At 40.1% G+C, this 70,199-nt stretch overlaps 2 protein-coding genes across 4 annotated transcripts; one reads left to right on the top strand and one right to left on the bottom strand.

Moving 5' to 3' along the window:
- The first annotated feature begins 19,409 nt into the window (after positions 1-19,409).
- TPD52L1 (TPD52 like 1) lies at positions 19,410-56,598 on the top strand. 3 transcript variants are annotated; one of them, XM_010168989.1, is made up of 8 exons: positions 19,410-19,446; positions 19,982-20,097; positions 27,602-27,750; positions 40,964-41,065; positions 46,498-46,512; positions 49,241-49,279; positions 51,899-51,959; positions 56,467-56,598. In XM_010168989.1, the coding sequence occupies exons 2-8, from the start codon at positions 20,050-20,052 to the stop codon at positions 56,596-56,598; spliced, it is 546 nt and encodes a 181-aa protein (XP_010167291.1). In that variant the 5' UTR covers positions 19,410-19,446; positions 19,982-20,049. The 3 variants fall into 3 exon arrangements, with proteins under 3 accessions (XP_010167291.1, XP_010167293.1, XP_010167296.1); XM_010168991.1 differs by lacking the exons at positions 19,410-19,446; positions 46,498-46,512 and having other exon boundaries at positions 19,987-20,097; XM_010168994.1 differs by lacking the exons at positions 19,410-19,446; positions 46,498-46,512; positions 49,241-49,279 and having other exon boundaries at positions 19,987-20,097.
- Positions 56,599-60,816: 4,218 nt separating this feature from the next.
- Positions 60,817-70,035, bottom strand: HDDC2 (HD domain containing 2; the record flags this gene model as incomplete). The annotated part of the gene is made up of 5 exons (XM_010168988.1): positions 60,817-60,967; positions 62,179-62,317; positions 66,305-66,373; positions 68,878-68,980; positions 69,914-70,035. Coding segments are annotated over 5 exons (528 nt in total), but the record flags the coding sequence as incomplete, so codon positions are not given.
- Between the last annotated feature and the right edge of the window lie 164 nt (positions 70,036-70,199).

Here is a 70,199-nt window from a genome sequence, read left to right as displayed (position 1 = left end):
GCGCAGCGCTCCGCGGGGAGCGGCTCCCAGCGGGTGCTAAAGCGTTTCTGCGGTTTTGCAAACACGGCCTTCGTTAATTTAAACTGAGGATTTTCTGTTGTAACTCCATAGAATCATGGAGTGGTTTGTGTTGGAAGGGACCTTAAAGATCATCTAGTTGCATCTGCTATGAGCAGGGACACCTTCCACTAGACCAGGTTGCTCAAAGCCTCATCCCGCCTGGCCTTGAAATCTTCCAGGGAGGGGGCATCCACAACTTCCTTGGGCAACCTGTTCCAGTGTCTGACCACCCTTACAGGAAAGAATTTCTGCCTAGTATCTCATCTAAACCTCCCCTCTACCAGTTTGAAGCCATTTCCCCTTGTTTTATCACTACCTGCTCTTGTAAAAAGTCCCTCCCCAGCTTTCTTGTAGCCCCTTCGGGTACTGGAAGGCTGCTATAAGGTCTCCCCTAAGCCTTCTCCAGGCTGAACAGCCCCAACTCTCTCAGCCTGTCCTCATAGGAGAGGTGCTCCAGCCCTTGGATCTTCCTCGTGGCCTCCTCTGGACTCAATGCAGTAGGTCCATGTCCTCCTTGTGTTGGTGGCCCCAGAGCTGGACACTACTCCAGGTGGGGTCTCATGAACAGTTACGATTAAGATGGCTATTCATGTCTCTCTCTGGGTAAAGTTAATTGGCCTCTAAAGAACAGAAATGTTTCATGCAAGGTTTGGATGATGTTTGGGTCGACTTAAGGTATTTAGCATACAGATCTCGCTCACTTTTATGGTCTTGCTTATGTTTTCTGAAGAACTTTATGACTTAGCCACACATGTCCGTAAGTCAACAGTCCTAAGCAGGTGGTACAAATATTTCTATAAAAGCAGAATGTTTAGCAACAATTTTATGTCATCTGTAAAACAGGGAGATGAAGGGGAAAACATATGCTTATTGAAATAAACTGACAAAGTAGCCTGTTAAAAACTGTCCTAAACAAATACACATAAAAGAGGCGAATGTTGCTTGCAGATGTGTTTGTACGTAAAGGAATGCAGTGGGACATCTGGCCTCGTGATGCTTGCGAAGGAGAAAGCCTTTCCGCCAAAAGCGCGGTGTGTGTGCGATCCTGATGCAGACAGGGCCGAAGCTGGTTGGCAAAATAAGTTGGTCTGTGGCTCAGTTCCTGGGATTTTTAAAAGTCAATATTAAGATTATAGCATAAGGCTGTTATTTAAACTAATTTTCCAAGATAATTTGTACAGATACTACAGTGGGAGTTCCTGTTCTTTAAACAGGAAGTTTATGTGGTGAAGGATTTGATAATTTCTTGTTGTGTAGAATTGATGGGAAACAGTATCCGAGTCTAATTAGCCAGGTAGTGATGTGTGTGCATGTGAATTTTTTACTTTCCCTGACTAGTAAGATGAGTAAATACTTTCTTAGTATGTGTTTAAAATTCAAGCCAGTGAATGTGTTTTGCTAAGGTATGTTTTGGTCAGCAGCTCTGTTACTGCTACAGTTCTTTAATAAATTCTTATTCTGGATGCATATCTGTTGTCTAGTGAGACAATATAAAAGCATTTTGTATTGCTTAATTTTGTCTAAGCAGGGATTCTTAGCCCTTCATTTTTCTGTATGCAATGCAGGAGCCTTTTTTTTTTTTTTTTGTAATCTTAAATTTAGTTGACAGAAAGACAGATATGGGACTTTTCAAGGCTATACTCAATTCTTAAGTCACTTTTTCCTTCTGTTTCTCACCTGTATGTTTTATTTCTACAGTTTCTCAGAACAGTCTCCAATTACTTAAAAAATATGTTTCTTTGATACACTAGCAGTACAAGCTAGTTTTTGTGATAGTTATTTGCATACCAGTGAACTTTTGTTCCGAAATGTCCCTCTTTCCTTCTAGACTTAATTCCATGCTTGCTACTGCAGTTATGGAGCCTTGCTGGCAAGAAGAATGTAACCTGTATGTGTCTAATGCAGTTGAATTCAATTAAGTATAGCTAAGCACTGGCCAGAAATCTGAATTTTTCAATCCCACTATGCAATTTGCAGAACATAGGAGGTTATAGGAGGTTAGTAACAAAACAGAGCCAATTTGCTTGGAAAAAAAACAACCCACTTCAAGTATCTGCTTAAGCAGCAGGAGAAATGTGTATACATTTTAACGAGTTCATTAATTGCTTCTAAGAAACCTTTAGATGCCCACAGAGAAATGAATCCTGAATGGTTTGTTCCAGTGTCCTTTTGCTGGGGGATTCCATTCCAATTGAAAGGACAAGGTAAAAGCTGTACATTTCAAAGCACTGTCGGATTTCTCACATTTAACACTTTACAGATTTTCTTCAAAAGGACTTTTCTACATAATTGGGTTGTTTGTGCCATTTTACGTTGTCCTGAAGGGAGGCTGTGCCTGAGTAGATCAGTTTCACGTTAAAGAAATACACACATGCAAGTATGAAATGTAGATTTCTTCAGAGCACAAAAGTAATTTTTGTCAGCATTTTTACACAGCAGCATGTATCAGCTTTATAAATCTTAATGCAGCTGTTGACAAAAGAAGTATTTACATGTAACTGTACCAAGGTACTGCACAGAGCTCACAGCTAACCTCGGGAGGTTCCGTATGGGTCAAGGCACAACATAACATCTCACCATGCCCCAAAGACTGTGAAAGTTAAATGCTCTGTTATTGATCTTAAAACAGTAGGGAGATGATTTCATGGACTGAAATGGAACTGCCATTATACTTGAGTACATTGAATGTGTCTTGCAGCATTCATGCTAACTAGATGAGACAGTCTACCAGACAGAGAATAATAGTAATTGATGTTAAAATCTTTTCTAAAGAAATAACTGTATGTTCAATGTAAACAGATTTTTATATGTAATCGAAACAATAAATTGTACTTTACAGAAATTGTATCTGTAAGCCTCTGGGTGCTTTTATTGTTGATCACTTTTTCCTCTGAATGGTCCCAGAGCTAGCTGATCCTGGGAACACACCAGCTATACTTAAGCTAGGTGCTAAAATTTCCATAAGATTGTATTTGTTTTCCTTCCTATGTCTGTCAGTCATTTTTAAAGTCAAAAGTTTGGAAGTCTGAAGAGCAATGTTTCTGCCTGAAAGACAGGAAAATCAGAACTGTGTATTCGCCTCTCATTGATATTCATTCTGCTCCAGGTCCAGATTAACTAACTGTCCTGTGTAGTCCTGCTTGCTAGTTTAAAACTGTGAATGTCCTCTAATGACAGCACCATGGACGTCTTCCATCTGTGTCTCATCCGAGAACCCCATGTGACTTTTAACACTGGAGCTTTGCTCTTAATACATCTCTCTCCTTTAGCAATGCTTCTAACTTTTTTCTTGAATCCAGTTATAATCTTGCCACCTTCTTTCTCCGTCCTGTCCAGTCTTGATTCTTAGGCTGATAAAGCTTTGGTGCTTTCTGCTCATTGCCCTTTACCTACCCAGGTAGCTCAGCCAGCTTCTTGCACTTCTAGCCTCTGAAAGGCCTCTTGAGGCATTCCCCTGTCCTGCCAATTCTTCTTGCAGACGTTCTGCTTCCTCTGTTAGTTGAGCATTGTAGCCATAACAGCTTGCTGTGGCTCCCTGTGAAGTATTGTGGTGAGGGCTGTAGTTAGTTCAGACGTTAGACCCCGTGAGACCTGTCCCCCGTGGGCCTGCAGTGCTGCGCTGCTTTCCTCTGCTCTCTGCGACCGACAGACGTGCTCCATCTCTGATTCTCAGGCCAGGTGCATCTGGAAGGTAAGCTTCTGGAGCAGGGAGGCAGCACCTGGGCACGTGCCATTTGGCTGGAGCTTATGGTCAGGAGAAAATAATCAGAAGTCACAGCATTAGCCCAGTGGCCCTCTCCCTGCCACGGTGGCACCTGTCGTCTCACAGACAGATGGTCTGACGACTCCCATGGTGGGAGGCAGTGGTGAGGAGGTCTTGTGTTACCTGTGATGTGGTGTGCAAGACTTGCCAAAACAGAGCATTGGCAGCTTGGCTGGCATTCCCTCTCCCTCTTTCTCCTCACTAGCTACTCGTGTGGTTACTAATACAGATAGAAATCTGGATAGAGAGTCAACCTCACAGTGGGAAGTGGGGGTAAGGAACACACAGAGATGTTACTTCGCTGCAGCAGCAGTGCTGTGGCCGTCACGCCAAAGCACAGTCTTGCTGGAGAGGGCTGCATCTTCCCTAGCCTCATTTTTGGGCTTGGTGGCTTTACCAAGGAGCACTGACTGTTTTGTTTTGTGTCCAACTTTCCCTTAAGGGCAGAGTAAAACTAGTGCCTTGTAGCTGGTTTAGTGTAATTGTTCTATGAGAAGAAAATTCCTCTGGTCGGGTAAGTCCATCAGCACACAGAGTTGATACATGTGAGAAAATGGGAAGGATGAGGCAAGGGGAACCTTACTTTTCTCACCCAGCAGCAGCTGCTAGTTCCTTCCATTGTGAGAAGTGCATTTATGTTCCCCACCTACGTTTGCAAACACAGTGCCTGGCCACACATGCTTCTGAGGCTTAAAAATTCTCTTGTTAGCCAAGTATTTGTGCTATCTCCTTACTGCCCTCTGGAGCTCACCATTGCCCTGTTATGGAAAGCAGGAGAGAGAACTTCGCAAAGGGTCAGGAGGACATTGGGATAATTGAGTCAACCAGTGATAACCTGCATATTTGACTGCGTGATGGAAGTCTCAGCTGCCATGTTAATCACATCAGATGAAGATGAGGTCAAGTGAAAATTGTAGGGTTGTAATTTGTAATAGGATTCTTAGGTATTTAACAAGAGTGCACGGAGCTCAAGATAATTGCTCTTTTATCCTTTTTATACTAAAAGGAGAGAAAATATATGCGTGGAATGAGTTATTTCGTATATCAGATTTTAAGCAAATAAATGTCTGAAATCAAATGCAGTGCTTCTGTTTTACCCTTTTGAACCTGTATTGCTTTCAGCTTTATGACACTTGTCACTGGATGAAATTCAATTTGCTGAGGCTGAGAAAATGTGAGTGGTTTTATGCTACACATGAGAACTGAGAACAGAATACGGTGGGATTTGGAAAAGAGACGTAAAAGAGATCTCTAAAATCTCTGGCCAGTCTTAGAAGACATTGTAACTTTGCCAGTTTTACAACCATGAAGACATAAAATGCAGAACATGCAAAAACAAACATTTTTTAAATTCTTGCTCTCTTTTTCCTCCTGTGTCATCTTATTTTCACAGGACTGCTGGTATGAGTCCTACTGTGAGGCAGCACAATCATAGTCTGAGTCTGCTCTCTGTCTGTACTGAGTACAGTGTGCTAGTGGAAAGATGAGTCTGCCGATGCTGTTCTGATGTGCCGCGCTGACTTGGGCAGTACAGTACAGAAATACATGGAACTTCTGAGGTGCTTTGCTTAGGCCATGTGCTGTTTGAAGGTCGAGGATGTGGCACAAGCTTGGCAGAAGATTGCAGAGGGGTTGAAGTATGTTCTAGGTGACCGTATTTAGAAATTTAGATACTGTTTAGTAGCTTGTTTTAGTGCAGTCCTGGAATTTGGGTTTAGAAAGGCTGTAGTCAGCCTTTGTTTCAAAAAGTGTTTTAAGGGTAAAATTAGGTCTTTCTTGCTAATAAGAAAACACCTCTTGGGTTAATATATAGTTATGAGATCTGGGCAGGCTGGTTTTATTTGGGTTTTTTTGTATCACAGAAATGCACAGTTGCAATGCCAAATCTGAGAAATTTAGTCTGCTGTAGCCATATCACCGCTCTTTAAACTGGGCGTTTTGGCTTTCTCTAAACCCATCGTGTTTGAGAAATGGTGAGAGGGGACTGGCAAATCTGGATTCTAATATCAGATGTCACACTGATCGTCTCCAAAACCTTGGGCATATTAGTTGATTTGTTTGATTCTCAAGGACAGAGGTAATGCTGCTCAGCCATCTTTGAGATCCAGGGATCAAAATTGTATTATAATAGCTGACTAGGCTATCATCATTACACTTCTGCATCTGTGGCATAGTTAAGTGTTGCAGGTAGATAACTGAAAAAGACAAGGTCATTTAGCAAGTGTTTATGTTGCACGTTGGCACTAAATCTCCTTTTGTTTGTGCTGTCTTTCATTCCCTCTCTATTTCACTTTGTAGAAAGAAGTAGAATGTCAACAGTGAGGATCTTTCTGCAAATATTCTTATCTAAAAGTGCAAGACAAATGCAAGAACGTGACATGAATGAAGGGATCTTTCCTCAAGTACCATCTTATAATGATGAGAAAGGTTTTACACTGGGTCTTCCATTTTCCCTCTCCTGCTTGGCACATTTTACCTTTTCTGTGCTTGTAGGGCTTAAACCCTTTGGATAATAAAAACAGCCTCTGAAAGGTTGTTCTTGTTAATTACTCTTTAACTTTTTGATTCTTTTTCACTTATTCCAGTAAAAAGATACTGTGTTTATATTAATGGCATGGTGTTAATGATATGGTAAAGTGAAGGATTCACTGTTGGATGCCTGAGCAGACAAGAAAGCTCCCACTGCAAATAGTCACATAAAATACTAAGAGTCTCAGTATTCTTTCCACACTGTCTGTTAGGAAGTTTTCTTACGTAAGCCTGGTTGCTAAGAGGCATCTTATTTTCATAGCTGAAAGCCAGGGCTTTTACAAGAACCAAATAAAAATAATACAGCAGTAAAATTTATAAAGACAGATTTACAGAAATAAGGCAAAGTTACAGTTATGTGTGTGTGTATCCTGTGGCCAGATAAAATAACTTCTCTCATTTAGTCTGTTGCTCAACTAATGGGCTTTCAGATGCTTAGAAACTGTGTAGTCAGTGATCCAGTTCTTGGGTGATTTTTGCATCTTTGAATTTCTAGTCACTAGAATCCAGGCAGTTTGAAGAAGCAGGTAGTGGGTATAAAGATCAGAAGGAGGTCTAATGCCTTGTGTCACTTCCAGAAAAGGGAAGGTAACACTATGCCTTGAGCAGTTAGTTCCTTCTGAAGCAAGGAGGGCTGTCAGGAAGAATGGTTGCTTCTGAGATTTTTGTTGGTCTCCTGGGGTTTGGTTTTTGTAACGTTGTCCGGCTGTCACCACTATTTTACATTAGCGTGCAGCTGTCCTTGCTGTCCACCAAGAACCTAGTCAGTAGAGTGTTTTAAAGTAATGAAAGTACTTAAAATGTGTAACAGAAAGCTTTGTGTATGTGTAACTTTTCAGTTTTGCTGTTCTAAAGGCAAAATTATACTTTTAATGTTTTTGTAAGATAATAGAGTTTAAAGTACTTTTAACAACAGACTCCTCAAAATGTGAACTCAAGATTAGCATTTAGTATAATGCAGGAACTAGGGCTCTAGTGCTGCTTTTGGCAGAGAGAGACATATAAAATTACACTCTGAAAACATTTTTTATGTTCATGCAAGCATAAAGTGTCTACAGATACGGTGTGGGTTTTCCCAGTAAAAAGTGTTTGTACAAAATGTTCTTGTAGCAGGCAGTGCAGTTTATTTTCGTGCGCTTTCTTACTGAAAGGGCTACTTTTGTTTGCTGGTCAGTGAAGCTGTTGGGACCAGATCCTGCCCAAACTATTTCTTCTTCTTTTGAGAACCATTCTTTCTGTTTTTTCTTTCCATTTGTACAGTCTGATTTCTGTCTCAGTTTTGCTTTGAATTGTGAAATACCCTTCCTCTTTATCCAAATATGTAAGCTGTCTCTCTTTAGTACTTGTGCCACACTTTAAAGTTGTATTTAATAACTGCCTAATAATTAAAGTTACTAATTTATAAATTGTAAGTACCATGTGGAAAACATGATTAAAATCCATGGTATGGATTTAAAAGGCTGTATGATTTATATTTTGTAAGTATTTACGGTGGCTGAAGGGAGCTAATGCTTTCCGTGTTTCCTTCTTCAGTAAAGAGTTAGATTTTTCTGTGTTCATCTGTTTGTTTGTTTAGTTGTTCTTTTTTCACTGGTTTCCTCACCAGGAAATTACCTTGCCATCTGGGTGGAACTAAGGTGGTGCAGATTTGTATGTAGAAAAAGTTTGCTCATAACCATCTTAAAGTTTTTTTGCATAGTTTCCTTGGAATAATTGTTTTCATTGTGCTTTAGGTGAATTTAGTAATAACTTTCACGCTGATGTTGGCTCAGGCATTTTAGGTGCTTACCTAATTCCTCTTTCTATGTTTCACACTTTAATTAAAATATTCTTAACTCCACTGAGTAGATCCCAGATAGGTCACTCACTCTAGGACATACTGACAGATTTTTAGAGAATATTGCACAGCAAACGTGTTTAGTTAGAAAATCTTCTGAAGGTCTCAAATGCTTTTTCTTTCTCTGCTGGGTTGGTGCATGCTTGATTTTCATTAAAAAGTGATCAGAGATAGTTGTATTTAAACCAGATTTTCCTTAGAGACAAGAAAAATGTATGTACATTACTGAGTTAGAGGGGCAATTATGCCAGGAACAGAAGATTATCTTCTGCTCGAAGTATTTTAATAGGCAGATAGCAGCTATTAACTTATTATTGTGGGAGGAAGGAATCAAAGTCATAATCAGGGAGAATGATGTTTGCCATGTAATTAAGCTATCTAACCAGTGCTGTACACTGTTATGTGCATATGAGAATACTGAAGAACCAGTGAAGCCATGTGGTCTTCCACGAGTAAATCTTTCAGTTGTGTTGTGGGTCAGGTGGTGCAGAAGTTTTGATAGCAAAGAAAAGATGATGGTGAAGAAGGAATGATTACTTGAATAGCCTGACTGATTAAAAAAAAAAAAAAAGGCTGCTGAATAATGTCATTCATATAAACTGAATCACAGTGTGGTTTTGAAGATTTAAATAAGGTCTTTGCAGAGTTAAATAACAGATACTGTCAGGAAACTGGAAGTCAAATACTACAGGTAGGAGAAAAAATATGTCTCCCCTCGTGGTTTTAAATTTCTTCAAAAAATAGAGAAGCATAGATAGTGAGCAATATAGATAAAGTCTGCATTAAGCACAAGGAATGAAGAAGAGTAGGTAATCATGATAGTTTGTACCCATTTGAGAGAGGTTCAAAGATAGGAACTAGATTTAGACCTGGATCCAGAATTAGAAGGCTGCTCAGTTGTGTACAGATCTGCACAGAAATACGGAGCACGAACACATCCTGAAAGGGGAGCGGCACTATTCTGGTCATGATTATGTGCTGCACATGGGAAATAAGGACAAGGGAAGGGTTAGAGTGAGTAAGATTTTACCAATTAAGTTGAATAGGGATGAAGACATGAATGGGAATTATTAGCAGAGATGCAAGCAAGCAAGCATTGGAATACTGGTTTACTTGGGGAAAACCACATTGTGTTACGTCCATCCTGCAACAACATCCTCAGAAAAATCTTCTTATGTAAGGTAGAAGAAGAGCGAAGAGTAGACAAACATGAGTCTTGTGCTCTCATTCTAGACCTCCTCAAGGTACAGAAGTTATAGGAGGCATGATAACAGACTGGGTGATCTGTATGGATTAGGGTAGAAGTTTGAGTGATGTTCTTGCCACTGACTGATCTAATGCAACCTCAGGGGTGTAGCAGCTCATGCCATGTGCTTAGCTAAACCCCTTCTCTTACCACTTGGCCTTCCATTACCTGTGTCCAGAGCAGCTGTCAGAGAAGCTGAGCCTCTTTGGTTCAGGGCTTATCCTCCCTGTTGATCTTCAAGGAGGCAAAAACCACTCTCTATCTGTGACGGCTGCCATTTTGGATGGTATTTGAGGGTAAATCAGGGACCTCAAAGACTGAGACTGTACAGTATGGCTGGAAGTGTCAATCTTTGTCTCCTGGTCTGATAAATAGCCTTCCCTCCTGCAGTGTGGTCATTTGTGTAACTTGGGCTGGCTGCAGAGGCATGCCTCCTGCCTTCAAACCCGACCCAACAGAAGGAAAGGCCAAGAAACCTGTTTCTATGGGAACTTCACTGATATCCAGGACCCTAAAACCCAGATGTCTCCACCCACAGCCTCACTAAGCAAACATATTTCTTTCTAATAGCATGCTATAAAACACTGAGTGGGCAAAGCCATGTAATTAATGATGCCAAAAACTCTGGAGGCCTTAACATAGAGCTTAACATGAAGAGCAGAATAATAAATACCTCATTTCATAGTTCAGGGTGCTGGCAAAAGAGCTTGGAGGAAAAACAAATGAAACTTTGAGTTGAATGGGCCCAGCTAGATGGAGCTGTTCTGATTGAGAACCATTTTGTGTGGCCTTTGTCCAGAGAATTAGTGTCACACTAACTGCAGATCCCAGGTGTATCAGAGCAACCCACCACATCAATGACCACCTAGCTGCAAGGCAGCGCGTTTGCAAGAACCGGGGTGCCACAAATTACAGCTGCTTTTCAATATATTCAGAGTATTTGTTTTAACAAGTAAAATTTAGTTTTATCTTAAACAAAAGACCTGTGCAAGGGAATACATGGCCTTTGTCTCTGGTAGAATGGATTGCTTTAAAATCATAGTAATATAAATGAGCTTTATTTTTATTGGTTTCAAGTGGAAATGCAATGGTGTTGCAGGTAGATGCATCCAAGACAAGGTCAAGTTTGCTTAGGGAAGCCTGGAGGAAGTCTGCCCTGTCAGATGACCCCCCTTAGGAAGGCAAAAGTGCACTGGTGCAAAGTAGCTAAGTCTTAATTACAAAGGGGCTAAGGGGTATTGCAAACTGAAGCAGGTGGTGATTCAAAAATGCAGAAGGAACACACAAGACATGCCTGCTCTGAGGAACATGTTCATTACTGCCTCTTCTTGGTGGCCATGAGCTCTTACATAGTCTAACATAAACAATTAGGAAAAACTCTGGGGATGGGAACTGTGCCTTTATCCAAACTCACTGAGTGATTTATTGTTAATTTATAATTATGATGCCACTGCAAAGCTTAGTTATGGATCATGGACTTTTGCTGCCAAGCAGTGTGGAAAAAGGCAGTCCTGGTCCTTAACAACTGTAATCCTTACTCTCCCAATGTGAAAGATTGGGCAGTTAATAGGGGGGGGTAATTTGTTCCTTCTCTCTCAGCTTTCATAAATATTGTATTTTAGTATAAGTAACAATGCCAAGACCTTTGATCTGTATTAAAGCAATGGGAATAATGAATTTGAGCCTGAAGAGAATAAAGAATCTGTCATGTACCCAGATGTAATTATTTCCTATGTATTTTCCCTAGTACGTTTACAGGATCAAAAGTGACACATCTGCCTTACATGTTGATAGCTGGGTTGGGGTGTGAGGAAAGCAAGCAACCTGCTGGCTGCAGCAAGATTTGGCTCATTTTTAAATGAGACTTAAAAAGATCTTGTTAGTTAAGTGTTCTGTGATCTAAAGGATACAAATTATAGCTAGTTGAATGAATTCATTTTTTAACTAAAAATATAATTTTATCACTTCTTGCAGCACAGATTCTTTGAAGTTAATTGAGGAGGTTTGTGAGTTTAATTATACTGCAGCTAAATTGCTACCTGGTGATACACTTTTGCACCTGGCTTTAGAAAAGTACAATAAACTGATCCTTTCTTAGGAGAGAAACATTATTAAATCCTGCCATTAAGTTTCTGTGATTTTGATTCAGTGAAACTGAAGATATGTGAGCTTAATTATACAATTGATGGGATTGCAGTCACTTCTGCCAGCTGAGGATGGGACCCAAGGTGCCTGTCTATTCTGAGATGAGAAAAATGTACCTTCATGTATTTTTAGTGTGAAAGGGTGGGTTTAAGAAATGTGACTGACAACTTCCACCTCTGATTGCCAGCATTTCCATGTCATAGCTCTTCTCTTCCCCTACACTGCTTTTTCTCTAGTCTTATTATACATGCTTTATTCCTTCATTTGTTTCATGCAGTTTGTTACAGCTTCTAGAGTACCTTATTTGTAGAGAACAAGTCTCTTTTGTGACTCAGTGTCATCCACTTTTCGTTCCCTATTATTCCATCGTGACTTCATCTTTTTTCTTTTTTATTTCTGTTCTGCCTAAATAAAGAAACAAAGATGATAACCCTTCCACTTGTGGCATCTTTTTCTTACTCTTGACCTCACAGAAAGTTGTGCAGAACGATCAATAGAATGCACAGTAAGTGGTACAATACTGTCATTACTTTCAGTATTGACATAATGGAAAGAAGCATCTGCTGGCTTTAAACTGTTACATTTCACAACAATTGCTTTGTATTTCCATAGCTACAGCTTAGAAAGTGATGTCACCCTTGTCTTCCCCAGGCAGGCTGGATTATTATTTCATACAAAGAGAGATAGCTGTTGGATAAAATGGATGAGATCATGCCTTGCATTTCTGGATGTTTCAGGTAGTTATTGTGTTTGGAAGATCACTTCTCAGGTTGAAGCCTCATACCTACTTTTAGTAAGTGGTAAAATCTGTAATGGGCTACTCCAAGATGACTGGTGACATGTATTCTGAGATGGTAGAATATGTCCTAGGGCTCTTGAACACCCAGAAGCTGTACTCCCTCCCTCTCCTTGACATCACCCACAGCCCAAAGCCCAGTGGAGAGAGAAAATGAAGACACTTGTCCGTCCATATCTCTCTTCCAAGGAGTGTACTCAGAGAAAAAGGAAGACTGAGCCCCCATGGTCACAGAAAGTGGAATCTAAAGTTTTGTTTAATGTTTGCACTTTTGATCTACATGACCTGTATGTCTTGAGTTCTTCCCTCTCTGAACCAAGATGGACCCAGCCTCTGGGTTTATTTTCCAATCATAGCTTCAAAATTAACCTTCCTTGTCCTCTAGGAGAAAGGCAGGCTGTATGGTGATTGCTAGGCTCAAGCAGTTCAGACTGGTCCACATTTAGAACCAAACACAGAAAGGAAGATGGAAGATCTTGCTTCAAGTAGTTTATTTTCTAGGTGGATTAAATGAAAGCATATTTTCCTATTTAGATCCTCCCATAATAATTTTGGAGTGGAAAAAATGGTACTGGAAATCCTTGCAATTTTTAATAGTTTTTCTAATCAATTTAGTTATTTACTGTACATGTTTCTAGTCCCCCTTTTCCCCCCTTAATTTCTATATCTGGCATTAAGACTACTTTATAAAGAAGATCAAAGATACTAATGCAATGTCTGGACAGTTCCTTTGTTCTATTTATCATTTCATCCCTTTGAAGTCTTAATTGTAATCTAAATTTTTAAACAAGTGTTTTCTAATTTTAAATAAGAAACAGTTCCTTTGCATACCTTGCTATGTCGTTAGTTATGCTCTAATGACATGGCAAAAGAAGCTGTAACATCTCATTTTGCTTACTAGAAGGGTTATATAATTATGTTTTCCCACTGTTTGATATGAATGCTAGATAACAGGGTAGGTATGCTATTTTTAATTGATTTGGAATAAAAAAATAAAGCAGTAAAAGGGCTTAAATTCTTAACTGTTTTGTTAAAATAAAGGAACATCTATATATTTCCTTGAAATTAATGTCAGAAAATGTACATGAGCAGAAATTTGGTGTTCTTGCCTTTAATTTTGCTGTCATTATGGTTATTTCAACAGATATCACTGCCAATAGTGTGGACTTTGTTGTTGTTTTGTTTTGGTTTTTTTTAATACAGTCAATGTACAAGAATTATCCTGATACATAATACTCTAGAACATGAGCCTGAGATAAATATGGAGAAAATGCATAAAAAGCACTAATTAGAACACCTTCATCCATAAAATCTTTGAATACCTGAATGAGTCTAAAAATCTGTCTTGGATTTTATCATTGTATTGTTTAGTTAATTTCAATTTTGTGGAATGTTTATAGATCCTGTAATTTCTAAGTGTCTTATTTAATTTGTCTTCCCTGCAATTCTAGTAGCAAACATATGCACAGGTACAGATCAATGCTGAAACAGTTTCTTGCATTAAATCAAATTTAACAGCAGACTGTAGAATTTGGGTTTCTAGTCTTAGCCACAACTACCGTGAACTTTGTGAGAAAAATAAAAAATGCCCATGAAGTGTTTCAGCATATTGTAACTCCTTGTACGCTTGTTGTAGTATCTTGTTGTATGAATCTTTCAGAAGATCACATTAAATGTGTTCCCCCAGCTACCCACCTCCTACATTTTCATAAAATCACAGAATGGTTTGGGTTGGAAGGGACCTTAAAGATCATCTAGTTCCAACCCCCCTGCCATCAGCAGGGACACCTTCCACTAGACCAGGTTGCCCAAAGCCTCATCCAGCCTGGCCTTAAACACTTCCAGGGAGGGGGCATCCACAACTTCCTTGGGCAACCTGTTCCAGTGTCTGACCACCCTCACAGGAAAGAATTTCTGCCTAGTATCTCATCTAAACCTCCCCTCTTCCAGTTTAAAGCCATTATCCCTTGTTCTATCACTACCTGCCCTTGTAAAAAGTCCCTCCCCAGCCCTCCTGTAGCCTCTTCAGGTACTCGAAAGCCACTATAAGGTCTCCCCAGACCCTTCTCTTTTCCAGGCTGAACAGTCCCAACTCTCTCAGCCTGTCCTCATAGGAGAGGTGCTCCAGCCCTTGGATCATCTTCGTGGCCTCCTCTGGACTCGTTCTAACAGGTCCATGTAAAACCTGTTCTAACAGGTCCATGTGTTTTCTGTATAAATTTCCCAGTACAAAATGTTGTCTGCCCAATCATTTTGAGTTGGATCCTTCTGTATGACTTGCACTTCCTAATTACTGATAATCCCATACTTTTAATGTTTCCTGCAATTATGTGTGACAGTAAGTACTAAAACTGTCTTTAAAGTACAAGCCAAGCAGCTCCTTGCACTTATTGATACCTAGTGTATGCTTTTATGCTTTCCCATACTTTATGGGGGCTTTTTTTTTTTTTTTCTTTTGAAGTAACATACATCCAGACAATCACTAGTCTGCATGTTTGTGGAGGATGAGTTACACATGAGTATATTATTAGTGTAATTTGTTGAAGGAACATAAGGTTTTATGAGACTACAGGGACCTTCAGATCTCATCTCCAGTAATTTTAGGCCAGAAGAAGAGGGGCTGTCTGGAACTGGATGATCTTTAAGGTCCCTTCCAACCCATACCATTCTGTCATTCTATGATTTAGCAGGATTAAAAAAGCATCATTATGTATTGGTCTGGGGAGTATCAGGTATCTTCCAGATCTAGAATTACTGTGAGTCTCAGTGCAGTGAAGTCAAATTTAATAATCAGGAGTAGGAACCCTGGCAGAGTAGGTTCTTTTAGTGTCGTGTCTTTTGTCAGCACGTAGGTAAAACTGCTTTAGTTTCCTGCACATAAAACCAGTTGGTAATTTGGCAGAAATGATTCTGACCAGGCATATGTTTGTCACTTCATATGGAAAACTAATCTAGCCATTGGGAAATGTTCCACTTCGGAATTTTATGCTCCCTATATTTTGTCAGAAGGAGCCTTAACTGAGATTTAGTAAGTAATAAGTAGTTTCCCTAATCCTATAAATTTTAAGAGAATGATTTCAATTAATTTTACACTTTCCCCATACTTTCAGTAAACTATTGGGAAAACAGAGCCTTGAAATATTACCTGACCAGATTCGCAGATTCCCAATAAGATTATTTTAATAAGCAACTAATGATAATTTTAATACTATTATTTAAGACAGCCTAAATTTAAAGGAAAATATGAGTTTTGTCTAAAGATCAGCAAATGGAAAAGAAGGTGTGCTGCAAAAGCAATTATATGCCATCTGATCAAAATGCCATTCTGCATTTTAGTTCCTGTGAGAAGTTACAGATTATTTATATAACTAAAGATACATTATGGCTATGTGTAGATATATAGTTATCTATGTAGATATATACTATGTAGGTATATTTAATTCCAGGTGAATTGGAAGCCAGTTAAGTTCCTTCTGCACCTGAAGGAAGAAGTGTGAAACTAACAAGAGCTGTGTTCCAGTGTGCTCAGCTGCAGGAGCTGTGTGTATAAACTGAATGTACGTGCATACAGATGAATGTCTGCACTGCTAGAGTACAGATTTCTTTTTTCCTGGGTGAAGTACATAATCGTTGGAATTGAACGTACATGGTGAAGTATAAAAATGCAGTGTTATCTTAAAATTCTGGCTTTTAGATGCTTAAATCTGGCATTCTTCTATATAGTGTGGAGAAATACTTAGATTCTAGGACTCAGCTCTAACCATTTAGCTGAATTAACTCATCCTTGTGTGTGTCTTCATGAATTGCTAGATTAAGTGTGTTTAACAAAATGTATAGCTAGATTAAACACACTAAATAGATTCCTACCTTGTTCCTTGGTTCTTAAAGAATTACTCATGTGTTTAATTCAAGATATATCAGCAATCCCACTGAGCTCTTTTATTCTATTATGCTTCTGTACCTGATGCATCTACAACCAGTGTCTGAAAGGTATATTTCCCAGGCTGCCTAGTTGAAAGGACCCTACAGGGAAGGTTGAGAAGAGACTGTGCTTCCTGCACAGAGTAGAAGGTGGGAGAATATTTTGGGGTCAGCAATACTAGCAATAGGGGCTGTTTTGCTACCAAAATCATTACCAATTCTTATATATATTGGTGTGAATTTTGCTACAGGTTCCTATTCTCCTTGGAGACTGCAAAACTAACAAGTTATCTTAAGAGTAGGAAAATGTCAATAGCCTAATTTCCTATGGTTTTGTGTCTTGTGGTTGACTGACTTCCTTGAATCAAGTTAATACTCAAGTTCCTCCTGAGGCCGTGCTGATTTTTTGCTGGGTGAGGTGCTGTAAGAACCCCACAGGTGTGCTTTGGTGGAATGGATGCTCTGATACCTGAAAGTACAAACTTGGGCATTTTTTTTTCTGTTGTTGTAAAACACATTTTATGAATGACCCTTCTTCCCTATTTGATTTCTGTGATACCTCTTATAAGGATGAGCTCATCTATTATTCTCTCTGTCTGAAATCACTTCAAATCTTCTCTACCAACTGACTGTTTTCATTAAACTCGTTTTAAGAGACCTCTAATTCTGAAATCTAATACAGAACTCAGTGGTTATTAGAGGGGAAATAGGGACAGACACATAAATTAAAAAGTACTAAGAATGACAAAGTCTTGGGACCCTTGCCTGCATGCTTTGCTGCACAATTGCTTGAAATTGTGGATGCTAAATTCTCTAGGATATAAACCACAGGGACAGAATTTTATGTTTACATTCTCAATAGATGGAAAGAGTTGAGATCTCTCCTGCCTGAGGAAGCCTGTGTTCTTCCTAATGTGTTCAGTTTTTTATTCCTCCCCTTCCCACGCTGAAGACTAAGACAGGCAAGTTAGAGAAGTGGTCTGTGAGGGTCGCCCCAGATGCTGGTGAAGAGACCTTTTCAGGTCAGATTCAAGGAATGAGTTTCTGTTGCTCAAGTGGGGAAAAGAGACTGAGAAGTTCAGATGACCAAGCACTAGAACTGAAACATCCTGCCTATGCTGATAGACCTGGCCCAGGACTGAAGTGGTCAGTCATAAGTAGTGAGAGGAAACCAGGGAAGCTGTCTTCAACAGAGTAAAATGGCAGCAGAAGATGAAATCCAGGACTGAGAGCTAATAGATGTGGCTGGGAAAAACAAAGATCACGAAGGAAAGACAGAGACTGAGAACAGCAAGGGAAGAGTGAGAGAGGAGGTTGCTCGTAATAGGGCTCATGTGCGGAAGTTTCAGCACTGAGACTGGCTGAAAGAAGACTGAGACCCACAGTATGGTGGAGAGATGTTCAGACAGGAGCTATGAGGTGACTGAAGCAAAGTCTTTGCAGAGGGACAGTGACCGTTAGGGAGGACTCTGAGAGTGACTTGAGCAAGAAAGTGGAGACTGAAGGATCAGACTAGATTTTAGAGGATGTAGATGAGAAGCAAGAGATAAGAATCAGGATTGGCACTGGGTGAGGATCATGCAGAAGATTGATACGAATGTGCTATTTGGAATAGATTGTAATTTCAGTTCAGTCTTGAAGTTTGAACTTGACTATGGGGTCTAGCTGAGTGTTACTCAGTCGCCTTTGGTGATTCTGGCCCATGTTGGCTTCCATCTCTATCTGACCATTGACCAGCAATTCTGGCCTCTTTACCTAGCCAATCCCAAACTAATGCTGTCCATTGAGCACAGATCTGCTTTCTTTTTAGCTCAAGTATCAGTTGCTCCAAGATCACCTAGTCTCACACCTACCCCAAGACTTTCCTTTAGGTTTTCAGCCTTAACCCTGTTGCCCCTGAAATTCTTCCTAGTGTTTCTAAGAGCGGCCCTGTACTGCTGCTCCTCCACACATGAAAAAAAAAAAAGACTTCTTTCAAGGCCATGGGGACTAAGTTTAGCCTGATTCCCATAGCAACACTATTAATCCTCAAACAAATACCAAACAACAATTGTATTTAGAGATGGAGGGGTGTAGAATAAAGGTGATTTCAGAGTATTCCTACTGAATAAATGTGCTTTTCTTTTGTTTTGACTTCGGCAATCGAGGTTTTCCTGGCAAGCTGCTTTTTGGGAAATAGCTAAGGTGTCAACTACTTCTATATGTTTTCATGGTTTTTAAAAGGTTTTGTACTTAAGGGTGGTGCTCTCTTCTTATGTATGGTGCCAGGCAGGGGTTCAGCACCTGTGTTGCTGCTCTTTATCTTCACGCTCCAGGGTGGCTGTAATTAACAGGGCTGAGTTCACCATATTGTGCTCTGCAGTAAGTTTGATGGTATGAATCAAATCAGTTCTGTTCTGTTAAGTAGGAGGAAACCCGGGTACACTGGGGGACTCTAGGTGGAAGAAATGACAGAAAGCTGGAGGGAGTCTTGCTTTCTGCAATAAAATATGAAGCACTCAATTTCAAGTTGTTGAATACTCCAGACTTGCAGCTTGTAACCTCTATTCCCTACTGCCAAAACTTAACAAAGTTAAATTCTGATCTCTATGTAATAGAGTATACAAGCCTCTGTGGACCTGGGAAAGAAATTGCTCTCTTCTGTATTAAGCAATATATAGATGTCAGGAGTCAGATGAGATGGCCGATTACCCCGCTAAAGAATTGAAATACAGGGAAAAGTGCTGTCCCCAGATGTAGCCTGGAGAAGAATTTTCTTCCATAACAAAAGGAGATCAAGAACTTTAAAACAAGTTCCAAAGGAGCAAGAATGTTTTCTCTTCTCTCATGTTTTGCATCATTTTCTTTGCAGACAATTAAGAATGAGAAGCTATTAAATAGCTGGGACCCCAGCAATCATTCTTCTCTTTACTGAATGATTGGGAGGCAGCGTGTATTTTGTTTCCTCCATATATATTATACTAGGCAGGCCCAGGTCTCACAAACATTTATGTATGTGCTTCTCTTGGTTATCATACATACTGATCTGGTCTTGGACATGAAGAAGAAGAAAGTAACTGGAGGTCCAGTATAATTGTTTGTCATTCATAGGTTTAGATTGAGTGATAAAGGAATGCTTCTCTCTAACATTTAGCCAACTCACACAGTAGGTTTGGCCTTTACATCTGCAGACTGCGTACAACTGTTCTCAAATTGCTGAAATCAGAGGGACTTTTAAAGTAAACTTGGCTCGGTAATGTACTTCCTACATTGCTCAGTGCACTATTGCCACTATTCACATCAGTGATCCACATTAACCAGCTTTCTTATTTTGAAGAAAAAGGTTTCTTTTCTTTTTTTTTTTTTTTCCTTTTTAAAAATTTATTGTTAGAAATAAGGAAATGCTTTGTCAGGGACTAGTGGGGTCCAAGGTGATTGCTTTCTGGGAGTGAGTGGTGCTTTCACATATTAAATTGCTTCTGTGCAGACACTGCCATCTGATACTTCCAGTAGGTTTTCAGACTCAAAGAGGAGCAGAATCCAAATGACCTTTAGCAGGAAAAGGTTGTATTGTTTTTCTTTGTTGTTTTTTTTTTTTTTTCCTAGTGGGTGAATATTATATCATTCTTGGATTTTAGGGGAGGTCAATATCTAGCTGAAATAATTGGAAATGGTTGTCTTGACCTTTTAATTCTTTACTTTAAGGCCTGTTGGAAACTCAGTCTTTGCATGAAGCAGATGAAGATGTGGTCACTGATGTTGATTTCACCAGTATGATTTCTGAAGAAGAAAAAGAAGAGTTAAAGATTGAGCTAGCCAAGGTAATGAATTTGAATTTCTGTGAATGTTACTGTTTCTACTTACTTAAACTGTAAGATATTAATTGCAGCATGGAGTGCATATCATAAAGGTATGCTCTTCCTTTTTGGTAAAATTATTCTAGGTTACAATAATGTGAAGCAATTAATTTCCTTATATATTTTTTGAAGATTAAGTATCTTCTACTTGATGATTGTAGAGAGAAAGTTAAATATACCTTACCATTTTATTCAAGATGAGTCTTTTTTTATAAACCTTCCTTTATAAAGAATGAAAGTTGGTGTTCTTATTAGATCTATGGTATTGTTGTTACAGTGGTTGTGACACCTGATGGAAAAGGTTATTTGTGGGGTGCTCAGAGGAAAAGCTGATGATGATGGTTACAGAAGAGACTGATGATGATGAGCACAGTAATTTCACCACATTTTTGTTTCCTTTGGCACTGATATGCTTTGAAAGGATTATATTTTTGGTTTGCTTTTATTGTTTGCTTAATTAAAGAACTTCACGGGATGTCGTGACACAATGAAGAAGTTTAAAAATAATACTTAATAAGAAGGAGATGGGAGGAAAAAGATGTGAACCATGTGGTCTTTTTATTAAAAATATTAAAGAGATTGTCTAGATTCGGTCTACAATGGGAGAGTGAATTCAGTTTTAATTACTGCAGATGAATACCACAGAAACAGAAGTGAAATTCCAAAATGGAAAATGAGAGAATGGGAAAAAGTGGGGGTTTACTAATTCTAAAATGAGAGAAATAACAGAAATCACAGCTGTCTGAATGGAGGGAGTTGTTTTTGTCTTCATTGAAACAATTTTTAAGACAATAGGTTGGAAACTTCATATAGCAAGGATGAAATAACAACCCATTTGAATACTAGGAAACCCAAAATTTGGGACTGTGAGCGTATACCCTCAAAGTGTAAAATGGCTAATGAAAAATCATTCCTTCATAGTTGTTCCATAGTGCTCTGTGAAGCATTTGCTGCTATTGCACATAGAATGGGCACATCCAGAGGACAGTTCTTTCACAGAGCTTGATCCCTGTCTTTCATACAATAGAAATATTCAAATTGGTATTAAATTGTAATATTAAATATTGTAGAAGTCACGTTTTTAATGACTGAGGTAATTTACCTTCAGTGCTGATTTAGGATTTTCTAGTGAAACAAAACCCAAAATATTGTTTTTTCAAGCCTTGTGTTTTATCAAGTTTTGTGTTCCTGAGTTGCTAGTTAATTTAGTCTTCTTTGCTGATCCTATCACATCTGTAAATAATAAGAAGGAAGATGATACATGTTCAGTTCATCTCATGGTGATGGTAGGAGTTGGAATGTTGATTACTGGCTTTTCGTCAGGACCAGAGGTTCCCTCTGAATATCAGGAAACACGTGTTTACTGGGAGTGTGACTGAGCACTGGTGCAGGTTGCCCAGAGAGGTTGTGGAGTCTCTGTCCTTGGAGATGTTCAGAAGCCATCTGGGCACAGTCCTGGGCAACTGGCTCTAGGTGGCCCTGCTTGGGCAGGGGGGTTGGACCAGATGACCTACAGAGAGCCCTACCAGCCTCAGCCATTCTGTGATTCTCTTCTCATTTCTGGTGAAAGTGATGTAAGAGGCAGATGGAAACAAGGAAGAAAAAAAAAAAACAACCCTTCCTGCAACCATCTGAGAATGATATGCCTCTTTCAAGTGAATTAATCTCAAGAGTTTCTGGGCATCCTTCCTGCTTGCTGATTCCTGTGGGAGCAGAGAGTTCTCAGTGGCTTATGGTGGAAATGCTTTAATTCATATACCAACGCACCAGTGAGAGATTGCCTTTCAAATATGGTGATCTTGGGTGACCTAGAAATTGTTGTCAGAATTGCTCGCCGCAGTTTACTGGCATACAACTTATGCTTAAAAACAAAATAAAACTGATAATTATAGTAAGAAAGATTTGGAAAACTTTAATTTAGAGGAAACAAAGTCTAAACTTAAATGAGGCTTATGATTCTTTGAAAAGACTGTAAAAAAGCGTGCGAGACCTTGACTCCTGCAGAAATAAAACTCTGTGGGAATTAGCTAATGTTTCCTTTTGACAAGCTGTTAGTCTTTATAGCCCCCTCTGCTCCACTGGTGGTAGTTTTGTTTTCTTCCATGTCCTTATGTGTTAGGTATTACCTATTTGTGCCAGTTTGAGCATGTAGGAACGAGAACTTTTCTTATTATTATTCAGAAAGGTTCAAATCTTTGTTAATAATATAATAGAGAGCTGTTGTGGGCACCTGTTGTGCATCTATTTCAATAGAAAAAATATGTTCCATCTCGGTATTGTGTATCTGCTGTGTATATTCTCTGTCTCCTTCCTCTTCCTCCTTCCCTCCCCAACATTAGGAGGGGAACTAACACTACTGGTTTTGTGACAGGTTTCTTATATACTCTTTTCCTATTTCCTCGCTAGTATTCTCTGTACTGGAAGCTTTTCAGAGTGTGGACTAACTCTGTTCTTGTATTTGTAGTCTGGCTAACACAATCTGTACTGGAAGCTTTTCAGAGTGTGGACTATGTTCTTGTATTTGTAGTCTGGCTAACACAGCAGGGCTCTGACTCTAATCGGGCCTTGGAATTTCTACAATGCAACTTTTACAGGAATTTCTAACAGTCATTTGAATTAACAGAGGTCAACTTGACACTTCAGAATAATAGCAGAAAATTGTAGCCCAGAAACTTTACATAAGGCCAGAAGCTTGTTAGCAGAACAGATTTTTTTTTTCCTCTCTTCCTCCCTCGGTGCGAGGAGCACGGTACGATGACTCCTGAGTTTTCTGAGCAGTCTTCCTCGCTGCTGTCAGTTGTCCTCCCATTATGCTCCTCAAAGTAGTCATTTACTCCTTGCTGTCTTCCCGCTCCCATACCTTCACAAAAACAGGTATCTGGTTTGATCTGCAAGCTTTCTAGCTGATGCACAGGTTCTAAGTCCAGCTGTCTGTGTTTACTGCATCTTTATTCCCAGTTTGAGGAAAGATGTGAGTACCTTTTTCTGCAGACTTAAGATAATTTTATTTATGAGTGTCCCTGATGTCTACAGGTGCTGTTCACCCAAGGAGAAACTTAAAAGTCAACAGGTACTCAGCCTGGAGGTATAAAATTTGAGCTTTATGATTTGATACAGAGGAGAAGTGCCTGGTTTTTGTGCTATGTTGTTCTGTTCACAGAAACAACTACTTTCTTTAAAAGGCTACCATAGTAAGGTGCTCACATTTCCTTACAAATGCATTTTAGTATACATGTTATAATACTCAGCAATGCAGTAACAATCACTAGCTTACTAAATACAATAGCTAATCAAAATCTAAGTGTTCCATGGATTGGCTTCACTGAGAGACAGCTTTTCTGTATATTTGCTGTAACTTTCTTTGTGTTTTCTGGCATAAAAGGATTACGTGAAAGAACAGTATAGCAAAGATGCAGTCCTGTGGTTTTATTTTGAAAGCCAGTGAAATGAAGGAAAAGATTATCTTCTTCCTTGCAAAGTGAACTTCTTTGTGTTATCAAGTAACTCTCATGTTGCTCTGCCTACCAGTGATATAGCTGGTCCTTCTTTATGAATTTTTTTGTCTGTTATGTGTTTTCCAGCTTTTCTTACAGGATATAGCTATGCAGGGAGTTGATGTTCAGTTCTAGCACAGGTGGGCAGATGCATGCTGCAGTCTGGCTGCCATGGTGGTACCTGTGGGGGTACCTGCCTTGAGGATCCAGGGTAATTCTGAGCTACAGTTCCACTGTGTGAGAAGTTTTGTGGCACCACCCTTTCAAACTTTCTACCCTGACTATTTTCACCTCTGTGCCTCCTGGCTGGTTGTGGCAGCATGACTGGGAGGTGCTGTGCTGTGAGCTAGTGTGATGCAGCTGTGCAGGGGTGAATTGTGGTGGTGCAACAGATGCTCACAGGGAGCAGTTGGAGTTCCTTGGGACAGTGCTGGCTCCAAGACCTCCCTGTCAGGGGGCTCTGGCCTTGTTTTCTTTGCTGGCTTTGCTGTAGTTGCCTGCTCCTTCTAAAGTTTTTGTCAGGATATTACCACGTGGCCGGTGTTGGTTGTGTGAGTTGCTTTTTATTTTTTTAAACAATACCTGAGGAAGCCTGTCCCTCAGGTGGTTCTTACTCCAAAACAGCCATGTCTGTCTTCCTTTCAGTAGTGATGTATGCCTGTGGTACCTCTCACAGTACCCAACCTCAGTGGGTGCACTGCATGTGCTGCTTTAGTTGATCACTGCCTTCCTCTCTTCTCCATCTCCAGCCACTTGTTCCTGCCCCCTGTGCTGTGCCCGCACAGGTGCTTGCACACCTTTCTGCACTGGATCTAGGAGCTGATCGGCTTAAAAATAGCCCTTTTTGAATTTTTTTTTTTCTTTCCTGTGATGGCTTTTACCTTGTTCAGCTGCCCCTGGGGAGGAGGGCTATGCAGACAGCCAGGCCAGGATGCTACACATTTGGGTGCTGTAGTGGCAGGGAAATAGGATGCTTAATCTAACTTAGAAGTACACATTTAACTGTGCTGGCTTCTGTTTTCTCTTGGGGACCCTAACTTATAATAATAAATAAGCATAATAAACTTAAGCATAATAAATACTCAATGTACTATTCAGCTTACCATTCAGCCCATTCATCAGTATTATTCCAACAAATAGCTGAATCTTTCCACCTCCACATTTTACTTAGTTCTATGTGTATCTCAGAATATAGATAATACCAACTGACATAATTTTTTATTAGTAGTAGTTTATCCAAAATGCTTTGTTCTATTGAATAAGTAATTTCTGGTTTGTTTTTATGAGCTGTTTTGTGAGTGCTGGAAAAAATGGAAAAGGTTATATGTTGGAGAATTACTGGGGTGGTTCTTTTCAGGCATGCCACCATCTTAAAAGGATGTTCAACTCCTTAAAACATTCAGTTTGCTCTAAAATAATGAAAAAAGGGAAAACAAGGGAAAATACTTTGTGTTTACGTGCTGGACTTCACTGTCCTTCTTCCATATTATTAATTAGTCCCTGATTTGAGAGAGGTCTATCTGTAATTGTGGATTTTTTCCTGGAGTCTCACCTTTGTGTGATATACGTGTTACTCCTGTCAGCTGATCATGGGAATTGTAATGTTTTAGATGGTCAGCTCCTCTCCTTGCTTTTGTATGTCCCACACAATAATAGAGGAAAGAAAAAACAGCTTTTAACTCTGATTTCTAAGACCACAGAAAGGGAGAAGGGAACTTTGCCCCTACATGATACATCTCTGTTCTTCTGACCCTGTTTCACTAAAGGGAAGCATGAGGAGGAGAAGCTTGTATTTCTGTTGACTTAAGCCCTAGTTTCATAATGCATTTATAACAGTGGACTTTTAAAAAATGCCTAAGCAGGTGATGCCTGACTTCCATGGGAGTTAGGTATGTAACTGCTTAAATGCTTCTCAGCATCCTACTATAAGTCCCTAATCCTTTCTGCCTACTTCACAGTCTTCAGTCACTGCCATTTGAGCACTTGAGGGAGGCTTTGTATTTTCTGTTATTTTAAAATGATGGAACTTGAGGAGGATTTTCTCAAATCAAAACCAAACTCTGATACTCTAAAGAAAAATAATTTACTCTTTTTAATAAAATAAAAAAATGTTGTTCATACTTGTGCCATTGAGCACATGGTTACTGCTTGCTTAGGGCTTTACACCTTTAGGTGTCTGTTCAATGGAACAGACGGAAAGTAATTTTAATAGAAGCCCTGAAATGTTTACATATTCAGGTACCTGATGATCAGCCTAGTGCTAGCCCATATGGAAAGCATTAATGCTTAAGTACATGTAAGCACACTGGTATTGGTTTAAGTTAAGTTCTTCAGCAGTGTTACTCAGGCAGACTTGTGGGCTAAGGGATTTGCTGTGGGTGGGAAACAACTAAAGGGAGCTCTGAACTGCTGCCTGAGGAATGCTGACATTTGTGATTTTTTCTTTCTGTAACCATTTAACCAGGTATTCTCTCAGAGCAGAAACTCATGCTGCCTCTTATATAATGGGTCATAAAGGACATGGGAAGGAATAAAGCAGTTTTGGATTGTTGTATGTTCGACCAGTGAAGTGCTGGCCTCACAGGCATTGGTCAGTACTGGTGTCTGCTTCACTGAGGTCTTGATTTTGCTTTGTGTTCATAGTCTTGCTGCTTAATTCCCGAGCTGCTTGAATAATTTAGATAGAAGGTGGTGACAAAAGAGAAACTGATAGCTGGGGGATTTAAGGGTGAGACTTTTCCAAGAATGATGAGCTTGCAGCCAGATTTACAAGGAAGCAGAATGCACGAGTGTGTAAAATAAAAATAAGGCTGATGCTGACATCCTAAATATAGCCCTGGAGGTCAGCAACTGATTCAGCTGGTGCTTGCCTCACTCCCTGCAGCCTATGGAGTTAAATCACAGGGAGACTGTGGTTCCAGGGAACTTAGCATATGGTAATCAGATACATTACCATATGTTATCCTATTAGCATATGGAGGAAGGAACACAGTTGGTAAGGGAACTTCTAAACCTGAAGCAAAAGGTAGCTGCTCTGATGTCACTTGCCCTCATTAGCTCCAGTACCCTGAGTGCTGCTTGTGTAATTGGCTTGGGAGGCTTCCTGAGGAAGAATGTGCTGCCCGAGGGGGAGGATCCTGAGCCAGCGGCAGGGTGATTCAGTGGTCCCTCCTCTCAGTCAAGTGTTCTGGTCCTTGCCTTGCTAAGACACTGGCTTGCTTTGAATACTTCAAATAACGTCCACTGCAGGGAGAATTACATCTCTCTGTTTGGGCTGAATGACATCTTTACAACTTCTGAATGATTCTACGCTTTGAGTAGGACCTGTTCACTCAAGTGAACAGTCCATCTGCCATATATTTTTATTTTACTATTTTGAAATATGTAGGGCCTAAAAAATATAGATAAAACTCATGTGACAATGATGCAACTTTTTATGATACTCTCAAGTCATATGTTATCATGCAATTTTATTTTTTTTTAACCTGCTCCTAAGAATTTGCATCTATCTCTTTCATGAGTGGAAGACTAAAAAGCTGCAAATATGAAGTTAAAGCCCTGTGTGTTCAAACAGAGATACCTGCCTGAATTACCCAGTCTTCTCTTGTTCTGCCTATTCTCATTTTACGAGTGAATGGAAAGCTGGTATTTGAGACTCTTAATGCCCTAAGGCAGATCTTGGTCAAGTTGCTCTGTAGTCATTTCCTTACTGGAGAATTCTCTTCTTATCAGTTGTGTGTGTATGATGGTGCACATAGGTGACACAGTTTGAGATATTCATTTAATATGTCAGCTCTGCTCTGGGCATGTCTGTGATCTCCACAAGCACCTAAATATCTCTGTCTCTCTACTTACCTAAGAAAAATGCAAGTTTGTATGAGAGTCATTTAATCTCTTGACTTAGTATGTGTTTATTGTTCCGTGGAACAGGCTAACAACCTTTCTCCTCTCTCCTCCCTGTTTGTATCTCTCAGCTAGAGGATGAAATTTCAACTTTGCGACAAGTGCTAGCAGCCAAAGAAAAGCACCTGGTTGAAATTAAACAAAAGCTTGGCATAAGTCTGATGAATGAACTGAAGCAGAACTTTAGCAGAAGCTGGCATGATATGCAGACAACTTCTGCGTGAGTACAGACCTTGCACGAATTCATTCTTATATGTTGTGTAGCACGTTGGGGGTTTTGTCTTGATGAGCCCTGATGTGAAATTTAGCAATTAAAATAACTGCCGAGTGGAGCAGATGGCAGGGACAAACATACCAAGCTTCTGAGAGAAAGGAGACCTGAAAAAAACCCCTTCCACAGCAGCAACATGCTTTGCTGCTGCATTGCACCTCTCTCTTGCAAAATCACAGCAACTAAAACTGTTGTGGCACTGAGAAGGTTATCTTACTGTCCCATAATACATTCCTACAGACTCCTTACTGAGAAGAGAAAGGACGTTTTAATCACAGTGTCTTATATTTTTCAACATCCAAGAGAGGTAATGTAAAAAAATATAATAAAAATTACCAAAACATTAGCAACTGTTTAAAAAAAATAGTACCATCATCTGAATTATAAATAATACTGGCAGGATCAGTTGACGTGTGACTCTGCTTAATTCCTGCTTTTGATTGTCCTAAATAAACAAACAAACAAAAAAAAGTTGAAGTAACTGTACCATCTTTGAGGTTATCATTAATCCTACATCTGTCGAGTTTTTTATTTTCCAGCAGTGTGTTTATAGGCAAGTCCCTGGCACCTCTCACAGCATTGGTTTACCAGCGTGCACAGAATGGGTAACTAGTTCACAACAGTTCAGTGAAACTCGCTTGTGTAATGTGTAAGCAGCTTAGAGTTTCCAGGGTGAAAGGTAATGCAGAAATGTTAAGAACTGTTACTCCAGTGTTGTTATTAAAATGATTTAAACTTGATTTTTTTTTTTCCCCCCACCCAGACCAGTTATACTGTGGAAGTCTGTAGTCTTAAGTCAGTTGCTGCCTTCCAGGAGGGTGCCTTTTAAAAATGCACCAGTTCTTGGATGAGGAAGCAGAGGAGGGAGGTTATCTTGGTTTGCTGACAAGGACTAGTGGTCCAAGCCTTTTGTGTCACATAAAGGAGGAGTTAAAAATATACATATAGACACAGTGATAAGATCTATCCTGAATCTGCCACAAAAAATGTTCAAACCCAGGATAAGGTCGTGTTACTCGTAAGCCTCAGACACTTTTTGCTCTATGTCTCTGATGGAGCATCACTGAGAGAGATGGTGACTAAAACTGTGAATTCCAAAGCTCTAGGAAGGCCATGATGTTACTGAGAGGCTGGTCTGAGCTTCCTACTGATCTTTATACTTACATATGTGAACATACTATATCCCTCTCAAACTTTTTGGGCTGAATTAATAGCAACATTAGTAGAAAGAACCACCCACCTTTCATCAAGTGCTGTCTGAAGAGCTATTTGATTTTTATTTCATTTTTTTTCCAATTGACAACTGAATTTGACATTCTTAGGTAGAAGCAAGAGTGAGCTGCTCCACAACAGAACTGAGCTGGGAGTCCACAGCAAGGCAGGCAGGGCAGTGATATCACCCACAAAGGAGCAGTTCCACAGTACCTGAACAAAGAGAGCAGAGCAGGTCCAGTGACAGTGAACAGGGTCAAGCCAAGAGTTCAGATCTCCAGGTGAGTCTGTAGTGATAAGCCAAGTCCAAGGTCAAGCCAGGAACTCAGATCTGTGGGTCAAGATCAGTGAGGTACCTGGCCAGATACAGGCACCAGTAACTTATCTCAGGCAAGGACTAAAGGCTTAAGCGCCGTTCAGGCTTTAATGTAGCTCCCAAGTGAAGGGTGGAGGAGCCTAACAAGGCTTCTCCCAACTCTTTCTCACGCAGCACTGTCACCATAGCCTTACCCAAGGTTACAGAGTTGTGCAGTGTCAGAGCTGCCCTTGAGCGCAGGTGGCCAGACTCATGGGAGCAAGGGTGAAGAATTTGCAGTGCCTCTTGGTGTGCTCGAGGCCCTGACAGAGACTTGGAAAAAATATGTAAAAATGTACATTATTACATTAAAATAATAATTCTCCCTGTTTTTAGTGAGAAGTCAAATAAGTTATAAACCCCTTATTAGGAAATGTAGTTTGTATGTCTCCTGTTTCTAACTTTTTTACAGTTTCTCAGCTAAGTCCTGTTTCTCATGACATGTTATTAACAGGGACACCTACGCTGGCTCAGTGAGGATGTCTGGAATGTACTAGGAGAGGATAGTCTAGAGACACTGAGCTTTGGAAGAGAAGAGGAGCACAAGACATCTGAACTAGAGTTACAGGGAGACACTAACAAAATTTTGAAACAAAAACTTTTTTTTGCTTGAAATTTGGTAGCAAATTCCAAGACAGCTTTTGATTTCCCCTTCACAACGTTAACGTTTTCCACAAGGATAGAGAGACTTAGAAGACTTCAGTATGGTAGCTGCTGCTTTTTATTTGAGTTTCAAAAGCAACAAGCCATTATATGATGAACATCCAGAAGTAGGTACATGGACCTGAGCAGCAGGAGTCCATTTGTGCCCTTGAAAATCCTGATGTCCATGGTCCAACTGCTCAATAATTCTGGCTGACACTCATGCCAGGACAAATCATGGTAATTTGGCATTCTTCAGAATGGATATTTTAAGTAACAAAGGTGATTCATTGTTGCTGCACCAAAATAGCAATGGGATAGCATTACTCACGAAGATTCTCTGATTTAGTAAGGATGAAAAGCCTTTTTTTAAAAAAAAAAAAAAATTCAAAATATTTACATGCCTGTACTTTAAGCTTCTAAATGCACAATTAGTCATTTTAAATTTAAAACCCCCCTGTTTCTAAGGAGGCAAATTTTGCTTTCACACGGTCTTCCCGAGTTTTGTAGCTGGTGTGCTTTTCTGGAAATTAAAACCTCTCTATTTTTTTTTTAATGGGGTACTTTTCAAAGCTACAGAGAACATTTAAGCACCAAATTCTTGTCCTCTTACTGTTAATAATCTTTCTAAACTCTCAATTTAGGGATGTATTCTTAGAGTTAAAGTGGACTTAGAGGTAGAGGGGTGGGCTTCTCTCAGAAACAGTTCTTTAAAGTGTGTCTGAAAAACTAGTTAAGTCTCATGACCTAACTCACAGGCTGGATGCCACCTGGAATGACTAAATGTAAACTTGAGATTCTGACTGTTTTTAAGCATTTATATTTTAAATGGTTGGCCATGGAGTTAGCCTGAGCACGCTTGGCATGTACATGTCAGAAAGGAAGGGGAAAAAAAAAAAAGGTCATGGTTTTCATACTGAGGAAAGCTAGAGCTGGGGGTCTGTGGGCTGATGTCCCCCATAGACTGAAGATTATGTCAGGCTCAGCATACAGTTCTGTACAAAGTCTGTTTCCTTGTCATTAATTCATGCTTTAAGGTATGCAAAAGCGATTCTAACTGCCTCTAGTAAGACGTTGCATTTGCAACAGTAATGTGCAGTTTTTCTTGTATCAAATCAGCTTTTTTTTTAATCAGCTTTATTTTTCTCTAAAGAAAACCTGTAATGTTGTTTGCATTTTTCAGCCTTGTATGGAATACACCTGGAAGTCATTCACTTATTGTGATGACCAGAGTCATAATGCATTTTTCAAGTTCCTTCTTTGTTTCCTCTGCTATTTTCAGTGCACTGATTTTTAGTGCAATCTGTTAAAGAAGGCAAGTGGTTCTACTGTAGAGGGTATTGGTAACCAGAGAGCAAATGATTGCCTCAAGTTTAATTTGCTTTCATGGTGGTGAGGCATTCAACTGGAATGATGTCCCCACACACCTTTTCAAAGATCAGGTTTCCAGTGAATTGAGGTGGATGGATATTCAGTTAGCTTCTAGCAATGCAGGTTTTTTTATTTAGATTTTAAACATAATAATTCATTCTTATTTAGCTGCTAGAAGCAGGGTACTGTGGGCAGATTTCGAGGTTATTTATTTTAGCTTAAGGAATCATTAAAAACGTCTTTAAAGGGATATTTACAAAGACCATAATTGAGCTTTTCTAATTAGCATTTTGCTACAAAGGAAAGGTTTTATGCAACCTAAATGCAGTATGTTTGCTTGGTTAAAGCTGATTGATTGTTGTTGCTTCAATAAAGTTTCCACAGCTCTCTCTAGCCTTCTATACTTCAGATTTTCACTTAAGGTAAGAAGGTAGCTTCTGTAACGATTGACCTAGTTTTATACAGAACCACAGGATAGTTGAGGTTGGCAGCAATGTCAGGAGACTGTCTAGTCCAACTCCCCCTCTCAGAGCAGGGTCAGCTACAGCAGGGTGCTCAGGACTACAGTCAGGTTTTGAATATCTTATGGAGACTCTACAGACTCTCTGGGCAACTTGTTCCAGTGTTCAATTACCCTTACTCTGAAAAACCTTTTTTTGTTGTTGGTTAAATATTTCTTGCATTCAGTTTGTGCCCATTGCCTCTCACACTTTCGCTACATACCACTGAGAAGAGTCTGCCTCCATCTTCTCCACTCCCTTCCATCAGGTTATTTATACACATTGATAAGATCCCCTCATGAGCCTTCTCTTCTCCAGGCTGATCAGTTCCAGCTTTCTCAGCCTTTCCTCATATGAGAGATGCTCCAGTCCCTTAGATGTCTTTATGGCCCTTTGCTGGACTTGCTCCAGTATGTCCACGTCTGCCTTGTACTGGGGAGCACAAAACAAGACTTGGCATTCCAGGTGTGGCCTTAACCAGGGCTGAGTAGAGGGGAAAGGTCACCTCCCTCGACCGGTCATCACTCTTCCTAGTGTAGCCCAGGATATTGTTAGCCACCTTTGCTGTGAGGGCACATTGCTGACTCATGTTCAGCTTCTTGTCTACCAGGACCCCAGGTCTTTCTCTGCAAAGCTGCTTTCCAGCTGGTTGGTCCTCAGCCTCTACTGCTGCATGGGGTTATTAATCCCAAGATGTAGGACTCTGCATTTCCCTTTGTTGAACTTCATGAGTCTCCTCTTGCCCCATTTTTTCAGACAGTCAGGGTCCCAAGTAATATTATTCTTCAATGCAGTTACAGAATTGTATTGCATTATATATGGAGGAGGTTACAAGGGTTAATTTATCCTCCTTACTATTCCCTCACATGGTGCACCAAGAACACAGATCCACAAGATACCTTGACCTTTGCCAAGTGTATAGGTTGTAACCCTGCTAGCTTTGTCTGACCCTCAGCTTTTAAGCCGGTGCTTTTCTGTACCTCTCTGGGAAAAAAACAGTAGGGCATTATAGTGTTGTCCTCTCAGGAGATATTTCGGTAATACTGAGTTTTTAAGGAGCAGCTGTATCTGTAAAATTACCCACCAATTAGCTCACTCCAGCCTAATGGTTCCCAGAAGGTCCTTTGTCTTTCTTTCTTGAAATGTTAGCAGCTGTTAGAAGGAATAAGCCTTCTCTGTTTTAAATGGATAACCTTTCAACCTATGGATGGAGTGGTAATGCAACTACAGAGATAGCTTCTAGGGAGATAAAAATGGTTGGTGTTACTTCTAACCCCCCCCCCCCCAAAAAAAAATACACCAGAGGTTCAGAGCGCTGTGAGCATCGGTTCTGCCATAGCCAATAAATTATTAGAATAGCTAAAAAAGAAAACCCATTTTCTGCTTGAGGGCTTTAGTAGTGAAATTAAGTGAAATGTCTCAAAGCCCATATACTTGGTGATTCCAGACAGGGGATTGGGAAGCCTTTGATGTGACGGAAAGTGGACCCATGCAAGAATGCCATCTCACAAAACTGTGTTTTCAAAATGGCTTATTGTCTTTTACCCTCACAGACAAAAATTGTCTCTTGTTGTAGAAATGGAAAATCTCTTGAATTAGTGGCCAGAATCAAGAGAACCATAACTGCTAGCTCCAAACAGGGTGTCTCCTAAACAGTGCCTGGGACTTTCTCAGGTGCTGGCTGTCTTTTGAAGCCTTTCTAAGATGATTTCAGTATTGCTCTGCTCTTACCTGTAATGCTTACCTGAGATCTGCACAAGAGCATTCAACATGGACTTGGCCTTTCCCTCCAGAGACAGAATAAAGATCTCTTTGTTAACTACTGGTTGCAAACTATGTGAGCACACTTAGTTCTGCTGCTAGGGGACCTGAGGGCAATTGTATGAGTTTCCACAAATAGTGGGAATTTAACATTTTGTAGTCCAAATAGAAAGTAATAGTTGCGATGCATGTGTTTTAAACTTACAATGTACTGTACCTACAGTCTTCATTAGCATAACTTTAAATATATAATAATGTGTTCCAGAGGTTCAGAATTTTCTCAGGGAGTCAGATGTAATTTGTGGACAACTGCAGTCCTACTGTGACTTTTAGGAATTTGTATGCCATGTTCCCACAAACATACTTGTTATGAGTAGTAGTAAAAGAAATATGGGTGTTTCTGTTCATTGCAGTGTGTAATCACCTTTTGACATTTTCTTCTGTAAATTTGCAAGTAAATGTAGCAGTTGTGTAAGTGAAGAAATAGGCACGTTGGCTTTACCAAGCACGTTACCTGCCTGTGAGCCTGTGCTATGTGGAAATAAAGGGATCTTCTCACTTCCACTGACTTGTGTGTCCTTTGAGTCAGACCAGACAATGCTCATGCCTTCTTCAAAGACCTTTTTTTTGCCATTTTTCCACATGTATCTATGGCCTTGAACTTGGAAGGGTAGTGTAATGGAAAATAAGGTTGGAGAAAGGAAGTTGTGGATGCCCCCTCCCTGGAAGTGTTCAAGGCCAGGCTGGATGAGGCTTTGAGCAACCTGGTCTAGTGGAAGGTGTCACTGCTGATGGCAGGGGGATTGGAACTAGATGATCTTTAAGGTCCCTTCCAATCCAAACCATTCTATGATTCTATGAAAGGACTTTGAGAAGTTAACTTAGTCTGTTTTCATTGTCCCTTTCCTAAAAGATGTGTGTATACTTGTTTACACCAGAAGCTTCAGCTAATGGGAATTCCCCAGCAACGCCAGGTGGTCTGTTCCAGATCAGTGGATATAGTATTAGTTTCTTAGGGAAAAATCCGCTTTACTTATGATTGTGCACCAGAAAATAAATACACATATATTATAGATATCTCTATGTATTTATATCTAACAGTAAGGAGGGGAGGCGAGGCCTGAGTGTAAATTGCAATCATCTGTGAAATGATCAGGATTAAAAATATCCAGGAAAGGGTCAGTGGAAAGGGGGCAGGGGAAAGGAAAAGGAATGGAAGGAAAAGAAAAAACAGAAATGAGGCAAAAGTAAAGATAAAGAGAGAAAAGGAAAGAAGAAAAAGGAAGGAGAGGAGGGAAAGAAGAGAGGAAGAAAGGAGAGGACAGGAGCAGGGAGAAAGGAAAAGGGAGGCTGGGATATGTTTAATCGGTGTGCTTTTGTTGATCTAGTGTACAGTACACTAGAGCACGCAGACAGTGTTACTGGCACAGTTTAAGGTGCGATGAACTGTGAAGTTTCAGCCTGGAATGTCTTAAGCTCATCTGTGCTTAAGCCAACATGTTGTGGCTTTTCTGCCTGGAGATTAACTGTACCACAACTGCTTGTTTTTCCCCTCTTTTATGCTACGCTGCACAAATAGTGCCTTTCACACAATTGTATCCCATTTTTTCCCAAGGTTTTGAATATTACAATGCAGGACAGCACAGCATATTTGTCACCTTTGTCTGGCACCTTTCCTGGCCTGAATCTCTCCAGCCCAGTGAACAGTCATCTTCCGTGTGCTTGCACACAGATTTCTGGCTGCAGGCAGGTACCCTGCAACCTGCAGAGGTTTGATTCCCTCATTTCTGCCCTTCCTCTCTCTGTGGGAGAGGAACTACCTGGGGCATACTTCCTTTGACTGATTTAGGCACATGTACCCATCCAAGTACCAGCACAATTTCAAATAATTCTTAACGTACCTGACAAAGGGAAGAATTTCTAAAAAAGTACATCTGACATTGTTTGGTTTTGAAGTGGGAATGAATTTCAGATGAGCACTAAAAAAACCCCAAACAACCCCACAATACCTTGGAGTTCATTTGTTGACAAAATGGCAATATGAATGTTTTTAGATAATGTTTTATGTACATGTTATCTGCCATTCATATATGCATTTATTTAATTTGAGTATTAGCATAATTTAGTTAATACTGAGCCCTGTTTTTCACAGAAAATTGACAGAAAAATAGTTTTCTAGCTGAGAGTTTCTCAGGGGTCCAAATACTTTACATTGATTCCAGAAATGTAATTCTTAAGCTGACTAATAGTTTGAAAACTAAAAAGAAGCAATCTCCATAGGGCATGGCTTGTGCTACCAGGCTCTGCTCTGTTGTATGGTTTTGTTGTTAATTGTCTGCATTTTGTTGAATCTTATGTAAGCTTTATCACAGAAGAGGGTTTCTCAAATGTATTCATTTTGCCAGTAAGCATTGATGGAGAGGCACAATGCTGAATGAAGATGTACTAATTAGCAGATGTACTAATTTTACAGAAGCTGAATTTAAATTGTTTAGGTCAAATGTGCAGCTTGAATATTATATTAGTAGCCTACTTCTGTCAGCAGCTCTTGTGTTGCACCCGTGAAGGAAGCTTCGATTTAAGTCTGCCATGTGAAGGGCAATTCTGTACTGAGTTGAGGGGAGATCAAATAGCCTGTGGTATGATTATCCTGCCTTATCCTGCAGATGATGTTGGTCATTTAAGCGTCTGGTTCTCTGACCTCTATATGTCTGCTGTCTGGCTATACTCTATATAAAGCACTATTTCCTTCACACGTTGTGTTTTATGAAACAGTATCTTCCTTTATTTGTTTTCACTAGCTGTAAAAATCAGCTAGTGAGACCTGGTTGTCATGTAATAGTACAACCTAAATGCAGTATATGAAACTGTCAGGTGAAAATGCAGTCAAAATATGCTGCAAATCTACTTTGCCTCATTAGTATGTTATAGTACTGGAGGTGTGAGTTATCTTCAAAGCTTCTTTTAAATGCATTGGGCATATTATCAGAATATAACTGCAATGTTAGCATATTTTATTATAACCTCTAATAATCAGTTTTATAAACAATTGCTTTTGTTAAAGAAATACTCTTTTAAAAAGCAAACTGTAATTGGAAGATGATGGATGAAATTCTTAGGTGAATGCCATATAAAAAGGTAATGTTCAAACATAAACAATTGCTTTTGTTAAAGAAATACTCTATTTTAAAAAGCAAACTGTAATTGGAAGGTGATGGATGAAATTCTTAGGTGAATGTCATATAAAAAGGTAATGTTCAAAATAATACATGTGAGTTTTATTTACAAGTTTACAGTTGTGGCAGCAGTTCACATACCATGTTTGTTTAATCCTTCTTGTCTATGAAATACACTATAAATATTTATTATGGGAAAAGTGTTAAGTGAAAAGCATGACGTATGATCCTTGTTAGCCACTGTCAGCAATTCTTCTGTGCTATGGAGTATGTCTAGATGCCACAAAACCAGAAGGCATTCCTACTCTAACTGCATAAATCAAGTAGCCCGTTTCTACTTTTACTGATGCTACTGGGCATCCAGCATAATGCTGTTAAACTCAGGGAGGTTACAGTGACTATGTATTAATGTAATAAAGGTGTAGAGCCTAATGATGTATTTCTGTAAGAATTAATGCCGTGGGGTGCATGGAAGGTGGTATTTCTTGAATGTCTGTGTGCTAAATTCTCTGAGTTTATTTCTGCTGGAGTATTTCTGCCTTAATGTTCAGGGTCACTGACCTTATTTCAGCCTGTGGCTGACTGCCTGTTGAGATGGTTTCACCTGTCCTGATGAGCTGGGTGGTCAGTACTTGCCTAATGATTGCCAGGAATGGCCACTCAAAGGATGAGAGCGTACAGGTATTGTGGATGGCAGCGTGTTGGAGCAGTTGGTGATGTTAGGAGGACTTAAGCTGTACGTACAGCACTTTTTCCAAGGAATAAATGTTAGTAGGTCTTAACTGGAATAGCCAACTTTATTTCTACTCTTAAAGGTTTCTGAAAATTATGTAAGCTGTTCAGTGCATTAAAACAAAACTGTAAACTGATGTGTGTTACGTGAGGATATGAAAACTGCTGGCTCAGATTATTAATGCTACATACAACTGTGAAGATTCCCCAAGGTCAGAAACAATATGTTGAAGAGATCATTGTTACAAGAGTGTTGTGGCAGTTTCACTGGACTAGCCCTTGGCTAGCAGCCAACACAGCCATTCACCCACTTCCCCCCACCCCCAGGGGACAGGGGAGAGGATTGGCAAGTTATCAAATGAATGCTGTAGATATGAAATAACTGTGATGATAAAAATATATGAACCACAATACTGTGCTGTATACCAATACAGAGCGTAATGAACTATAGTAAGGCAGTGTGTTCTGTGGAAAGATAATTTATTTATTAAGAAAGCATAGTGATATGCGTAATGGTGGAGAGGCAGGGATGAGGGGCACTTGATTTTTAAGTTAACTATCAGTGATCTCTACTAAGATGCAAATTACTGTTTCTTGTCTCTGCTAACAGGTACTGCATGTTGCACGGCATTTTTACCTTTGCTATTTTTTTGTTCTTTAAAGCTCCTCTTCAGCATTGCTGGAGGGAGGGGGGATTTCATGTCAAAGGTCATGTTTTATTAAGTTGGTGCTGAAAAAAGACCAGTTGTGTAACAGTCTTAGCTGGATGCAATGTCAACAGCATTAGGAATATAAATGCAGTCTCCATGTCTTCCGTGCTAGTGGAAATACTGAGGAGGATGTTGGTTTTATGGGATTTACAGAGAAAACACAATATTACTTGGAATGCTAAAATCAGTGTCATTTCAGCCAATTCCCAGAAGGTGCATTCTGATCAATGTAGTGTTCAGAAATGCATAGGGCATTCTAACATTTCTCAATTTAACTTGAGTCTGCCTGCTGTATGAGATATTTGGGACTATTTTCTTAACAGTTTTACACAGTGTGAAGAACCTGCAGCAGAAAGGTGAAAACATAGAGATGTTTTTTCATAAAGCTAAACATGCCCGTGAATAAAATGAACTCTAAGGTGTCTTTTTCCAAAAAATTAGTTCAGAAGGAAATCTGCAAAGTATTTTACTATGTTCAGTCAACCTATACATAAATACATTCTGCTACCAAGAATCTTTTGGACCTGGAAGTCAAGTCTTGGTCTTTGTTTTGTCATCAGCAAAATTCCACTTGTGCCTAATGGTTTAGGAAACTTCTCTGTTAGGAAAATGTCTAAAGACTTGTATGCAATAATGTGGGCATTTTAATAAATGCCTGTATTTTTATATATATAGATATATATATATATATACACACACACACACACGCAAATCCAGAGAAATTAGAATATTTGATTATTTTTTTTCCATAGGCAGCACTTATTCAAAAAACTACATGCTCATAGTTTGACTGAAGCATCAAAAATGTCAATTTTAGGGTCTCATCCCACTCTGGTTTGTATGAGACTATGTCCACTGACAGCAAGAGAATGACAGAGCTATTAAAACTAGCGAAGCTAAAGAATGGGGGCTCAGTGAAATAAGAGCATTGCAATCTTCTTATGTCCAGGAACAGACAGCAAGGCTGAGGAGAAGGGAGACCCAGTGAAAACAATCTTTTCGGTTTCCTTGGTATTCAGCCAGAAGAAATAGAACAGGCATAACCAGTGCTCCTACCTTTCTACTTATCATTTGTGCTCCTTCTGTCACTGTTGCAATGTTGTAGCCCCTGTTGTCATTCAGCATTGTGCATATTATTATTATTCAGCTTATCTAACTCTTGTTTTCTAGAGGTTTGGTACCCTGGTCTAAGTTGCTCCCTGCAGAGTGCTTTTGTAGTCAGTGAAAACAGAGACAAGCACCTTCATAGAAGGAGCCATTTCACTTGGCAGTTTTGGAACTTGTTAAGTCAGTAGTCTGTAAGATATTTTGTGGCTTAGGAACATAAAATCAAAATACTTACGTTGGGGAAAATTATTTGTTGCTAGAACATTGTCTGAAGGAATAGAGGATTACTTGGCATCTGCCTTCTAACCTGTAATTTGTAAAACACAATCCTCAATAGAGGCCTTTGAGCAATAGGTACTGCTAAGGCTAAAAGGACCTGACATAAAATGTGATGTGCCATATTGCAAATATTGATCCTCTCTTATTTCCCCTCCTGCTGCCACAAAGTTATATCGCTTTCGTGTACCTAAAAGTAAGAAGAAAATACACTGTTCCAGGAATTAGGCAGTGGGATTTTTTTATTAATCTCCAGTGTATTTTGGTTCACATTTGCAATCTTACAGAACTTGTTCAAAGGAGAATTAGAACCAGTGGAATTGTGTTTCTGAGTTTTTCACAATCATTTATTCAGTTCTTGTCTGCCAACACGCGCCACAGGATACAAGACTGATTATAATGTGCTCTCCTTTTGTTACTAGGTCAGTACTTCTAATTCTGAGCTTGTCCGCGTCACTGGGAGCATCAGATAATTTACTCGGAAGGAAGCCTCTGATATGCTCAGTTAGTTTACTCAGCAAAAAAGCATCTGTGCAGGAAAGCATATTGATTACTCTGAGAATGCAACTTAACTGTTCTGAAGAGTCTATGTGGGTCAGAGCATATATTCTGGATGAGTAAATTAAGATGATTCTGTGTTTGTATGCTATATGTGAAATGGGTGACTTCTAAAAGGATTCAGTGCTATTTAGAATATGCATTCATTATCTACATTTGTTCATCTTTCTTTCTCTGTCTCTCCTAAAACATTCTTACTTAAAAAAAAAAAAAAAAAATTATAGCATATGGAAACAGATTTAATCAATTTTGTCTAATTTGAAATATCAATAAATCATTCTGAAGTGCATCTTTTAAATGTACCTAATAAGTGTATGCATGGAAGAGCAGAGTTGTGTATGTTCTGATTCTTTTCTGTGCTTTAGACAGCAGATTTGCTACAAAGTCAGTGTCTGCTGCGAGAATGCTTATTTGATAAAAATGTACAGAAATTGTATTGCACGGATATTCACCAAATTGCTGCATTCTACTTTTAAACAGCCTGCACTGACCAACTCGGGACGAGATGTTATCTCCAAGGGGAAGAGACACAGTGAGGAACTGCTCTGGCGAGTTTTTTGCTCGCGTTAGGATTGAACTGCACTTAGGAAGCTGTGCAGAAGTGGGCATCTTTGTAATTTGTTGTGCTCAAATTACTGCATTTCTTCATCTTTCAGTGGGCAAGACTTTAAGATGTGGAAATAAGGGAAAAGATAATTGTGGGGGATCCTAGCCTCTATTTGAAATACTTTTCACTATTTCTGTTCTATTTTTTGTTTCTAGTTACAAGAAAACACATGAGACCCTGAGCCATGCAGGACAAAAAGCAACAGCAGCTATCAGCAATGTAGGAACTGCTATCAGCAAGAAGTTCGGCGATATGAGGTATAGGGATCTGCAGCTTCTTTGGGTTTTTTTTGAGGGCAAAAAGTAGTGAGTGTGGTCCTTCTGCTGTCCTTCACGTCACTCATGATTTCCTGTCGTTTTATCTTATTTCCCTTCAGTTCTCTCTTTTCCAGGCAGTGGCTCCAGTTGCATGAGTTGCCTTTGCAAGCCTACTTTTGCTTATTTTTGCTGCATTCCCTGCATTCATACTTGTATTGTATATTTTTGAGAAATGCATGATGAGATGCACGTGCTGTATGTGGCCTAAAGGTATCTTCTGTTTCATTTTCTGTTCCTTTTTAACACTTCCTCCTGTAACAAAGACAAGCCCACTGCTCACTGAACAGGTCCTGTTGCTGCTTCCATCCTTTGGATCCGATATCAGTGTCCAAAGAGTTGGTGTGCAAATACCTTGAACCACTGGCTCTTGATCATAGAGGGAAGGATGAGACTAACAATTCAGCACTTCTCGTGTCGTGTTGCTTGTGCTTTGCATGGGGTGTGAGATTAACTGTAAAGACAGCAATGTCTTCACTGTAATAGAACATGTTTTTCCTTTAATATTTCCCTTAATGACTGCTACCAAATTCCTTTGTCCTACCCCTCAGTACCAACTCCCACCCCCATGATGATCATGTTTCTGACTAGCACTTGGAAAGCAGATGGGTGGTATTTATCCCGTTAGCCCTTTAGCCAGGGGCTTAAAGCAGAGGCTAAGTCCATGAGCATTTTGATTAATCAAGAAGCTTTTTTCTGGTAGCTTGCTTTGATAAAAAATAGTACCTTGAACCTGTTTTGAGGAAAATATGACCTACCATCATGCCATTTTTTGTGGCTTCTTACTGTTCAGAGTTTTCTTGGCGCTTGATGATGAAGAAACAAGCAGTATAGCAAATATCCTGTAGTTACATAAAGCATGGCATGACTTGGGCCTTCTGCATCTGCTGAACATCCTAAATCTGCAGTAATTGTCAGTATGCTTCCCTCAGCAACAAAGCTGGCCTAAGGTCTTGCCTCAGCCTGGGCAGGTGCAGTTAGTTCTGTGTGGGGTCGCACCATAAACATTATCACTTAAAATTCCCCTCTGCCACACCAGTGCCTGTCGTGTTCAGGGAGGAGTAAGCTGTAAGGAGACATGCATTCTTGTGTTTCATTGTTTACTTGCTTTTTTGCTAATCCAAATGATTTTATTTCAGTGATCTAGTATGGGGATTATCACTGCCCCCTCCCACAATGCTGATGTAAACACGCGTCAGACTCTGGCTTAATTCTCTTGTTTAGGCATTAAGGTTGATAGTGACCAATGGCTTCCATTCTGCTTTCATTCAGAGTGGATGCTTGAAACTGATTTCTAAAATCCAGATGATCATCATAATTCCCATTATGTTCAGCAGTCTGGTGTGTTTGGCCTTTACTCCCTGTCTGTGGTGATGGTGATTTTGAAAGGTCTTCTAATCAGCCTGACTCTAAATGTTGAAGCCAGCCTTCTGCAAGAAACAAAATTCTGTTTTGCAGGTTGCAAAATACCTGCTATATCAGCTGTACAGAGCACCACATGAAATACATATTTATGTTCTGAAGATGCAGAGTCTTATTTAATAACCTGGAAGATATTTTACCTTGTATTACCTCTAAAAATACTTACTAAAATATCATATATCAGCAGCAGGACAGATAGACCCCACCTAATGTGCTCTTTTGCTGTATTAGTATTCAAAAAGATAAAAGAAAGAAAGAAAAATTACAAAATTCCATGTGTCCCAAAGAGCAGAGAAGCCACCCTTTGGGGACAAAGTGCTTTTCATGCAGCTGCTGTGCTTCTCTTTCATCCCCACCCCAGCTTCCTAATGTTGCAAACTCTAATTCATTTTGTCCATGAATAATCGCTAGCATTTTTCATCTTCTAAATTTTGTATAACTATTAGTGCTTGTAAGTTGTAATGCATTCTATTTAAAATTAGCATGTTACTAGAAATACCAGAAATGCATATAAAACCAGTATACACATACTTTTGCTTTGGGATATAAACCAGACACTAGCATTATAGTTAAGATAATAGATTCTTCATTAATAGCTCTTATGATTAATGATATACCATCACGGTTTTTTGTTGCCCCTTCACCCCCCAACTCATAGTATCTCCTTTAACATTTTCTGATATTGGAGGAGAAAGGCAAAGGGGAGGAGGGGAGTCTCAGGTCACTCGTAGGGCAGTAGCATGGACTCAGACCTCTCAGAGGGAGAGGTTACACTGGACATTTCAACATGGCTCTTGCCATGTAGAGTACAGAAGTGATACAAAGTTGAGGGTATTTATCCCTGGCTCCTTTGCATACTGGTAAAGTTTGGATCTTTCCATGCAATACTGCTGGACTGCTCTGCAGCTGTCTATGTGGATCTAAGAGTTTCAGCCCTGCTGATGGCCTTTTAGAAGTGTGAGACCTTCTGATTTTTTTTTGTTTGCTTTAAAAAAAAAAAATTAAAAAGGAAACTACGTACACTACATTACTACATGCATGCTACCACATACATTACTACTACACAAGTAAATGCATTTAAAGATTAAGCTAACAAAGGCATGCATGCAAATTAGGATGTTAGCATTTATACTGCTTATAGATCCTTCATTCATCTGTCTCATACATTTTCTTTAAGTACATGGTAGCACAGACCCCTTTCAAATTCAGTGCTTGGGATGAGCCAGATCTGACGGTGAATAAAGGTAATATAATGTCTCATTCCTGCCAGGAGTTGGAAGGCACATGTAGAAGGTGACAGAAGACTGCAGAGAGGGAGAGCCTGGGGGCATGATTGAGGCAGCTGAATGTGCCCCTCTGAGATGATGGGAATCGGCACAGAAGGCACATGAGGTCCCAGAGGGGTGGAAGAAGGCAAAGCTCATCCCTCTGGAAAGAGGCAAGGGAAGTTCTGGGAAATACAAAGCAGATACTGGGGGGATGCATTAACCCGTTATTTTCTAAGCGTCTAGAAGATAACATGATGGCAAAAACATAACGGGGTTTGTCAAGAACAATTCTCTTTGAACTGACAGCACCTGTCCTAGAGGATGGAGGGGAGGCAGGAAATGTGATAGAGCCTGACTTTGATAAGGCTGCCCATACTGTTTTCACTCCTGTAAGTGGAACTAAAGAAATACAGTTGAGGTGTTACTGCTTTAGCAGGAAGAGGGCATAGGGAGTTGAAAATTATATTCAAAGAACAGGTCTCAGTATCTCACCATAGTGTAGGATTTTTCAGGCATCTGTCCTGAGTCTGTTACTCTTCAGCATTTTCATTACAAGTTTAGATTATGGCATCGTATGTACACTTAATATCCCTAGATGACTGCAGTGAAAGGGAATGCAAGCACTTTAGACAGCAGGATTAGAATTCAAAATTATTTTAAATGATAAAATAAAATTTAGTGTAGAAAAGTGTAAGTTGCTTTATTGACAGATCGAAAAAAATCAAAAGCAGAGATGGGGAGCCCTGACCAGCCAGCTTTGCAGATAAGGGGCCTAGCAAGTGCTAGGCTAGTGGCTCACAGATGCAGCAGGAGATCAGTGCTGTCCTGCTGTCATTGCTAATACAAACTCAATTCCAACAAGTGTTACTGGAGAGTTGTCTATAAGATTCAGGAGAGAATTGCTCTGCTCAGCTCTGGTAAGGACTCAGCTGGAGTATTCAGGCTAGTGCAAGGGCACAGCCCTTGGAAAAGTGTGCAGCTGAACTAGAAGGAATAGGAAGAAAATAAAAGAAATTAAAAATCAGCTTCAAAAAATACAGCTAGTGGGAGTTTTTTAACAAGTTGGCTTTTAGGCTAGACAAATGTGGCTGAATAATGAAAGGAACATTCTGTGATTCTGTGAGAGGGAGGATGTATTAGGTTAACGTGAAAGACCAGGAAAAGCGTCCAGCTATAAAGCTGAACAGGGGCACAGGTTATTTCTGAAGGCTGGGAATTCTCTCTCTTTGGAAGTTTTGAGAAGCAAGTTAGGCCAATATCTGTTGAAGATGGCTCAGGTATAATTGATCTGCTTTAGTGCTGTGGGAGTTGATTTTTGCTGTGCCTTTATTGTTGTGCCTTTTGGGGGGTTTTGTGGTGGTGGTGGTGGTAGAGTTTTTGCACAGCCTTTTGCTCTTCATTTCCAGGATTTCTGTGATCTAGGAATGTTCTGGGCACTTGTTGGGAGATCAATTCCTTGAAATTTTGTAGCTGTCATATCCAAACCTACTGTTTTTAAACCTCCGTGTCTCTGAAAGGAAATAGTAATATTGTCTGGCTTCAGAATGTAATTTTATAAGCATTTCTTTTGCTGATGGGTGAAGCAGCTGTTTCCTCTCATTTCTACTGACACTTGCCCCTTCATTTGTGCTGGTTTTTAGAGCCTGCAGTAACACAGCTTTCCTTATCATATGGCTGTACAAGAATTTGTATTAGCAAGAAGGGGGTGGCTGTTACTGGGAGTCAGCAGTGGTGATAAAAGGAGACTGTGTATGGCAACGGTATTGCTTAAGCTAGTCTAAGCAGATATGTGTTGTGAAGATAAATCCATGAACGTTTGAGAAGCACCAGTATACATGATGATGAGCCCTGTAAATCAATGTTTTTCTTCAGAGCAAGGTATGCATATTGTGCAGTAAATAATGCATCATGCCACCCATTGAAAAAGGATGTGAAAAATAAGTACCGAAGAGATGTTCATTAAGTGTGCACCGTCTATCTGGCTCACTGCATGAGACAGGTGTTCCCTTGAAGTGGTCTGTAATTAAAGACTACATCAATAACACACAGATGAAGGAGAGACTGTCTGCCTCATCATTTCTCAACTCTGGAACCCTAATGACATCCTTTGAATATTGTATATCAGTGTGCCTCTCCCAGTTCTGCTTTAATTAAATTTCTTGTGAGCTGGAAAACAGCATAAAAGCATTTCAAATATTGTTTTCAACAATAAGTATTTTAGAAAATTACATTTTAGGAATTAAAAGCCCCTTGTTTTTTCCAGAGAGATTATTAAGAATACAGAGGGGAAAAGAAGGTGTTTGCTGCTGATGTACATGGACAATTCCAGTTCACCTTTACTCTCTCTTTAATGAGGTTAAAGTAGGATTTTGGGAGGGAAAGCAGTTAGCATTGTTTAAATCTGATCTAATGGAGAGAACACAATGCTTAGCAGACAAAACTTCCATTCTTTATTTCACACAGAATAGGTGACTGTGTAGTGAAGAAGTGTGTGAAAATTTTTGCTTTGAACAAATCTCAACTGATCCATGTTCTAGTATGAATTCCAGCATCAAGATTTGAATGCAAATGATCATGTTTTTCTCCTCAGGCAGCTGGACACGCTACAGATATATACATATATTTTTGTTACATTTTCATGATACTTTTAACTCTTACTTTTCTTTCCTCATGCATCCACCACAGGTCGCATTCAATTGGGTAAGGCACATTATTGTCCTTGAATACTGCCTCTGTATTTGACAGGATTTGTTTTATGGAGTGTAATGCGGTAACCTCTTACCTTTCTGCATCGTTATATATGATAAAAACATATGCTACTTAAACTGTAATGCCTCATTTTTACAGCATGTTGAGAATAATGAGAAAAGGACTAAGTGTTTGCCTTGTTCTCGAGTAGATTGGTCTCAAATTCAAATCATGAACACATTCAAAAGATGTTGCACTTGGGAAAGCCTATTTATATATAATCCCATTCTCTCAACCTTCTTTTTCTGTCAGAGGTTGGAACATAAACAGCAAACATTCAGTAAAAATTTTATTCAGCCTGCAGAGTTTTATAAAGATTGTATAAAGAATTTAATTACCTCCTCTTCAATAAAGCAAAAGTATGTTAGTCATGAAGTGTACATAGTGACCCTTTAAGAGAGTCTTGAGTCCTGGGGAAATTTCCAATAGTAGGCCAAGTTCTTAACATGATTAAAAGGGTTCTTTATATTTAGAGCTGGAATTTATTGATGCTGTACAGCACTTCAATATATGATGAATTAAAAAAAAGTTTTATGTATGCTGAAAGATTCTGTAAGTGGTCTGGCCCCAGCAGAGGGGCTGAGCAGCCCTGAATCCCCTGCGTTCCCTCTGGCCTTGTAGCATCGCCAGTGCACAGGGCAGCTCAAGGACAATTTTTCTGTTCAGCTAAGTAATCCTAACACGGACTCTTACTTCACTGAGAAAACTTCAAATTGGGCCATAGATAGACCTTCCAATGGCACTCTGACATGAAACCAACAGGTAACGTTTAGCAGCCTTTGTCAGGAAGGATCTCTGTACTCTGCCTGTGCACTGATTGCTGTTACAGATGTGTGTCTTTAAAAAAACTTAATATTTTAGTCTTTTAGTAAAATAAGATGTTGTCACTGTTCCTAGAACTTGCATCCATACCTCTTTAAGAGGTTTACAGAAATTAAAAATTAACTCAGTGAAATATGCACTTGGTATTCAGATTGTCTGTCACATGCCATCTCTCAGCTGTGCGAATGTAAGTTAGCACAATGTGATCTTCTTACTTAGACCTTCATATTTGGAATGTTTTGCTATTAGAAGAGGAGCAGCCTATGCTGAAATATTTCCAAATTCTTATTTTTGCCTATTTGTCATGTGTTACAAGACTAAAATGGCAAACATGCTTGTTTAATTTAACTAGAATTGTTAAAGCTTTGCTGCACTTGTGAAACGACTGGGCTAATCTTTTGTAAGTCTTAAAAATTATGTGTAAAATTGAACATGAAACATTTGCATTGTCTGCTGTCAGTTCTTGTCTATCTGAGCTTAGCAGAAGCCTTCAAATGTACACAACAGCAAACAGTTTGTGTAAAATCTCCCTGTCCTACCTACTTGCCAAATAGCTCTTTCCTCCCCCCTGCCCTCATTTCTGAATCTTTAATCTGGAGGAAAAAATAATCTTTTGTGTGTATATGGATACAGTGCTGCTTTCAATTTCTGTAGTTCTGAACAAACATGTGCTGTTTATATGAGAGCTTTCATTTTATAATGCTATAATCATGCTTTGCTTGATTGCAGCCAACTGTTGGTGTCCCTTAAAGTAAAGCTCTCGCTGTTCTCAGTCAGACCAGGCTGCAGCTGTCAGTCACCACTGAAAGCAGCCATGGATGAATTTTTGAAACCATACATACTCTTGCAGTGCTCAATTTACTTGTAATGTTCAAATCTAAATGTACTTATGGACCGTTCTTACACTTTATTTAAAGATTCATATTCAGAACAGGCTTGATGCTTCCCATAGGTAGGGAACAGGTGATGCTATGAGAGCAGAGTTGGCTTCTCAGGTAGGAGAATGTGGCTAGTGTAAGTCAAGCGGTTAGAGGGGGCAGCTGTCGGCAGGGTTAAAGGTGTGCAAGACAATCTGGGGATCTTTGAGTGATGCAGAGGCTCCATTCTCCAATTGCCAACCTCCCAATACTCTTGCTGCTGGAAAGTCTGAGGAGGGAAATGTGGCAAGGAGAGCTGGGTGAGAGCTTTGGAAAACGGCTTTCTACCCTTAGTAACGGTGAGGTGTGAAGGAGGAGGTGAAACATCCTGGAGAGATGGGGACAGCAACTGCTGAAGCTGAGAGCTGCCTCTCTCATCGAAGAAACCCATTTTTTAGGTAGCCTGTTGTTCAGGAGCCTATACAAATTGGGGGCTGGCACTATTTTTTTGGGCTCTATGTATTACATATGCAACAAAGGCAGGCAGTTGCCCACTTACCTACTGCCTTGAACCAGCTCCATTTCTGTTCTCAAACCTGGGGCGTACTGTACTCACCCAACACAGCTTATTGCTTGTCACTGAGGAACACAGAGGTAGCTCTCTGTTCCTCTGCCTCACATTGCATGTCTCTCTAGATGGCAGGGGTCTGCATCATTTAAATGGATAGTGCCAGGAGCTGTTCTGCATCATTCTTTTGAGCCCTATTAAACTGCTGATCAGTTGACATGCGAATGTGGCGGTAAGATCTTCAGTGCTGAAAGTGAGCTGGAATTCACAGGTGAGTTTGACAAGCTGTTGCCATCAGGAGAGGAAGAGTAACAGCACTCTTGAAAATATATAGATTTTTTTTTAAGGTTAATTAAAAAAAATTATGTCATAATCATGTTGCGAACTGGATTTTACAGCTTTTTTTTCCTTATCTTTTGCTTTTATCCCACAGTTACTCTATTCGCCATTCCATAAGCATGCCTGCGATGAGGTAATATGCTACCCATATTCTATTTGCTATGGTGATGTTCAACAGTGTCCTGAGGGGGGATTTGCATACTTTGATCCTGATCCTGCAGTTTTTAGTTAGATGAATAGTCCAATTTCAATCAATTACGGTTATTCATGTAGATGAGGGCTGCAGGACAGGCCATCTGTGGTTTTTTTCTTTTTAATTGTATCAACTGTTTAATCTCTTGTACAAGCCTATGAGTAAATGAAGCAGTTCTGAGATGTATTTGGGTAGTTGTTATCAGCTTTGTATTACTGAAGCTGAAATTCAGTTGTTTTGCTGTCTCTAGAACATCATCCAAAGCCCATTAACATCAGAGATGCTTTCCACTCCAGCAGGCTTTGGCTCATGCTCCTATGGAGGGATTTTATATGAGTGCTTTCATATTTTAATGGCTATAATCATTCTTTACTTGACTGCAGCCAAATATTGATGTCTGTTCAAGTAAAGCTCTGACTGTTTTCAATAAAATTAGTATCCAGCTTGCTTTTTACCCCATCAGCCTCTAAATATATGAATATCCCCACTCCCTGCCAAGCATGTGGGGAAAACAAATCTAACTGTATGATGGATGCTAATTCATTCAACTTCAGCAGGTGGGTAGTTAAAGGCAAGCATTCACCAGTGTGACCTATGGGTCAAATGTAAGTCATAAAATTCAGTTTCTCTCACCTTTTGACCTTTCTTACGGGTGAAAAGTTTGTCACCTATTTAACAGAAACCAAAAGTAAACCTGCATTATTTTTCCAGTTGGCTTCCATTTGCCCTTTCCTTAAATTAGAGTCAGTTTATCTTAGACTGATGAGGGATATGATGTAAATGTATTTGCAGAATTAGAGGCCATCATCACGCTCCTGGTAAGTTTCCAGAATGTGCAAAGAGGATGAACTGGAACACAAAAGTTTTAGCAGCGTTGGCTCCATCGCTTTGTGAAATGAAGTGCAGGCTGGTGCATGTGTTTGCCTTTCCCTGTGGATGACACAGAGGCATGGGCACCTGCCAGGGTAAGGTGGTTCTGCCTCATTGTTCCACTGTGAGGGTACCCTTCGTTATGGTTCAAGATCACTGTTATTTTTTATTTCATGTAAGAACAAATGGATGTAGTGTTTTTAGTACATCCTGCTGACAATGTTGTTAGGCGGTACCCTGCGCTTTCAGTGGTAGTAGTTTCTATTATCTCTTTCTGGATATACCACAATAGAGAAGTGAAAATAAAAAGCTGAAGAACTAAACACTTGATTAAGTAACTAACTGCTTCGTTATACTGCACAGGGCTTAGGGACATCCTGTCACCTTTTGGTTTCTTGTGGTGTAGAAAGTACAAGGGGAACTGTGCTGGACAACAGTTTCTGAGCTGCAGAGCCTTCACTAATAACGACATACAAAGGATGCTATAATTGAGCTCTCAGTTTTCAAGCAAGGAGCAGAGAACCAGAAGAAGGTCCCCTTTACCCACTGTAGATTTCCCCAAGTCCTTTGTGCTGGCTGAACTGCTGGAGGAGGAGACAAGCTTTTGTACTCACTCCATCTTGCCTGCTTCTAGCCTGTCTTCCTGTGTGGGACAGGGATCATCAGCAGTGGGGAAGCTGCTGTGGAAAGGGGAGAAGAGACATCATCCATATAAGCAACTGAGGGGCAGCTTGAGTACATATCTCTGTAGGGATCCATACTCTCACTTTAAAACAGCAAATGTATTATATTCATAATATTACATGGCAGACAGTAGTTGTGGTCAGTATGTTCTGTTTGCAGGAAGAAATGTAAAAAATTGCATTTAAAATGAAAGAGAAGCTATTCTTTGAGTTTTGGAGAAAAAAAGAACGAAGAGGAAGGTTGTCAGGCAAGCCAGCAAACCAAACAGGTGATTTGCTTTAAGGAGGAAAATCAACAGCTGTTACCTCTTTTTAAATTCTTTTAAGATACATTCAACTCACAGGTTTCCCAAAACCAGTGTTGTTTCTGTTCTACAGGGAGTGAAAGGTAAAGAAGAGCTTAGTTTTGTCAGAGGGGCACCCTTGGAAAAGTGTCCCTAAAGTCTCTGTCTTTGAAGGCAGCAGGATACACCTCTGGTCACTAAATCAGGAAGAGGGGAGTCATGATTCCTCAAAGGCATTTGGGACTCACTTCCTATGTAGTTCCAGTCTCCTTCATCCTAGCCTCAGGACATTAAACTGTCATCTTTTAATTATGTAATTATGAATTTGCTCATCAGCTGAAAAATAAATGTTGATTTCATTACAGTAACACCACAAATGGATAAAACCATAGAAAAGCAGCACTACAGCCAGCGTTTTACGGTTGTTCTTCTGAGAACCTAAGTGTATCAGACAGTAGGCAGGCCAGTCACTCTTTGGTTTCAGTTACTCGACAGGTGCTGCTTTTGCAAATTTGTAGCTACAAGATACTTATCCAATTACTGTAATTGGATTTGATTGACGGAGCACAAGTGATTCTTCATACCCTACCAGTCTATAGCCCTGTGCTGCCAGCCAGCCTTCATTCTGTCCTAGCCTGTTAAAAAATGATTAAAGTGTGGAGTTGCTCCATTACATTTGTGACTGACTCTTCTTCTTGCCTTCAACTTTCTTTTTCTCCTAGGAATTCTCCAACTTTCAAATCGTTTGAGGAGAAGGTTGAGACCACTGTCACAAGCCTTAAGGTAAAGGTTAGAGGCAGAGTTACATGGCTGTGCATGTTAAACTGTGACAGCTTAGTTGTCCCTATCATTTGTACAGGAGACCGATTGCATTTCCTGTTCCATCAAGCATTTCATGGAACTGCAAGAACACTAATGGAAATTGAAAGCAATATGGACACTAATAATCTTTCTCTGATTTGTTATTAAAAAATTAACTTCTGTTGTCTGCCAAAGTTAACAAATCATCTCCAAAATGCCAAAAATACAGCCATGCTTAAATGGTAAGCAGAGACAGCTCATGAGGCGTGACCATGGTTATTTGTGCTGTGCAAGGCAGAGCCACGTGCAGATGCGAGGTCAGGTTTTGAAAGCAGTGTGGCCTCATGAGTTTTGTGATGTGCCCTGCCAGGCAGATGCAGCTGTGTGCCTTGCAGAGTGAGCTTCCATCCCTGAGCTATGCTCCATTCAATACTAGAGACGTACTCACCAAGTGCCCCTTACTCAGCTGGTGGGAGCTGTCGTGTAACTCAGGTGTGATTCACGCTACCTGTGTGGCTCTTAGCACTGAACTCGTCTTTCTTTAATACAAGTGCATTTCCTCTCAAATGTCAGTGTTTTGTCTGGATTTAAAATTTCAAACCTCTATTGACATATTTGCTGTGGGACAGAAGTTACCAGTTATCACTAACAGCATTTGTTAAGGCTCTTATACAGCAGGACAGAGTATGGCAAGTTTGCAGTGAGCTGATCTTTGCTACATGGTAAGGCACGTTCAAGGGGGGAACAAGAAGGTTTGTCTCCTAATGGTTCTGATTAATCAGATAAAGTCAAGTGTGCTCATAAAGTGGCATTTTACTTGGAAAGATCCCAACACATTCCCAGTACAGTCTGTTAGTGGACAAGGAACAAATTGATCACCCCTCATTTTAAAGGGGAACTGAAAATACTAGATTAATGTCAAAGGGTATTACAAGTTGTAAAGTATTAAAAAGGCAAGAACATGTTCTTCCACCTGGGGCAGAAGGACATTCCTTGTTACAAAAAATGCAAATTACAGCTAGAACTGAAGCAGCAAGTGCACAGGGAAGGTCTGTCTTTTCCATGCCACTGTGAAATCGTACAGCAGATAAAACTTTCCAGTCAGTGTCTGAAGAAAGTAAGCAGCAGAGAGCTTGGTTTATTTTTATGTTTCTAACCATGTCCATCAAAGAATGCAGAGTTGCTCTATCATTTTCACCTTTTGAATGTTCACATTTATTTATTGATAGGCTGTTCTGACAACTTTAAGTTATGATAGTGTAGGGCAATGTCATCTCCATTGCACCATGTCAGAGAAATCAGCATCATCAGCATCATCACAGTTTCACAGGTGGGAGGCAGCATCCCAAGGAGCTAGAACAGAATGCAGACCTCCAGAGCCCCAGCTCAGTGCCTGTATATACCTTCCTAATCATTCTTTTTACCTTAGCTGCAAATGCTTTTTATACTCAACCTCACTGTAGGAGAAATCATTCATGCAGTGGGCTGCATCAGCTCGGAAGGTCTGAATTCCTGTCTGTTGCAGTCAAGTGTATCACTTGCTTATTTCTTTATGTTCCTTCTACTTCTGTCCATTTAGATAAGGGATGCAGCTCATTGGAACACCTGAGGTCTGAAATGGATTGATTTTTTTTTTTTTTTCTTTTCTCACCACTCACAAGTTAGAAGAAGCAGCTACACTGGAGAAGTGCAGCACTTTTTATTCTCATTTATTCACTAAACCTACTCTGAGGGCTTTCAGTAGTACTTCTAGCTCCCAAGTTTGCTCCTAAACTACTCTAGACTCCACAAATCCATTCCTCCTACACTGAGGTCAGACTGTGAGAGGGACAGCTTAAAGCCTTTTGCCTTGCTTTGAGGAGCAAAGGACAAATGTGAGTGATATCCTTTCTGCATCAGGGAGGGGTGACTGTTTCCAGACACCTCAGTAGATCATTCAGATCACCTCCTTCAGAAGGAGAAGTCAGCTGCATAGCTCTGAAGACCATTTCTTCTAACAATGATCTGCTTAAACAGCCTGATCTTATTTTGCTGATTAAGCAAAGATGTTCTTCTAGAGGAGACTATTTGTCATGCCAGCCTATCGTGTTCAGGGTGCTCTTAGATCAGCCTTTAAGGAATCTTTAGTTAAGCAGGACAAAACAAAAAGTCTTGAGTCTAAAGTCATCTTCCACATGCCATGAAACCTTCATTGTCCAGCTTGATTTGCAAACCCACTGACATTTTCTGAAATACTCTCTGTATTCTCTTTCTCTTTCTTTCTTTCTTTCTTTCTTTCTTTCTTTCTTTCTTTCTTTCTTTCTTTCTTTCTTTCGTTTCTTTGTGCAAATGAGTCACAGACCTAGGGTGGCACCAACATAGGCTGTGGACAACTGGGAATGTCACAGCACTGTTCTTCATTTTCCCCGCCTCTGTTCCAAGGCTTGCAAGATTAGAAAGACTGGGGTGAGGGGGTGATCATAGACTGTCCCGTCAATTCTAGGACCATGTTGTTTTCTGAAAAAGTGGAGAACTTCCCAGAGAGGTTTCTGACAAAAGAACAGCAGTAGCATTATCATCTGCCCCTGCCCCTCCTCCCCCCCCCATATTAGTTACAGATCTGATTCAGATTTCATACATTTAGAAGTCAAATTTCAAATTAGATATTTTTGTCTCTTGAGTTTGGACTTGCAGCTTTCTTAGGAGAGTATATTAGTTCAGCTTCCCCTGGAAATCAGCAGGACCTGGGTGCCTGATTCTCTTCAACTTCCTGAAAACCAGAACACTTATGAACTAAATGTTTGCTGTAAACACTGGGGTATTGGCCAGAGGCATTCGCTAAAGTGACTCACATCGTTCTTGTTGTTGGATGGAAGAGCAGGCAGAAAACCAAATAGAAAATGAAACTGCATTAATGTTTCTCAATTTGAGTTGTCCAAATTCAGATGCATCTAAGTAATTTGAAAAAGTGCAGGAATAGTCTACTTTCACAATCATTCTGATCAGTCCAAGTCAGTGTTCTTTTGAGAAGTTTAATTGGCAAATAAAAGTCATGAGTTTTGTCATAAAAACTTAATAGTGGCTTTACTAGACAATGGTACTGCAAGTTCTGTGTCTATCAACATTTAACAATGTATATTCTGTAATTGTATTCTACCATTCTATGATTTTATGATTCTATGATATATTTTGTATTGCTGTTTGCAAAAATCAGTGATGGCCCGTACTTTCTGAAAATCAGCACAGCCCACTAGTCTGGATACAGGTTTTTACCTCTTATGATGGCCCGTACTTTCTGAAAATCAGCACAGTCTGGATACAGGTTTTTACCTCTTGAGATGGGAACTTTCAGTAACTGTGACTCAAACTGTCAGGGCAATTATCAAGCCTCCTCCTACCTTCTTTGATTGAATTTTCAAGCAAGGCAAGCTCCTGTGCTTGCTGATGAAGCAAAGGATTACATAGGATTAACCCTTTGGAAACTTAGGACAGAAAATTCATTTAATTAAAATAATCTCCCTAAACATTCAAGAGGCTGACAGGCTGGAAAAATGCCAGCTTCTCTTTGAGTCCTGATGCAGTTCTAGAATGGAGTAAAAAGTTTTGCCCTGTTTTCAGGCTGTCAACTTCAAGTGGGTGTTATCAGCAAGCCAGACCACAAATGAACATTTGCTTACCAAGACAACCCGGTGAAACCAGCTTTGTCTCTTTGTCACTTAGTCTTGACCATTTCCAAATCTTTAGATTTGGAAATCATCTGTCTTTGTTAGTAAAACTGTATTTCAGAGATTTATTCATATTGGGTTTTGGGTTTAATACTTATAATTAGAAATTCAGCAAGCTGAAGCATTTTAAGAGGACATTGTCATATGTTTCATTAATGGAATCTCATATCTCTTCCTCCCCCCACCCCACAGGAAAATGGGATGGGCAGTTTTAGGTATCACTATCTAGGTAGCTACAAGTATCTAAAGGGAGACAAGCTGCTGGTTTTGCTCTTTGATTACTATATTCCTTCTACTGTCCAAAATCCCAGTACAGTTTATGTATTTTGAGAGCAGCTGTGTTACCATTGCTGGCAGATGGGCCACTTTACTCAGCAAATGAACCGGTTCATTTTAATACCCATCTCTTATTCAGCCTGTGTAGAACTGGAAAAAACAGTGAAAGTGGTGTGAGCTACTCATGTGAAAAACTGCACTGAGTTTACGGGCAGGATCTGGGATCCTTCCTGGGATGTACTTAGGGACTGGTTCCTTTAAGTGGGTGATAAATGTCACTGGCAGATTGTATGATTGCAGGCTGTAAGTTCAGAAATTGGTGGAGGAAATGTGCTGCTTTATTTGACTGTTTTTATAGCTGTTGTTCTAAGAAAAACCCAACCCCACATGTTCTCTGCCTGCTTTGAATGATTCCCCGCCCTCCATGGCCATGGGGTGGAATGCAAATAGGACCTGCTACAGTGTGAGCAGAGGAACTTGCTGTTCTCTTTTTGTTTGCCTTGTTTCAGACCAAGGTTGGTGGGACAAGCCACACAGGGGGCAGTTTTGAAGAAGTTCTCAGCTCTACAGCCCATGCCAGTGCTCAGAGCTCTCTTGCTGGCACCCGACTCCCTGAGAGCGAAGAAGAGCTTCAGTGTTAGACCACAGGCCATCCTGAGCCTCACACGCCTCGCTTCAGAGACTTCGCCAGCTGGTGATTTTTAGATCTCCCTTGTCATCCAACTTGTGCAACAAGGTTTTGTCAGCTTTGGAAAATTGCCTCCCTGGCCTTGTGCTGGAGAAACGTTTCTCTATTTATATTATGGATGGGCCATTTTATCATCGGGTACTTAGTACACCACAGAAACCGCACGAGTCATTGACTTACAATGCTCTAAATTCTATGTTAAGTGACCAAAATAGTTTTCATTTTCATGTAACCTCTCTCCAATATTCTCCCATTCTCTGTTTCTTACTTCTTTTAGTTTACTGTTTTCTATCTGTTGGTTTCCAACTCCCCTCTCAGTGCCACATCAGACAGATGGACCTGGAGCTGTGCCAAGACTTCTACTGTCAGCAGTAGTCCCTGTACCAGCTGTCTACCAGCCATACCAGGTGCCCTTTGCTCAGGAGGGTCCTGTACATGATCTATTTCCTAACAGAGTTAAATCTCTTATTGTCACAAAAGTTTTTTCTCCTTCACTGGTACAGTCTGGTATTGCCCTCCACCTATTAGTCAGCAGAGTTAAGGAGGTTGGGAAGAGACACCCAGTTATTCAGATAGAAAGTGAACTGCTCACAGCTGCTGACTTGAGATTATCATTGTAGCTGGAAAAGCTTCAGTTTAAAAAATATGTTCCATTGCTTGCTCTCTGTGGTTTGATAAGACTTGCCGGTAGAAGTTAAGTACAAAGGGAAGTGGAGCGGAGGGAACCTCTAATGATTTTGCCTCCATACCTTCCCCCCAAAAATAAGGGACGGTGTATTTATGAGCCTCAGTCAAGATAGAGCCTTAAGCGAAAGAATACAAACCCAACAACTGGCTAAAGCTGTGCCATAGGGTGGAGAGCACACGCCTTCAAAGCTGCTAGCACAAACCCCATTATCTTACAGCACAGGATGAGCAGGTACTTCCCTTTGGTGTTAAATTTTGTCATGCTACACTCCAGGACATAATTCCACCACCTGCATTATATCTGCTTGATCACCAAGAGCCAGTCATCTCTCAGCTTTGCTTCAGCATGTTTTCTTGCATCCTTTTAACATTTTTTTTTCTAAGAAAAGAGCAGCACACTTGTGACACTATCTTGCTGTCTAGTGAGCACGTCAGTCTGCATGTTGCATTACTCAGTTCACCAGACTGAGATGAGCACAGCGCTATCAGTGAAACATAAACAAGGTGGAAAACAGTCTGGCTGCTTTAAAAGTGGATGCATTTTTTGGGCATAGGCCAAAGCTTGAAATCAGTGTTAGCAAGTTTGATGTTACAGACTGCTTAAAATCTTGTGAGGAAACTTGGCTTTAAGTGATTTTTCTCCTGTGTGGCTTTTGTTATAGTTTTTACAACGTTGGAAGGCCTTTCATAATGCTCTACTGGGCATAAGTTAATTCTGGACATTTATATCAAATGCCACTTTAGTGTGATTTTTAGCATGGAAGCAAGTCTCATTAGGGGTTTTTTTTAGTACAGTTTCCTTGTGACAGTTTACTAGATTATTTTCTGTGGTTTTCTGCATAAATGTGAATTTATTTAAATAAAGACGATATTAATGGTCAACTTCGTGTAAATGAAGTTATTGATATTCTTATTAAAAATAAATTTGTGTCTTACTCTTTTACACTTGGTGATGTTTTCTGTGTATTTACCAGTACTACTGTGCATCTCCAAGCCTTGCTATGTCACTGCAGTGTGTCAAGGTAAACTGCAAGAACATAATCTGCCATTCCTACAGTTCTTGAAATCTGCTTAGTCCCTTCTGGACCTGAAATTCCCCATGGAAAGCTGTGGCCCAAGATGAGAAATGGTTGAGGTTCAAAGGAGAAAAATTATTTCATACTTCAGTGATTTCCAAGTTCAGTAGAAGTGAAACATCTTCTAGGTCTAAAACTATGGACCTTTTGAGTAGGGCCAGCAGCCAAATCAAGGTTAAAACATGGGGTCCAAGCACTGTCACCTCCTATGGGACACTGATTTAGACCTCATATTATTTATGAAATTATGTATATACAGATACACACAGAAAAATGCTTCTGGGAATGCAGTAAATTGCTTTAAACTACATTCATTAAGAGTATAATTTGAAGAGCTTGTGTACAACTGTTAGTGGAGGCAGGATGGCCAGACAAGTGTCTCTTCCATACATGTTCTTCTCTTCCCTTACATGTTATTGTCAGTACAGCAGCTGCCACCATGTGTAGGCTCAGTGCTGATATGGAGAGCAGAAGACAGGGGAGATGATTTCCTCTCAGTGGTGGCCTGTCCTGCTTTCCAACTGCACTTCCTTCTCCAGTCTCTTTCCAACCAGCTGCTATTTCTATTAAAATGCAGTGCCCGAAACAGACACACAATTGCACCTGCAGTGAGGAGACAGGGATGTAATTTTACATAAAGTACCTGCTAGATTCCTTTAAACAAAACCAAATCCCACACAACGCACACTCCAACCACGTCTCTCTTCCCCAGGGTAGCACTTACCTTTCTTGCACTGTTGCACTGCTAACGAGGGCTCAGTGCTCCATCCCCTGGAGCCCGGGCAGAACAGCGCCTCAACCAGCCAGGAAAGCCTTCTGCTGCGTTGGAGGAACCGACTGTTCCTGCTGGGGTAGTGCTTGTGCAGTTTCTAGCAAACATCCTTTAAAGGCCACTTCTCTTGCTTGTCAAGAACATTCTCAGTTCTGTCTTCCAATGCATCTGGAGCTCTTTCGTGCTTGGCGTTGAATGCAAACCAATAGAGACTGTGATTCGTACGCATCTTGGTGGAATAAGAACGCTGAACGCAGGCCCCACGCCATCACCCTTGCAGCACGACAGTCAGCTGCCAATAACCACAAACCAGTTCCCTATTGCTTAGTAAAGCACAGCTCGTTCTCCCAAACTTTCCATAGGGCACAACTGCTGCCTTCTGTGGTTCCCTGAGCAGAGCAGGCGTCCCACATCTCAGCTGGACCAATATGCTCTGGATTTCGTGCACGGTGCCAGCCGCTGAGACAAGAGCTCCCAGCAGCTCTGCGCAGTGCTGTGTGCCAAAGGCATCATCAGCCACAGAACGCAGCACAAGCTTCACTCAGGCCCCTGAGGTCTGCAAAAAGGAGATGTTTCTTGGAGTCATGGTGCCTGAAGATGCCTGCTCAGCTCAATCACCTGCCTCTGAAGGGGCCGACAGTTGAATTTAATGTTATGCTGCCTCATTTGACATGAGGCTGAAGACAGAGAAGCGAGCTCCAGGTCTCTACCATCTCATTTTTCCAGGTGCAAACTTTCATTATCTGGTAATTGTGACATTGCCCTAATCTCCAGCTGCACACATGATGCAACACTTACTTAACTGTGCAGGCACTGGTCTCATTATGGCAGTTACCACCACTACAGCTTTACTTGACAACCATTCTGTGCTTTTACATTAGCATTATCCCTTCCTTAGAACTGTCATCTACAGCAGAATCAGTACTGGTGTGTAACAGCATGAACAAGGGACGGGCAGCTGTGCATGGGCTTTGGCATACTGCACTCTCCAAAGGTCCCTCCCAGCCTCAGCTGTCCTGTGATTGTCCATTACCTGTGCAAGAGTCTGTAAAATTGCCAGTCCAGGGTGAAGGGGAGCCAGGAATACTGGCCTTATGGAAATGTCAGCACCATTCCCTGATACAATTCGTGAACAGGGGAAAAGTTGTATGAAACAATAAACACATTGAGAAAATGTAATTAATGAGATTACTAGTTTTATCCACCAGCACTTCTTAAGGCACTCCAAAGAAATCTCATCTCCCAGTCTGGCTCTGTCAAGAGCTTCTAGAGAAACGTGCTCATTGGTCTCACTTCTGGGTGGCAGAGTGGAAAGACACCAACACATTTGATAGAGAAGGTACTTAAATAGGTACGTACTTGGAACTCACAGAACAAGACTGCCTGCCCCAGTCAGTGCACAGCTGGTTTTTAAACTTACCTCAATTTCCCCCGTGGAGAATCTACTTGTAACTGAGACTGCATCAATCAGAGGCTGATTAAGAAAAGAAAAACCCCATTCTAAGTATTTGACATGATCCCTGATCTGTGAGGTCACTGTTCTCCCTGCTCCTATCTAAGCGGTCCCAGGATCCTCAGCAGTGAATGCACAGAAAAAAATCTGCTGGCAAAATTAGTGATGTTATGGGAGGAAAAATAATGCACAGAAAGTAAAACAAAATATTTATTACAGCTACAGCATTTAGGAACACCTCAGGAATGTGGATGAGATGTAGCAGCGATTTTTTTATTCCTTTCTATGTTAATCAGAGATACAAGCTGGAGTATTTCTGGGTGAACAAACTTTCCTGCAAAACAAAAGAAAATAAAAAGTTAATTTTAAATGCTCTCATTTTCCTACCTGTGAAAGGCTGGCAGTGAAAGGTTAGCAGTGATGTTGCTTTAAGCTCAAAAAAACCCATCAAATTACTATTTTAAGCAAGAGAGGAGTACTACTTCACTCCAACTATGGAATAACTGTAACAGTAGTTACACCTGTTTTTCCCCCCAAACTTATAAAAATATTTCATGCTCTATTAAGACACTTAAGAGCTCAAAAAAGGATGCTCCCCGACCAGGACAATCCCATGCTATGTACCCTGCTACAGGAAACCACCCCAACTACAGGTGCACATAGGGTATATGCTTTAGGCTCTACTGAGACACCAGCTTAGTTCAAGTTACTGAGTTCTAGTAGGAGGGCAAAGATGTCAATTAGAATATTAAATATTCCAGCCACGATGATGTTGTCCTTTTTTTCCTTCTTCCCTAATCAAAGCTTTGCATTTTTCAGAGAGCTTATTATTTCCCTGAGGAGTCACTAAAGTACAAATGGGACTTGTCAGGGACTGTCTGATGATGGTCATCTCCCTGAGTTTGTCTGTCCCTAGGTTTTTCCCAGGATAGGATGACTTGGAGTCACAGTCGTCTTCCGGCGTTCAACTCCCTTGCTAAAATAATAAAGACTATTATTTTACCTATTTTTCCTTTCCATTATTAGTTTATTTTGGAAAAGATGAAAAGCAGTGGATAGAATTAAAAGTAATACAACTGCATCTAAAAAATTTCACTGAGCTGGTTCTCACATGTACCTTGGGCAGGTCTCACAAGAGCACAGCTCACAAGTTCTACTTCATTGGTTCATGTGACACCAACAGAGCAGAAACAAGATGCTGACAGCATCAGGGAAGACTGAAGCCTCCTCCTTTATAGCCGTCTGATGGCATAGGGAGATCTCTGAACACATGCAAGTGTAATGAAAGCTGGGCCTCTCTCTAGGTAAAAAGTGATGAAAAGGGAACCTGGCATAAATGAAATTCAGGTTCAATCCATACAGATAAATGTGAGGTATTGTCACACGGCAGTAAGTTTCCCCCAAAATATTTAGTGTACGTGAGTAATGGGTAAAGTAACTAGTTCTCACTTGTTCTGAATGTCTATCAGAAAAAAACCCACACTTCATATATTTCATTTATGAAAGAAAAAAAACCAACACCGCACAAATGCCCAAATGTCATACCAGCAGTTGAATCGTAAAAATCCTGCAGTCTGCCCGGTGTGTTTTCCAACTCCTCGTACTCAAACGCCTGCAGTATCATCTCGCAGTGATCCAACTGTTTCACAAACTTGGCTTCTGCAGTACACTGGTTTTCATATTCCTGAACAGATTTGCAGTTATAAGAAAAAAATTTTGTTCTTCTGAAACAGAGTATTAGAAGCTTTTTATATATCTAAAATTTTCTTCTTTAATACAAGCCACTCCATAAACACTCACAACAGTTTGGTCTTTCACTCTCTTTTTAAGACTGCTATTCATCAAAGTGCTTGAAATAAGTATGTGCTAAATTTCTATTAAATGCCATAGGACTTAAGAACACAATTATTTTGCATACTGTAACTTAAAAACATACTAAGTGTTTTGGCTGAATCAGGGATGATATGAAGACAATCCTACACAATACATGAGTTAAATAACAGGTTGCATTTAAGAACATTTTATATATAAAGATCTTTTCGGGCCTGGCTAAGGCTATGAAGTACCACAGCGTGTGCCTATGCGTGACCATTACCTATTTTTAAGACCTATTTTGCACTTTTCTTGGTGTTTTCCTAAGGAATTGTTCTTTACAGTTCTCCTGTCACTTCTTCTTAATCCCTTTGGTCTCATCTGTCTGAGCTGCTTATGTCTTTATGTCTCTCCTAGAAGACAGGGAGGGGAGTTGTGAAGGGGTTTCCTCCCCTTCAGACTTTAAGTCCTTTAATCTCTCTGCTATCTTTTCCTCTCTCCAGTCACCATCAGTATGTACTCGTGAGTCATTCACATTTCTAGTTAACTTGAACAATTTTGCTGTCATTTGCTTCCAGTGATAGTTGCAGATGGCTTTGCCATTTCATTTTCTCTTTTCCAAATCTACTGTATTGTCTGTGATGTCCCATCAGCCTGTCTGCTCCTGACTTCCAAAACCAATCACAGAAAAAGGCTTCTTTCTGTGCAGGTTACCATCACCTTGACACCCATTCATCATCACCACCACCAATAATCAGAGCAGAGGCTGAAGTGCACACTGGGCACATCTGTGCTTTTAGATCCACAACGCACAGCAGTCCTGCAGACAAGAGCAGCACAAGTGCAGGAGGAGTTTGTCCTACTGACCAAAGAACGCGGCGTCTCTTTCTGCATCTGAAGAAGACAACTGTGGCTGTGGGTGTCACTCCTCATGGCAAGATCCAGGGCTGTAACTCCAGCACAGTGATGCACAGGTAAGTGTCACGGTCATTACCTTGTCTGACAGACTATTAGAAGTCAGCTTGTTCTTATGCTTATTGCTTTACCTTCAAAGTCAGATATCATAATCCAGATTTTGATAGCCATGATTGATTCATATACTACTCTGCATGGATTTGATGGATGCATTGAATTTCAATTTTGATCATTATTTTAGTAATCAACATTTAGTATTTCAACATTTTTACCTTCTTTTCCTCCTTTCAATCTGAGCTTTGCCTCATTTTTAAATTGTTTAAATACTACTTCTTACTGTCTTAAATGTATTTATTTCTACTCTCCTTTTTTTGCCACCAAAGAGATCAAACTCTTGTCAGCAGAACTTCAGGGCAAGGAGAACTATGTCTGTTTGCTTGTAAAGGTCTGTCCCACCTCCAGCAACTGATTGGGAGTATCAATCTGTTACCAACCTCTTTGTGCCATACAACCCACCAGATCTTATTCATGCCTCACATTAACCTCAAGAAACATCAGCTATTATATGTGCAACTGTGCACAGTGCTGAAACAAACACTTACTGCTTCCTCCCTGTAGCTGTTCAAGAGTTTGAAATAAAAACAGTAACTAGTCTCTCAAACACCACAGTCTGGCTTTGAAAAATTACTCCTGTGATTTTGCTCTTGAAAACAGAAAAGCAAGACAGAGCTGAAGTGTGCTGACTCATTTGCTTTAATGTTTTTTCAAACATTCAGGATTAAGTTATAAAGTGAAAATATATCAGAGGCATCTTTCTGATACCTTTCTCCCCTACACTATACTTGCAGCGTGTCCACCAGTGCAGTTCTGAAAGGCTGAAATGGCAAGAGGGGCAGAGATGAGGGCAGAGCAGTGCAGGAAAGACTTGCTAAGAGTGTCAACAGATCTTGTCCCAGCTGCTCTTGAGCTCTGGGCCATAACTTCCTTCACTCACAAAAGGAAATCAGAGGGAAATGCCTCTGGCTAGCTGAGAGCAGAACATCATAACAAGCAATCAGAGGCTTCTTATTTTCTGCCCTTTTTTTTGTTTTCCTTTTTTTTTTCTTTTTAAGAAGCACCTAGTTGTTCCACTTAAAATAAGACTAGAGGGACTACATGTGAATATTAGATTTCTAGGTTAAACTCATACAGCTGCATTGAAGACTCAATGCCAATAAATTATCCTGAAAGTAGAAACAAAGAACAAATGATCAAAAGTATGCATATGTTAAATTATGGTTAATGAGAATGATAAAAAGCAAACATGCTGAAGAACTAACTGCATATCGAACCAGCTCTTATACAATCATAAGAGAAGACTGAGGCAAAGAAAAGTGAAATGTATAGAAAAGAAATGTATAGAAAAGAAAAGAAATGTATAGAAAAGAAAAGAAATGTATAGAAAAGAAAAGAAATGTATAAAAAAAGAAAAGAAATGTAAAGAAAAGAAATGCATAGAATCATAGAATGGTTTGGATTGGAAGGGACCTTGAAGATCATCTAGTTCCAACCCCCCTGCCATCAGCAGGGACATCTTCCACTAGACCAGGTTGCTCAAAGCCTCATCCAACCTGGCCTTAAACACTTCCAGGGAGGGGGCATCCACAACTTCCCTGAGCAACCTGTTCCAGTGTCTGACCACCCTCACAGTGGCCAGACACTTCTCGGCCTTTTGGCTAAGATCAAGTGTAGTGTAGTATAGAAAAGAAAAGAAATGTATAGAAAAGTCCTACAGGACTGATCTTATCTATCAAAGACTCTTTTTCCACAATTTGAACTGCTTCCCAAGGGAGAAGGAGCCAGAGCTCACTAAACAATGCAATAATGCACACATGTTATTTCCCAGCTCTGGTTATGCTGGTTTACCCCCTTTACCTTGAATTATAGTGCTAGACACCCATCCCCATTGCCAGTTTCACCACACAACCACAGCCAGAAAAAAAACCCCCCAAAAAACAGTGCTGTGATAAAAGGCAGAAATTGGCTGCAAATACCTGGAATTTAAATACAGTCCAAACGGAAAAGTAAGAATATCGGCATAAAATACAGTTTCAGGCCACAGAGCTCAAGAAACATATAATGCTTTGTTTGCAACAACATGTGAACAAGAGATTGTGGATGCACTTGTCCTCATGTGACTGTATGCCAGGAGAAGATAAAGTGCAGTAATCATAACCTTTAATTGTTTGGAAATAATCTCATCATCCCTACTTTGCAAGTATAAGAGATCTTATCAATTAACAGCATGAGTTCACATCAGAGAGTGAAATCACCTTCAAATACAGAAGATGCTTTCCAATACAAACATTTAAGGTGCCCAAGATCAGCTAGCAATCTGTTGTTTGTAGAAAAGCAATGTTCTGTGTCAGTAAACCACATTTAAATTTAAAACAGAAGTTACTACTAAACTACTACTAATTTTAGCCTAATGGGCTGTATAATAAAGAAATGGAAGCCACATAAATTATTAGTTGCATAACAAGCAGAAAATACTCCACAGCATCATCAGCTTTCATTATTTTTTCCTGTATTAAAAGATCATGAGCTGCAAATGGCCAGATGTGAGCAAAAAACCTAACGTAGTAAAAAAACAGATTTATATCCAAGAGGGCTGGATGTAGAGGACAAACCCTTCCTTCAGTTGCACAAACCAAGCCCCAGACAGGTTTATCTGGACCTCTGAGAGGCCAAAGGCAGAAGCTGGTTATTTTACCAAAGTTTAAGTTTTCTGATTGAAAAGGATTCCAAAGTGACCTTCACTCATACTGTTAGCTTTATCTCCCAAGCAAATGAATCTGCCTTGCTTGAGGTCAAAAGAAAGAGCTAATACAGTTTCACAGGTAAACAGGAAGAGGACAAGGGTCACCTTGAATTTTAGCAAAGGAATAAAAGAATGTGAGCTTACTTCCCAGAGTTCATAGATTTCTTTTCTGAGGTCCTCTGATAGAAGCTGGGTCAGTTGTTTCATAGCTGCCTGAAAAAAAGAAGCCATTTCCATTTATCCATTTTTTGAGCAAGCACATTTTTATCATTATCTTTTTGCAGAATTACCTACTTGTTTCCGAGTCTGCAGAAACATGCACTACACAGTACATTATTCTAAAGTGCACATGTACATAAATCTGTCAGAGATACAGTAGGACCACTCAGTGGAGAATCTTTTCTGTGAGCTGCTTAAGCAAATTGTTACCAACTGGTCTAAAACACAAAAACAACCCAAAAGTACATCCAGTATCTTTAAGAGTCAAAAAAAAAAAAAAAAAAAATCCCAGAGCAAAACAGGGAAAGTGCCATCAATTACCAGCTCTGCCTTCCAGATTTAACTAGTGGAAGCAACATTTGAACTCAAAATGTCGAGTTCATAGAAGAAGCTTCAAAATACTAACTCCTAGTGTTGACAATCAACTGCCCCCTCCCAAACACTCAACTAACATATTTCTGTGAACAGGCCTGTGAAAAGCTACTGCCTGTCAGGCAGGCAACACAACATAAGCCTTTAAAAATCTCCAATCTTGAAGAACTGAGAAAAAAATCCAATTTAATACCTTATAGAGATAAAACAGTGCTCCCAGACTGAGATTCCATTTGTTCAACAACAAAAATCTTGGTACAAGGTTTAATGCAGCATCAAACTGACGGTATAACCAGCAAGCAGAAATTTTTCTGCATGCTCTTCGTGCTCTCCCAGCTGATCAGTCTCATTTCTGTGCTACTTCTACTGTTCTCTTAGTAACACTAAGGGCTGCTTCAAAAACAATCAACATCACAGGCAAGACAAAGGTTTTGTGCCATGATTGTTTCTCCACTTCAAATACAGGATACAGTTTCACAATACAGCTGAACTGAATCAGCTGCTTCCCACCACTGAAGCATCAAGGTCTCATTCATTCCCACCTCCTTTCAGCTCTGGAGCTAATTAGGTTTCAAAGTTAGCAGGCTAAAATAACTTACCTGGCCAAAAAACCCCCAAAAACCAACCAAACAAAAAAAAACCCACCACCACCACAACCAACCAACCAACCCCAAAGAAAAAACCCAAACTTCTTTTTTTTTAATCAAGTTCACTCTCCGTTGCCTTCGCCTCTATGAGACTATGTTGCCTGAAAAGGTAACCAACCCATCAGTAACACACCGCAGACCAGCTGATCAAACTTACTGCACAAGCAGCAAACTTCAGACCCAGCTCAATGTCAGCCATAGAGCAAAGGGAAAAAAACAAGAACACTGCAGCAGAAGCAACATATTGATAATTCAGCTCAAGCCATCTCATGAAACCATTACCCTTGGTGTATTTTTACAATGAAGTATCCGAGAGTCAGCCTAAATGTTTAATGCTTGACCTTCCTTCTCACAAAGTCAAAAGCAAAAATCCTCACTGAGTGAAATGGGAGCAGAAAGAGCTGCAAATACTTAAGAAAACTTCTTAAACATACTTTGGCATCAAAATATCTTTTTCATTGCCTAAATACAAATGAGAATTCCCTCTAGGCAAATTTGAAGCCTGATCCTCAGTGACAAAACAACCTTTGGAGGCTTTCAAGAAAGAGTCTGGAACACAGTAAGAAGTACATTGAAAAAAGAAATGCCAAAATTACAGTCAGTAAAGATAGTACTTTGAGAACACTGAATATCCCTTTTTAATTTTCCACTTTCTTAGCAAAGAGCTTACTCCTAGAGTTAGTCATAGCCCCCCAACCCCAAGTTTTAAACAGATAAGCATAGAAGTGGGTGGGTGGGAGGGAAATAATTACTGTAGCTGGGGTTTTTTGGTTGTTTTTTTTTTTTTTTTAACTCTTTGAATTGCTAATTGTAACCTCTAAAGAGTTTCTGCAGCATCACGTTGCCCTCTAGCTGTGGCTGCAGGAGTGGTTTACATTTTCTTCAAATACAACAAACCAGAAACAACAAACCAACAGTCTGGATATGTACAATGCCAAAAATAAAGTAACTCTAGGCCTGCCTCACTCAAAAACTCATGGCAAGAAGAGATACCTGTGTCTAGAATCCTGTGCAAATGATTTAAATCAAGTCTCTGTCACACCAACATGATCTGGCACCACATAAATGATCCACAATAAACTATCACTCACCCTTCTCAGTGCACCTACTCCCTGCTCCCTAATAAACTATCACCCACCCTTCTCAGTGCACCTACTCCCTGCTCCCCAACTCTTGGTAAGGCTGGCCAACATGGCCAACATGACTAATTCAGGCTACCAAAAATCCAGTCAGCTCAGGAAAAAATGGCCAACATGAAGACTTACTTCAAAGGTTCTCCTTCCATAACTTTGTACTTGGTGATGTTACATGTACAAAAATCACAATGAGTTGAAAACTTGGGTTGTTTGTGGCTTGTCTAATTGGCTGTCTAATGCCAATGACAGTATTATGTTGCTTAGAGGGCCCCTTCACTACCACCAGAACATTAAAAACACACAGAACTCTTTGCAGATGAGGCTTCACACCTTATGTCCATACCTCCTCTCTCCTGTGTTTCTCCTCTTTCGAGATATTATCTGCAGGAGCAATATCTCCAACAATGCATTCAGCCATATCGTGAACCAAAGCCAATCGCATGCATCTGACAAGAAGCAAAACCAGAATAATTAGTTTTTCAGCATTTTAAGTTATATCTTGTTACTCATAAAGCTAAGAGACAGCATAATTTATCCCTTTCATATATTTTACAGGTTGTTTTTTTTTATTTTAAAACTTTACATAACATTTTTCACTTCTTTGCTAAGGGAAGCACTTTCCACCCAGACACGATTTTAGTTCTAGCTACTGCTACTTGTAAATGTAAATTTAAGTATAAATACACTCTGTACCAAAGCACAGCATTCAACAGTAGTGTACTTAGCTTTCATATGCTTGGCTTTCAGAGATGTTGTGATAACTAACTACATTATACACTTCACGTTATTCCTGCAACAGGTAGCAGGTAATCTGATTGGAGCCATCCCAAATTCAGGATATAATGTGACACTACCAGCTCTGTAGCTACAGCAGTCTACAGTAGAACACTCAAAAAAGCCTTCACATCAGCTCCTGAAGGGACAATGCAAGCAGGACCCCATACTAGACTTGATGACTCATTCAACAATGATGCTTTCTCTGCTATGCTAGATGATTTCTGAGGCTCCTCACTACTGCTCAGTGCTAACTCAATCTGTCAAAATCCACAAGGTGTACGGCTTTGCCTTTGCTGTCTGTTGCTTAAAACTGTGTTTTAACTGAGTACTGGCTTACTTCTGACTTGAGAAAAGGCCAGCTCAGAGCATTAAAGACTTGCCTCAGCACTCACAGTTTAGCAATAAAAGTTTTTAGCCCCTTTCAGCTCTCCGGGTAAACAGCACCCTGTCCAAAGGATGGAGGGAAAAGAGGGGAAAGGATCTGCAAACTCTTTCAGTGTGTTTTAAAAGCTCTTCCTCAGGATGACGGCTATTTTCAGCACTCTGGTTGCAGCTCTCCCACAACATTAACGTATGGTCGTGATAACCAGAGGCAGTCTCACCTGTCCTTGTTCAGGCTCTTGTCTTCGGTCACCAAAGCCATCACCGCCATCCTGTACATATGATCAGATACGCTCTCTGGCTTTGCCACGTTCCTGTACACCCATCCCGTCCGTGGCACTCTCTGTGTCAGGAGAGAGTCACAGCAATATAAACGTTAAAACCTCATGTTTTGAAGGACCTCACTTCAGAGGTATCGGTAGAAATTTTGTCCGGCTGTGACCTCCACGTTTCACTGACTTTTGACGCTTCTGGTAACCAGCTGCCCCAAGACCCGGCTCCGCAGAG

The sequence above is a fragment of the Antrostomus carolinensis genome, unplaced genomic scaffold (genome assembly GCF_000700745.2).
Source record: "Antrostomus carolinensis isolate BGI_N321 unplaced genomic scaffold, ASM70074v2 scaffold18605, whole genome shotgun sequence".
In the NCBI taxonomy this organism is placed as follows: domain Eukaryota; kingdom Metazoa; phylum Chordata; class Aves; order Caprimulgiformes; family Caprimulgidae; genus Antrostomus; species Antrostomus carolinensis.
Note: the sequence above shows the minus strand (reverse complement) of the source record. Positions and strands in the feature narration are given on the sequence as shown.

What these genes read in the sequence shown, in the direction of transcription:
- TPD52L1 (XM_010168989.1), top strand. Translation starts at nt 20,050, where the DNA reads ATGATTTCTGAAGAAGAAAAAGAAGAGTTAAAGATTGAGCTAGCCAAG. An exon ending in TAAAGATTGAGCTAGCCAAG is followed by an intron (nt 20,098 to 27,601) that starts GTAATGAATTTG and finishes TGTATCTCTCAG; the next exon opens with CTAGAGGATGAAATTTCAAC. An exon ending in GATATGCAGACAACTTCTGC is followed by an intron (nt 27,751 to 40,963) that starts GTGAGTACAGAC and finishes TTTTGTTTCTAG; the next exon opens with TTACAAGAAAACACATGAGA.